Below are 72,089 nucleotides of genomic sequence, written 5' to 3'. Positions count from 1 at the left end.
TGATTTTAGACACATTGAAGTGTATCATGGTTTTGGTTTGGTGCATTTATCATATTCCTACACTGTTTTATGCTTGCTTGAAGTTGATACATGAAATTGTGCCTTGTTTGGACTTGTATAAGCATGACTTGACTTAGTGAATTTAATTTCCATACTTCCTCTTGTCCAAATAGCCTGAAATTTGATATGTTTCTCATTGAATGTGTTCTGTTTAAGCTTGAATTTTCTTGGAATTTATTGAGCTATTTTGGTATTGGTTTGATTGTGATCATTCTGTTTTCTCCAATGTGATTCCAAAGTGCATAGTTTGACATGTTTTGTGTATGAAATGGATTTGGTGCATAGTTTTGATGTGAGGCCAATTGGACCTTATTCTTGATTGATTAATCTTGGTTTTGGTTAATTTTCACTTGCTGTTTTGAATTTTTCACCTCCTTTTGACCCTAGGCTTGTCCTAGTGGTCTTGCTTCTCATGTTTGAGTTTGCTTTTCAGGTTAGGAAGCAAATGCTTTAAGGAGATTAATGCAAGTTGATTGAGTTTGGTTGATTGTTATGAACTAACTTGTTCTATTTTGTAGGATGCTTAGCTCACTTGCTTTGGGCTTGTGCTTTGCACATGTGATTGATTGTGTTGACTGTTGGTTTTTATCTGTTTGTTTTGACTTTGTGATTGGTATACTGATTATATTTGATTGATTTCAGGTACATTAGTTGCTAATAGTTCCTTGAGAACTTGCTTGTGCTGTTGCTTGGTTGTGTTAACCAATTGAGGTAGAATTTCTTTTCTCCATGTAGTCTGGAAGACCTGGCCTGTTACTTGGCCAGGCACCTGTCTGAAGTCCTCCTTAAGAGGCAATGTTTGTGCTTGTTTATCTTTGTCCCCAAGCTGGAAAAGACCTTTGTTAAGGCAATTGGCAGACACAAGAGGTGTGTAGTCCACCTCCTGCTATTCTGTTGAGTCGTCCCTTGGCTCACATCACATGTTGATGCCTTATGGACATTAACCCAAGATCAGTTGAGTCAGTGTCTTAAGTGTAGAAGGGTTCCCACTTTCTGGACCCACATTTCATTGTCTGAAGCTCTCCCTGACCAGGGATAAGAGCTGTGAAGTCTAATCTTCACTCACCTTTCATCAGCTTCACCCTGACTCTCAATGTCAGGGTTAAGAGCTAACACCACCCTGATACAGTTGACTTGCTTTGGCAGTCTAACCCTTGATTGAGCCACATCTGTCTGTATATAGTGTGTGCTAACTGTGAATGTTTGATTTGTTTTGTTTATGCTTGCGTGCTTTGCTTTTTCCTGGTTAGGATTAGCTTGCTGTTGTGCAAGTAGATAGCAAACCTTAACTTAGGGATGATTATGCATGATAACATCTAGGCTCGAGTTAGTCTCCCTAGTTGTGTCTCCCTCTGTTATCTGGTTAGGCTAGTCTTTCTCCCCTGTTAAGGGGAACTACGTTGCCCTGATCCTCATACCAGATGAGGTACGTAGGCAGGAGGTCGCACGAGATCTCTCCGGGCAAACCCTTTTTCTTTTTGTGTGTGTTTGCTTGACAGTTGCTAGGCTCGAGTTCCCGACTCCTTAGTAACTTGTTGCTTGTTTGTTCTTGTGTGTGTAGGAGACGGATGTAAGCCCAGCAATTGGCATTCCGTATCCTCTTGTTGTGTGCTTGGAGTCCGGTATAAGTCCATCAAGTGGCATCTGGTTTCCAGTGTGGGTTTGTTTGGTTCGGAAGCTGATGTAAGTCCAGCTATTGGCGTTCGGGTTCCATGTTTGCCTTTTTGTGCGTGTGTTTGTTTCGGCGTGCGTGAGCCGAACTACGGTAGCTCTGATTCTCGTTCCAGACGAGATACGTAGGCATAGGATGCGATATCCTAGCGAGCCCTCTCCCCTCTTCTCCCACCTGTGTTTCTTGTGCGTGTGATGTTTGTTTTAGCAACCTTTTCTTTCTTTTAGAGCGTGGATCCCGTCGAGTACGACGGATGCGTAGGGGTGCTAATACCTTCCCTTCGCATAACCGACTCCCGATCCCATTCTCTTTGGTCGCGAGACCATGCTTTTTCCAGGTTTACTTCGAGCGTTTCCTTTCCCTCTTTTGGGATAAATAACGCACGGTGGCGGCTCTGTGTTGTTTTGTTTTAGCCCGCCGGTTGTTTTTCGCGGATGCGACACCATCGTAGAAGAAACTCTATTGGGGAACTTATCAAGGAATGATATGAAACTCTGTGGGGAACAACCACCAAATAGACGTTCCAACAATTAAAATAAACTTCCTCTATCTGCTGGAGAGACATCTTCGCCAAGGGGAGAGAGAACCAACTACTCCGCTGGGGAAGGACATAACATATTCACCATAAGCTCAACTCAGAAGACTCTTTCCAATACGGAAAGGGAACAAATCTAGGCTCTGGTCAGGCAACCCCACTGGGGATAGACTGTAGGCGATTCAACTGAGGGCAGTTTGCTGTACACAACCCTGTTGAGGATGAGCTATAAGCCAACCTGCTGGGGATGAAAAGGGGAACAAACCCTTCACCCATTGCTCTAAGAAACTACCGCTGAGGATGATATCCGAGAAATAACTTTGTAGGGAACACATGCTTACTCCTGCTGAGGACTTCTACTCATGCTGGGAATTTCCGCTCACTAGGGAAAAACAAACTTCCTCATGAATGGATAGCATATCGATTTTTATCAATCTATAAGGGATTTTAGGTCAATCCACACAAATGCTAGACTCAGACTCTCCGGGGATCTGAGGATGTACCACCCTTCTCTGTGCTCGCTGGGGAGACAACCTGAAAGATGATGAAAATGATACAAACATGCCAGAATGTGAACACATGTCTTACCCTTTTGGAGATCGTACTATCCTTGGGAAAGCACTGAAGACATTCCAACTATCCTTTTTAGTCTTTGTGAATGTTCACTTTGTTTAAAAACAGTTTATAAAACTTTATTTGTTTAAAACAATGATATTTATAATTTAAAACATGCAAACATTTGTTAAGCAGAAACAAATAAGAGTACAAAGAATGGGATAAATGCTCAAATTTATTTGATAGAATGGTAGTCCGCAAATGGCGAGACTCCATGGATCTTTACAAATTTGAAATTGGTGATATATATTGGAAAAAGGGCTACATTGAACATAATGACCATTTCTCCACCAACTCTGAATCCAATGTATTTGAAGCTTCAGTTGACGATGACTGAGCGAGGCTCTTTTTACAGATGACAGCTTGTAGAACAGAGTCTTGTCAAGATGCAGTTACTTGCCAAATCCCTAATTTTTGCCTAGATTTCCCCATGGTGAGGTACTCAATCTAGTGGGATATATATATATATATATATATATATATATATATATATATATATATATATATATATATATATATATATATATATATATATATATATATATATATATATATATATATATATATATATATATATATATATTCATTTTTTATGTCTCTAACTTTTGCCTGGACCGCCCTTTCGGGTTTTCAATCCACCGAGACGCTCATTTTTGCCTAAGTCGCCCTTTTGGGTTTTCAACTTAGCGAGCTATTCTATTTTTATTTTTTAGGCGAAGTATTTCTTGACTGCATCTGAATTCACAGGACGAGTGAAATCCTCCCCATACATAGTTGTAAGTATCAAAGCACCGCATGAAAAGGCTTTCTTAACAACATATGAACCTTCATAGTTTGGAGTCCACTTGCCCCTGGAATCGGGCGCGAAAGACAAGACTTTCTTGAGCACGAGGTTGCATTCTCGGAACCCACGAGGCTTGACCTTCTTATCAAAGGCTTTCTTCATCCTTTGCTGATATAATTGACCGTGACACATGGCAGTCAATCTCTTCTCTTCAATCAATTTCAGTTGGTCATAACGACTCTGAACCCATTCAGCTTCAGTCAACTTGGCTTCCATCAAGACTCTCATTGATGGGATCTCAACCTCCACGGGGAGCACAACCTCCATGCCATATACAAGAGAGAAAGGGGTTGCCCCTGTTGAAGTGTGGACAGAGGTACGATAGCCATGCAAAGCAAATGGCAACATCTCATGCCAATCTTTGTACGTAACAACCATCTTTTGGATAATTTTCTTGATGTTCTTGTTAGCAGCTTCAACAGCCCCATTCATCTTGGGTCTATAGGGAGAAGAATTATGATGTGCAATCTTGAACTCACTACACAACTCTTTCATCATCTTGTTGTTCAAGTTAGATCCATTATCAGTAATGATCTTGTCTGGCACACCATAACGGCATATGAGTTGATTCTTGATAAACTTCACAACCACCTGCCTGGTCACGTTTGCATATGATGCCGCTTCAACCCATTTGGTGAAGTAATCAATTGCTACGAGAATAAAACAGTGACCGTTTGACGCCTTTGACTCTATCATGCCAATTATGTCAATTCCCCACATGGAGAAAGGCCATGGTGAGGAAATAATATTCAGAAGTGTCGGGGGAATATGAATCTTATCCGCATAAATCTGACACTTGTGGCATTTCTTCACATTTTTGCAGCAGTCAGACTCCATTGTCAGCCAATAATAGCCTGCTCTCAACATCTTCTTAGCCATGGCATGTCCATTGGAATGAGTACCAAATGAACCCTCATGGACTTCAGTCATTAACAGGTCTGCTTCGTGTCTATCCACGCATCTGAGTAAAACCATGTCAAAACTCCTCTTATAAAGAAAATCACCATTGAGGTAGAAACTGCCAGATAATCTCCTCGAAGTCTTCTTATCTTTAACAGATGCCCCAGGCGGGTAAATCTGACTTTGGAGAAAGCATTTGATATCATAATACCATGGCTTATCATCTTTCACTTCTTCAACTGCAAACAGATGAGTTGGTCTATCCAAGTGCATCACGGTGATGTTGGGGACTTCATTCCAATATTTCACCACAATCATGGAAGCAAGCGTAGCAAGAGCATCTGCCATCCGATTCTCATCTCGAGGAATATGATGGAAGTCAACCTCAGTAAAGAAAGTTGAAATCCTCCTCACATAATCTCTATATGGGATGAGGCCAGGCTGATTCGTCTCCCATTCACCCTTGATCTGATTAACAACAAGGACCGAATCACCATAAACATCAAGATGTTTGATCCTAAGATCAATAGACTCTTCCAAACCCATAATACAGGCCTCATACTCCGCCATATTATTCATGCATTTGAAAGTTAGCCTTGCTGTAAAAGGAAAATGTGTGTCCTGAGGAGTAATAATCACTGCCCCAATACCATTTCCATATTGATTAACAGCGCCATTAAACACCATGCCCCATCGGGAACCAGGCTCTGACCCTTCATTGAGCGTAGGCTCATCGCAATCTTTCATCTTCAAATACAAAATCTCCTCATCCAAGAAGTCATACTGAACAGACTGATAATCCTCAATTGGTTGATGTGCCAAGTGGTCAGCCAAGATACTACCTTTAATAGCTTTCTGAGCTCGATACTCAATATCATACTCAGACAACAGCATCTGCCAACGGGCAATCCTCCCAGTTAAAGCAGGCTTCTCAAAGATATACTTGATTGGATCCATTTTGGTTATCAACCAAGTCGTATGATTTAACATATACTGGCGTAAACACTTAACGACCCAAGCCAAAGCACAACATGTCTTCTCAAGCATTGAGTACCAAGACTCACAATCAGTGAACTTCTTACTCAAGTAGTATATAACATACTCTTTCTTCCCTGATTCATCTTGCTGACCTAAGACACAACCCATAGAATCTTCAAGCACAGTCAAGTAAATAATCAATGGTCTCCCTTCAACAGGCGGAGACAGAATCGGAGGCTCGGACAGATACTCTTTGATACCGTCGAAGGCTTTTTGGCAATCCTTGGTCCAATCATGACGTTGATCTTTCCGGAGGAGCTTGAATATGGGCGCACATGTGGCAGTCACGTGGGATATAAATTTGGAAATATAATTCAAGCGGCTAAGAAAACCTCGAACTTGCTTCTCAGTTTTGGGCGCATGCATCTCTTGTATTGCTTTAACCTTGGCAGGATCAACTTCAATACCTCTTTCAGTGACAATAAAACCCAATAACTTGCCAAAACAGACTCCAAATGTACACTTGTTCGGATTCAGGCGGAGTTTGTACTTCCTCAAACGCTGAAAAAGCTTCAACAAGTGCTCTACATGTTCAACTTCCGTTTTCGACTTTGCAATCATATCATCAACATATATCTCGATCTCCTTGTGCATCATATCATGAAACAAGGTAGTCATAGCTCGTTGATACGTGGCTCCGGCGTTCTTCAAACCGAAGGGCATCACTCGATAACAGAATGTTTCCCAAGGTGTGATGAATGTTATCTTCTCCATATCCTCGGGTGCCATTTTAATATGATTATAACCGAAAAATCCGTCCATAAATGAGAAGACATTGAATTTAGCTGTATTATCTACCAACATATCAATGTGTGGTAGAGGAAAATCATCTTTCGGACTAGCTTTATTCAAGTCTCGAAAGTCCACACACATTCGGACTTTTCCATCTTTCTTAGGCACAGGCACAATATTGGCCACCCATTGAGGATATGTAGAAGTCACCAGAAACCCCGCATCAATTTGCTTCTGAACTTCTTCTTTAATCTTCACTTCCATATCAGGATGAGTTCTTCTGAGCTTTTGCTTCACAGGCACACACTCAGGCTTCAAAGGCAGGAAATGTTGCACAATATCAGTATCCAGATCAGGCATGTCTTCATATGACCATGCAAAGACGTCGACATATTCTCGTAGCAACTCAATCAACCCCTTCTTCACAGACTCTTCCAGGAGTGCCCCGATCTTTACTTCACGAACACAATCTTCAGACCCCAAGTTGACCGTTTCCAGATTCTCAAGATGTGGCTGAATGATCTTCTCCTCGTGCTCAAGCAAATGGGTAATCTCATCAGGAATCTCTTCAACATCATCTTCTTCGGTCTCAAATACAGGGAACTCAAAGTTGGGAGATGTCGTTGGGTCATTATGTTCAATGGGTTTGATCAACCTGCATAATGATTTTGAGTATAAACGAGATTTCAGAATTCAAGCAAGGCAAATTATTATGCAGATGAAAAGATTGATTTTATTATCTTTCTTTTTAGGGTTTTATGGTGATCACCAATTTCATGCAAAAAGCAAAAAGGAAAAATAATTTGGAAAAACAAACATTTAACATGTAATTTTTGAATGAATATCATTGTATTAATCAAGAATGTTCCAACAATATCACCACTTCTCCCTTTTGCATGGGAGAAGGGTTTTTAAACAAAATGAACATATTATGTGGACTTGTGGATAACTGTTGGAACATCAACAGTGACCCAATTATTGCAAATTCCACCAGGTATGACGAAGTTGCTCAGATCTTCCTCTTCATCATCTTCCACTATGGCAGCAACCTCTTGTTCTTCAACAATGTGGATGAAATCTCCACTCTGGAACAACCCACGATTGTTGGAAATGCCTGAAGAATACCCTATGCCAGCCCGAGATTTATTATCTTCCAGCTTGATCATTTGTCCTAAACCAGTAGTTGCATCATGCTTAATGGCCAACTTAGCGTCATTGTAAGAAGCAAATGAAGAAGGTCCTTTCCTTGAAGGCTCAGCAATAGAAAAGGCTTGGAACAGAGTTCCAACCTCATCCTCAGGATCTATGTAGGAAAAGGAAGATAAATGGCTAACCAAGAGAGCCTTCTCTCCCCCTATCACCAACAACTTATTATTCTTAACGAATTTTAACTTCTAGTGTAGGGTGGATGTCACAGCGCCTGCCTTGTGAATCCATGGTCTTCCAAGCAAACAGCTATATGATGGGTGGATATCCATGACCTGGAAGGTGATCTGGAAATCACTAGGTCCAATCTTGATCGGGAGTTCAACTTCGCCGATCATAGTTTTCCTCGATCCATCAAAAGCTTTAACAACCACTCCACTCTTCCTCATGGGAGGCCCCTGATAAGAAAGTTTAGCCAGAGTGAATTTTGGCAACACATTTAGCGATAATCCTGTGTCTACTAACACATTAGACAAGGCGTCATCCTTGCAATTCATGGAAATGTGTATAGCCAAATTGTGGTCTTTTCCCTCCTCGGGAAGATCAGCATCACAAAAGCTCAAATTGTTACAAGCAGTTATGTTTGCAACAATGCTATCAAACTGTTCTATTGTGACATCGTGGTCCACGTATGTCACGTCCAACACCCTCTGCAAAGCTTCACGGTGTGGCTCAGAATTCATCAACAAAGATAGCACAAATATCTTTGATGGAGTTTGTAGCAGCTGATCAACAACATTGTATTCGCTCCTCTTGATGAGCCTCAGCATCTCATCACAGTCTTCTTTCAAAATGCCATACTGGCCAACCAGGACAGGAGCTTTATCAGGTTTGTCAACAACAGTAGGGTCAACGCCCTTCACAACAAGTGCCGGATTCAAAGAAGAAGTCCCCACAGGACCGGCAGGATTAACAACAGCAGTTCTTCTCATGTTATCTTGGGGTTTCGGCGGCGCCGAGAAAACACGACCACTGCGGGTCACACCACTGACATCAGAAATGCTCCCTACAGAAGTTGAGGGCAACGACACGTCCTTTCCATCTTCTAGCATAACTGCGTTGTACCTATAAGGCACTGCTTTATCTGAAGAATACGGGACAGGGCCTGCTGGCTTGATTATAAGAGATGGAGAAACCTTCTTCTTGCTGCCATCATATTTGACGACAACAGGCTCTGGTATTCTGAACACAGGAGAAATTACACCAACTTCGTCCTTATTGCGATTCTGAAGTATCTCAATCATTCCCTGATCCAGCATCTCTTGGATGTCATTCCTTACTTGTCGGCATCCTCTCTCGTTGACAGTGCACACATGGCACCTGTCATGGTCATGCTCATAATGACTAAATCCACATAATAGTCTGTGTATCTCGACCAAAGATTGCCTGATATCATTGACATACAGGACTTTATACTTGCCAGGGCAACCCTGGACCATGTTCACAACAGCTTTCCCATGCTCGGGCAATGGGTTCTTCTTTACATTAGGACCTACGTCCTCGAAAAACAAAATCCCACTTCTCACAAGGTCTTGCACCTTGGTCTTCAAGGGATAGAAATTCTCCACATCATGTCTGGGAGCACTGGAATAATATACACAATGTAATTCAGGCTTATACCACCATTGAGGGTTAACCGGTACAGCGGGTGGGTCACGTGGAGTGATTAATTTTCTATCAATCAAAGACGGATAGAGTTCAGCATAGGGCATCGGAATTGGATCAAAAGTGACCCTCTTCCTATCGTAGCTGGTGCTGGTATTGTTGTTGTTTCGAGGATGGTAGGCCTACTGTTGTGGACGATGTTGTTGTTGATATTGTTGATGTTGTTGTTGTTGATGATGTTGAGTTTCTCTGAAGGCAGGTGCTATATAAGCCACCTGGTGTTGGTTATTGGCAAGGCAAACAATCTTCCTCTTCACAGAGGGTCCTCTCTTGATATGGGAAGACACGACATGTACCTCTCCCTCCTTCTTCTTTGCAAAGCCCCCATATCACTTTGCTGAAGAGCCTTCATCTCTAGACAGACGTCCTTCACGGACTCCTTCCTCTAGCCTCATTCCCATATTCACCATTTAGGTGAAGTTCGAGGGAGCACTAGCAATCATCCTCTCATAACATAAAGAACTCAAAGTCTTCAAAAAGATTTTGGTAATTTCTTTCTCTTCAAGAGGTGGCACAATCTGAGCGGCCAACTCACGCCATCTCTGGGCGTACTCTTTGAAAATCTCCTTCTCTTTCTGGGACATCGCCCTCAGCTGGTCCATATAGGGAGCCATATCCATGTTGTACTTATATTGCTTAACGAAAGCTTCGCCAAGATCGTTGAAGGAACGGATGTTCGCACTATCCAGACCCATGTACCATCTGAGTGCAACACTGGACAGGCTGTCCTAGAAATAATGGATAAGGAGTTGATCGTTGTCTGTTTGCATCGACATCTTGCGAGCATACATGACAAGATGGCTGAGAGGGCAAGTGTTTCCCTTGTACTTCTCAAAGTCAGGTACTTTGAATTTTACAGGGATCTTGACGTTGGGCACAAGGCACAACTCAGCAGCAGTCTTACCGAAGAGGTCTTTACCCCTCAGAGTTTTCAGTTCCTTGCGCAGCTCAAGGAATTGGTCGTTCATCGCGTCCATCTTCTCATATACGTCTGGGCCCTCAGATGGCTCAGAATGGTAGAGGGTGTCTTTTACTCTTGGTAAGATGTGCACAACGGGAGGTGGCACAGCAAGGACCGTGCTAGATGCCAACAGAGAGGCGAGAGTTTGAGCAAAACCCTCGGGAAAAAAGTTGGCGGGCATTCTCCAAGGGAACCCGGCTGGCATAGTAGGCGCAAAATGAGCGGCTGCGGCAGACACGGTTGAGGAAGCTACCTCTGAGATGACAGTCCTCGTAGGAGGAGTTGCAGGAGTTGGAGATGATTGGCTCTGAGCAGCCAGCACTAACTCCATCATGGTAGTCAGCCTAGCTACCTCCTCTTTCAGTTCTCTATTCTCTTGCTCTAGATGATCCATCCGCTTTGGAAGATTGGCTCTAGTGTTAAACCGGTGCGTCAGCTTGTCTTCATAATAAATGAAGAGCAAAGAGTTAGACCACTGACCAGAGCTGAACAAAACCTGCTTATGCATATGATGCATGTAATGTTTGTGCATATAATTTATTTTTAATCAGAGGAACTTTATAGAGATGTATTTGTAAATACTTGAAAATATTGATCTTTTAAGACATATATGGAATGCTTATAGTAATAATATTTGGAAAAAAGTTTACACCAATAAAGAAGTACAATTTTGGTAACCAAATACAATACAAGAGGAAAGAGGAAATAACATCCTGTGGAGCCCTAGAAACAATCGTCCAAAGCTCTCGAGACTGGAAGATAAGCTGCACGAAGCCTCTTCACCTCTCTCTCATAAGCTGCTTCCATGTCTGCCTTCTCCTTGGCGAGTCGATCATACTTCCTCTTCCAAAACCTGGATGACTAAGGAAGAAGAGAAGTAACCACATCATCAAGCTCATCAATAACCTGATGCTCCAGAAATTCTATCACAACATCCTTATCTCTGAGTTGCTGAAGTAGTTTCTCTCGCTCACGAACCCAAGCACATGAACGGTCTTTATCTCTCAACTCCTCTACTCCTTGATTAGGGAGGGTTGAAGGCCCAACCATAACCATAGGGGTAGGTCTTGGATACTCGTACGACATGCGGTACTCAAGAGCTCTCTTCCTCACCCAAGCGGTGCAGGGCTCCAAAGCAATATAATTCTTCGGACCAAGCTCTTTCCTTCCCTTCCTATGGATCTTGCGCCAGGCGCGGACCATCTTGCTCTTCAAGTTCTGGGGATCTTTACCCTCTTGAAAGAACACACCTTCCAACAAAATGTTGTTAGGTTTATCCTTTAAGGGGAACCCAAGCTGACGGCGAGCTAAAACAGGGTTGTAGTTAATTCCACCACATGTACCAAGAAGAGGCACATTGGAGAATTCACCACAAGAATCAATAATCTGAACACCATTGTGCACACGGTTATACCAAAAGATATCATCATTAGTGAGATACATAAGTCTCGTAGACCACCGTAGACATCCCTTGTTCTCCTTGAAGGCGAGCGTCTAAGGTAAGTGCAAAATAAACCACTTATACAACAGAGGCAGACAACACACAATATCACCACCACCCTTTGCATTCCTCATATGCAAAGAGAAATAAGTGTCACCCAACAGAGTCGGAACGGGATTAAGAGTAGAGAAAATCCTAATAGCATTCACATCCACAAAGTTGTCGATGTTGGGAAATAACACTAGCCCATAGATGAGAAGTACAAATATGGCCTCAAAGGCGTCCTCACTCATGGCCTTCCCAAACAAAGTAGCTTGGGCGATGAGAAAATCAAATGGGAGACCTTGAATTCCACCTTTGGTAGTCATATGAGCAACAATATCAGATACATCTATGTGAAGCAGATCAGTAATCTCTTGGGAAGAAGGAACCCTCTCCAAGCCACTGAACGACAACTGATCCAGGATAGGTATACCCACAAGATAGGCATACTCCTCAAGTGTAGGCAAAAGCTGGAAATCTGGAAAAGTGAAGCAACGGTATAAAGGATCATAGAACTGCACCAAAACACTCATCAGACCTTCATCCACCTGAGTAGAAAGAATAGACAGAAGCTTCCCATGACGAGCTTTGAACTCCAAGGGATCTAATAAATATGGTGTCAAACTCCTTAACTCTTTCAAGTTGAGTTGTCTGAAACTGTACTTCTTCGTATTCCTTCTTTGCTTATCCATGTCTGAAAATTTGCAAATAGACCTCTTAAGTTCCTTGAAATTTTCTTTGTTGATGATATGGATGCAAATGAATGCATGGATGCAACAATCACACTCAAGGATCAAGCAAGTCACGCCATACAAAGGTCACGGGATGGCTCAAGTCATCCTCAATATCAATCATCCATTTTGGTGGATTATGGTTTACACTTATTAACACCCAAGTTCCATTGATATTGAGGATATACGAGAACGGATCAACCGCGAATCAAGAGTTTGTTGTGAGTCACGAGCATGGAGTCTTGGTTAAGAACCACCCAATGGGAGTGTACTATGGTTAAACCTGACAATCATGTTCTAAAAAATTTCCCATAGTCATCATCTTATCTTTCGGATATTATCGGATAAAACGACTACTCGTATTCCAAAAATATTCTCAAGAGAGACTCTTATGAGTGTAGTATCACGTAACAATCGTATCAAATCTTACACTTGAACGACCTTCGCACTACGTCCTAAAATATGCCAAGATGGGCTAGGTAATCTAAGGTCCTTAGCTTCTAAGGTATATATTGGAAAGAGTAATGCCTAACCACGACTACTCGTGTGACATTATTGATCCCAACAAGACCTCCACCAAGTGAATGGGCTTGCAAGTCAACTTGCTAAGGAATAACTCCACACAATTCAACAAGACTATGCCATTCTCCTATCATAAGTGCACTCGAGTTCGGGTATAGAACTCATCTCACAAGAGACCACCAAGCACACAAGCAATTGATATATGTCAAGCAATTCATACATTATAAACAATATAGTCATCCTAAATTTGCACAAAAATATGTCACAAAATAACTATAAACATACAATACAACAAGCAAAAAGTAGGTGAAATCCACTAGGAGTAGAATACGTCCCCAACATAGTCGCCACTTTTCTGTAGCGGGGTATTCGTTACCTTTTGATTTATTGACTAAATCAAAAGTAAGCATACAATTCGAGTCGCCACTGCACTTCTATTTATCCAAAGGAAAGGTTAGAAAGCGAACAAAAACCAAGTAAGAAGTTTTATCGAATCAAAAACTAATAAAAATGTCAAAGATCTGGGTAAGGGGGTTGGTTATAAAATGGGAAGGTTTTAAGCACCCAAAACATCCTTAGTACTCTAAGGGAGCCCCTTTTGCAAGTGTGTATTGTAGGTTGGTATTTGTGAAAATATTTGTGCAAACAAGATTGGGGAGATGAGAGAAGAATATACATATTTACAATTTTGTTGTTTGAATGGATAAACCCATTGCCTACGTATCATCACAAAGGTAGGATCAAACCTCGTAGTTCGGGGTAAAAATCACAAAATATTGGTGAATTGATTTGATCAAAAGCCTTAAGGTCTTTTGTTATCAAAGGGAGAAAACTCAATTTAAACTAACAATCCACCATGTGAGGAGAGCTTTAACATACTAGTGAGGGATCCACCCTATAATAAGTATGGAAGACTTATAGTCCAATCACTAAGGATAAGGTGAGGTTTACATCAACCACTATGATAACTCAAACCTATGGCTAATGTTTATGAAAAAAAAGTTTTAACAAAGGTGGCCATTGGAACCACAAAATTAACTTGAAGTGAGTTGTATTTACAAGTTAGAAGTATTCACAAAATAAGGTCAAAGTTGACTTAAGATTTATTCAAAATAAGTATTAGTGAAAAGAGTTTGAAAAATCAAAGGCATAAGGCCTAGGTTTCTAATTTGAAAACAATGTCAAAGTTTGCACAAAATGAGTTTGACTTGGGTTAGAGTGGAGAGAAGAAGAGAAGGGCTAGTCCTAAACCTGCAAAGATAAGAGAAGAGATAAAACCCTTGGAGTTCCCTTTCTTGAGGTAATAAAGATGATTCAAGATGCTCCTTTCCTTTGGACTTAGCAATTAACTCAAGCAAACAAATAAAATTCAATCAAGCTCCTAGGATCTCCATTTGGCTTGTCTCTCATAACTTGGCTATTCATGACAATAGTCCTTCTTACTATCTCAAGATGGAATCCCTATCACACAAGAACAAACATCAAAAAGTTCACAATGCAATAAGAGGAATGGACAAAGAATGAGTTTAGGTTAGGGGTCCTTTGAAGTCAACTTTTAGATTTAGCACTCTAAAGGCATGAGGCCTAGTTGATCTTCAACCAATTTAGCATTCTAAAGGCATGAGACCTAGTTGCTCTTGAACTCCTTTAAGCATAGGTAAGGTCCTAATTCTAAGTCCTTTCTCCTTTTTGCATTGGGTTCACACAAACAATCACAAAACAAACACAAAGCAACAATATATGTATATACAATAATGTGCTCAAATGAGCAAAAGGAAAATGACATAAACATAAAATATGAGCAAAGGGAAAAGCAATATGAATTAATGAGCAAGAAAGTAAATTGAATTAAAGTAAATTGCAAGAAATTAAATGCTTGAATTAAAGTTAGTAATTAGTAGTTAATGTTAGTGTGTCATAAGACAATTTAGCGCTATGTTAAGAAATCGTAAGTGGACTAATGTAGTAGTCACACCTATCTGAGGCCGGTCAATAAAACTATAGGCAAATAAACACAAGTTAGAGATCATGACTAGTAAGCCAAACTCCTATAACTTGCCATGCCAAAAGAAAAGAAGGAAAGCCTTGTATGGATTGTAGGCTTTTTGCTTGACCAAGAAGCAACATATCTTGGACACAAAGCAACTCACTTGATCTTTGATCAAGTTGAGTTTGATTTGGATCAAAGAAGGTTAAGCCTCTCATATGTCAAGACTAACCACAAATCATTAACTCATTGGCCAATATAAAAAGAAGAAGATGATGAAGATGAAATGAAATGGACAAAATGAGAATTCAAATGACATGATCAAAACACAATGATCAAATGTGAAACAAATCCTCATCAACCAATGTAAAACAACAGAGAAATGAAGATCAGAAGTCAACAAAGTCAAACATATTTTTTGGTATTTTTGAAATTAAAATAAATGCAAAATTAAAATGGTTAAAATATGGTCAAACCTCAAATTCAATTCAAATCAACTTCAACAAGTCCAATTGAATCATCATAGGTCTAACATGGTCAAACAAGGTTTGACAAATTTTCTCAACATTTTTTGAAAATAGAAACTATTTAAAGTCAATTAAAAACAATAAAATATAACACAAATGAATTAAAATCTCAAATAAATCTCAAATCAATTAAGAAATTGATGAGAATATTTTTCATAGACTTATCATGATCCATATGTGTTAAGAAAATATTTTTGGAATTTTTGGATATCAAAAAGTATTTAAAATGAATTAAAAACTATTAGAAACAAAATAATTCACAAAAAATATTAAATGGAATCACAAAAATAATTAAAAATCAGATTATGAAACTAGATTTTTCAAGATATTTTTTTGCCATTGGTCTCATATTTTTGTGATTCCAAATAAAATAGTTATGAATTTTTGAAATAAAAAGGAATTAAAAGAAAATAAAACAGAAAATAGAAAAAGAGAAAAATCAGGGAGCGCTTGATTGAGTTCATTAATTGACGTGGACACATCAAGCGGTCCAGAAGCGCGCTCCCACCATGGTATCGAGTCCAACGTGTCACAAAGTGTTTTAAAACAAGTCAAATAAAACAATGGCTGAGATTAGAATGTGTCAGTGAGATCCAAAGGCCATGGTGCATCCATGTGGGGGTGGTGGTGGAAACCACCATCTTCTCCGGTGGACCAACCAACTCCGGACACCAGTTGCAGGTTTTTGAACCTCAATGAAAATACACAAACGTGGTATCAAAATGAAGTTGGGGTGATGTACATCACCCCTGTAACCTTGGATTGTCCTCAAGATCTCTATCAAGTGAGAAATCTGTGCTGGAAATTCAAGGTGTGTAAATTAAAGTGCTTTAAAACATGAAATCAAAGCCACCACTGGCTTGCCTCTTGTACGAGGACTTCAGAAAACCATTTGAACATAAGCAATTCACATTGTATGATGAGATTTAGATCAAAACAGTTGGGTCATATACCTTTGAAGAGCAGCTTTGATCAGCACGATTCCTTCCAACTTTTGCTTCCAATTTGATCTTGAGATGTGATATGAATGCAAGGCTAAGGAATAAGTCTTGAAGATCAACTGATTTTGTTGAAATTCAAGCTTGAAATGGAGAAAATAAAATCAGAATTCCTTTGGTATGGTTGGGTATGGATTTCAGCAGAGCTTCAGATCACCAAAGGGTTAAAATTTGAATGAGGGAAGCATTGTATTTATAGCTGATCTGCAAGCAATGAGGTGAAGAACTCGTGTGCATAGAGCTTTGGGTCCTCCATGCATGGGCCTGTACAGGCGCATGTGAGGCCCAAAATCAAGTGAAAATGCAAGCTGATATCATTCCAAGTTGAAATGGACGTGCAATTTGAACTGCAATGGCTTGTGCATGAAGATTTAAAGTGACATGCATAATCGGTCACAAATGTTCACCTCTTCGAAAGTCACACATGGAAATTCCAAACATAGGCATGTGAGTAACAGTTGGAAAGGTCTAGACATAAGGAACAAAAGCTATGTTGGGAAAAATTCCATTTGGAGTCTGGAAATTTGAGAAAACTGGCCTTGAAGTTTGAGGTACAAAACATGTCTAGGTTTACTTTGAATTTTTTTCCCAAAAGTGACCAACTTCAAGCCCTTCTATTTCAATGATGCAAGCCTCAAATGGAAAAACCCTAAACCTAAAAGTTGTAGATATTTTCAAGATGATCAAGTTGGACTTAAGTTTTGCATCATTTGGATTTTTTATGAGAAAGTTATGGGCACTTGAAGTTGGACATTTTCAACATTCAATGGTTTTGGTCCAAAGTGACCTATAATGTTTTGTATTATCACATGTCTTTATTTTAGGATTATGAAATTTTGTTAAACATAACAATTGAAGTATACATATTAATATTTCCAATGCAATTGGTATCACCTCAAAATCATTAAAAATGAAGGAGTTAGGTCCTTGGGAAGTTGACCCAAAATTAGGGTTTTAGTCAAAATGACCTATAATCTTTTGAAATGAATGATGACCTTCCAATTTTAAAATTAATTTTTGATGAACATGAACATTGTTCATATGGTTATTAATAACATTGTTTCTCTATGGGTCATCTTCATTTGACAAACACATCAAAAGTTAGGTCTTAGTGGATTTCAGATTGGTTAAATGACTTGACTAGTCAACTTCTCAAGGCCAAACCTCAAATCTTGATGAATGAATGATTGAGGATACTCACATAGGCTCATATATGCATAAAATAATGAATGAAAGAACTTCCTTTGATTAAATTTGATCATAGGTTGAGGTTGCTTCATGAGCAAGGCACAGTCAATGCAGAGTTGAATTAGGGTTTCCTTGGGAAACAATCCTCAAGCCCTTTGGTTTATCTTGATCAAATTGGAAAATTGAGATGCTTGGGAGACATATATGATGATTGAGAGCTTTGTGTACCATTTTCATGCTTGCTTTCATATTCATTTAGCCACTTTATTGAGCATAGGAGCCTCCTAGGAGCAAGGGCATACATGATTGCTTGAGCTTCAAAACAAAAGAAGTTAGTGACATATTTTTGTGCTTTTGGTTAGTAAAAAAATAAGAAAATCAATAATATACAATTCAAGAATGCTTTGTGGTCTCAAACCAACTCGCACAAGTCCCAAACCAAGGGTTAAGGAGCCACACATGTTATGATCCTTTAGGCAAATGCATTAAGCAATGATATGATGCCATGAGGGATCTTAGGGTCAAAATTAGGGTCTTACAATCATCATATTTTGAGTCTTCATCAGATCCTTCTGATTCTTCCTCAGCTTGATATGTTATAGCCTTCTTAGGCTTGGATTTTAGAGCTACAAATTTACCTCTCTAATGAGGTTCATCTTTTTCTAGCTCAATCTCATGACTTCTTAAATAACTAATAAGTTCTTCAAGACTGATACTGTTGAGATCCTTAGCTAGCTTTAATGCAGTTACCATAGGTCTCCATTTTTTGGGAAGACTTCTGATTATTTTCTTGACATGATCAGTTGTAGAATACCCTTTGTCCAAAACCTTAAGTCCTGCAATAAGCATCTAAAACCTTGAGAACATGGTTTCAAAATTTTCATCATCTTCCATTTTGAAAGCCTAATATTTTTTGGATTAAGGCTAAAGCATTTGTCTCCTTTACTTGAGCTTTTCCCTCAAGAGTCATTCTGAGAGAGTCAAAAATGGATTTGGCAAAATCTTTGTTTGTTATCTTCTCGTACTCCGTATAAGAGATAACATTGAGTAGTATGGTTATGGCCTTATGATAATTTTTGAAGTTTTTCTTTTGTTGATCTGACATATCACTTCTTGCTAAAATATTTCCTTCAACATTTACGAGGTGAACATAGGCATCAACTACGAGATCCCAGATATCAACATCATAACCAAGAAAGAAACTTTATATTTTGCCTTTCCAATAGTCACATTTTTCACCATAAAAAATAAGTGGTTTGGCACTGTAATGATCTCTATGTTAACAACGTTAGCAGCATTAGCATCAGCCATTGTTTCTCACACAACTGGATCGATACTGAACATTGTGAGGTGTTAATAAAAAAAAACTTTTTAGCACAATCAGAACCGGAGCTCTGATGCCAATTGAAGGTGTGAAAAACATAAGAAATGAGGGGGGGGTGAATTGGGTTTTACAAGCAAAAACTTTTTCCAAAACAAAAACACCACTAACAAGTTTAACATGAAGAGATAAAAACACAATAATTATTATCCTGATTCGCTTGAAACTCAAAGTTAATCCAGTCCACCAGCCAAGGTGATTTGCCTTATGCCTAAGGACTTAATCCACTATAATCAACATATTACAATAAACACAAAGAATACCCTTCTTTATCTTCTCAAGGATCCAACTAAACCTTAGTCTCCACAAGGACTCACAAAGAACAACTTTCTTTGTCTTCTTAAGGATAACCTCCTTAAGGAATCAAACAAATAGTCTGAATAAAAGTTTATGTGTTACAAGATTCTTCTACAAAAGCAGATTTACACAAAATGAATAGTAAATACTTAAAGAACACTGTATACAAAAGATGATAGCTTTTCACAAAGAAAAATAACTTGTCAAAATACTTGTGTAGATCAACAATTTCTTCAAGTCTCCAATGCATGCTTATATAGTGAAAGCATGTGACCGTTGGAGGGAAAAATGGGGAAAGCTCCTTGAACGACTTTCCACTGTTGGATGAGAACGACATGATACCACGTATTGTCCTTTCGCTCACAAATTCAGTGACAGGTGTGATGAATAGTATAGTTCTTGCCCATGAAATCAGGTAATGGAAAGGTTGTTCAATTTGTACTATGTACTATTTGATCATGTTCCGATTTGATCTTATCTTTAGATTCATTGGCTTATGATAAAAGATGATTGAAGCATGAAGTGAAAAAGTAGAGAGCTGGATTCAAAAACTTCAGAACCTTGGGTCAGAACCTTAACAGTGTCAGTAGTCTGGCTTAAGTTCTTCAATGTCTTCAGAATCTTCAGAGTCTTCAGAATCCTCAATCAGAACCTTGATTACTTCAATCGTCTGTCTTGAGATCTTCAGAATCTTCAGCTACATAACACAACTTCAAAAGCTTGCCATTCTTCAGAAGTTTGTTGATCAGAGTTACGTCTATGAAATCAGGTGTCAGTAGTCCTTGATACCACATATTGTCCTTTCGCCCACAAATTCAGTGACAGGTGTGATGAATAGTATAGTTCTTGCCCATGAAATCAGGTAATGGAAAGGTTGTTCAATTTGTACTATGTACTATTTGATCATGTTCCGATTTGATCTTATCTTTAGATTCATTGGCTTCTAATAAAAGATGATTGAAGCATGAAGTGAAAAAGTAGAGAGCTGGATTCAAAAACTTCAGAACCTTGGGTCAGAACCTTGACAGTGTCAGTAGTCTGGCTTAAGTTCTTCAATGTCTTCAGAATCTTCAGAGTCTTGAGAATCCTCAATCAGAACCTTGATAACTTCAATCGTCTGTCTTGAGATCTTCAGAATCTTCAGCTACATAACACAACTTCAGAAGCTTGCCATTCTTCAGAAGTTTGTTGATCAGAGTTACATCTAGAAGCAAAAACTGAGAGAACATTGCAACAGCAATATAGAGTCTCCTGATGGGTGAAATAATACAGAAGTAGAAAGAACATTGCAACAACAATATTGACGTGTTTCAAAACTTCTAAATGCAAGGGACAAGCGGATTTGGAACGCAAAGTTCAGAAACTGATGATGTTGCACATCATATGATCAGAATCAGAACTGGTTGTTAAAGCTACACAATAATAAACCATTAGGGTACCAAAATTGTTCTCACACAAATACAAAATTGTTGTCATCAAAACTCATAGTATGGATGCATAACCAAATCTTGTTCTAACATTTGTTTCTTTTGGACTTCCTATATATTTTTGGAAGTAATGCCTTATACTTCCTTTTTTCCATCTTCCAAACCTTATGCGTCCTATTTTATTTTTGTCTACTATGGCAGGGAAAACAACTTTCATTCATGTGCGAGACATAGCCTCCATGTATTCTACTACGGATATGATCAACAAATTCTGCTAAGGAATTAGTTTCTCAAGTACAGGTCGTGAGAAAAATGTGCTTATGGAGCACTGTTCAAATGAGGAAAGAGAAAATATGGATACCTCTGAAGATCTCTCTGCTTTTTACCTCTACTTGCATCTCCCAATTGTTTATGATTTGAGAGTTCTGGTTACTTTCACTTCTTTGAAAATAGAGTTTCTAACTGCTGTCAATGTGTCCCCTTCCAAAATTGCTCTAAATGCATGGGGAATACTTAGGGATTTCTAGATAGTGTATCGTCATATAGGGGTGTCTCCCTTTATCAGGGTGCTTTTGTATTTCTTCCGGACATAGTCCATCCCTAGCACTGATTGGACGACGCTACACCCTTTTTCGGGGATGTGATTTTTGAAGCCTTTTTCTAGACCCTATGAGGATCGGAAAGACGAATTTTCTAGAATAAAGGGGTAGGTCATGGTTCCCACGATATGGTGGGAGCGGAAGGAGGGCCTCTATTCCCTTTTTCATGGACCCCCGATCCTAAGGCCACTAAGAGGGTGGACTCACGCGTCCTCCCTCCCCTAGATCGCGAGGTGATCCAGGCTCTGGAGTGCTTTTGCCCCTTGGAGTTCAACATCTTTATTTCTCAGGACCGTGAAGATGGAAACATAGTAGAGGAATACATAGGTAAGAGCAAAGACGTATACTTTTATTGGCGTTTCCTTTATATGGGCGCATTCTAACGATTTGTTATGTGTAAGTGAAATGATGGTGCTACCTCTCAATGAAAAATGAGAGCTCCTGGTAAAAATGCTGACAGTTGATCAACGGTGTTTGCAGATGTTTTTAGCGAACAATCACGAATTTGAAAGTCTTTGAGATTAACTCGAAAAATATTGGGATCAGTTTTGCGTGAAAATGTTACTGTGACATATGTGTAAGACATAACTAAAAGTGTCTGGTTGTAGACAATGCGTAAATAGACTTTAAAGACGATAAAGTTTAAATTAAAGCAGAAAGAACTTGAAATAAACAACATTAAATGAAATGCAATAAATGACAAGAAAATAAAGGCGTTTCAATTAAGGAAACATAAAAGTACCGAATAAAAAGGGGGTGCTTACTCACATAATTTCTAACAAACAATTTCTCTCTTTGTCTTGGGTACTCCAATTCTAAAGAGAATGTATGTGAAAACTTGCGGACCATTATTACAATACATGAGTCTGCTATAAATACTAACTAGAGATAATTGTCTTTAACAGTTTAACTCTACAGAAATTGACACATTAAATTGCATGCAACTCCAGTCTCCATGTCTTGAGACTTTGAAAATGTTGAAACCATTATCCCACGTTCTCTAATTGCTTAGAGGCTAGTAACTGCTTGCTCGTCGAAGATTTTTATTGAGCGCATAAATCCATTCATCTTTGGTTTCCTTAATCTTCTAAGTATCGTAGTGGAGAGTCCTCCCTCGATATGGTGTCGAGTCATCACTTAAGTCTACTCCTGAGACTCCTTCAACTAACTTCTCAAGATATCTCCTTGATATTTTCCTTAAACTAACATCTTAAGACTCCTGCCGAGAACATCTAACCGACGTGCCATCATTGTCGGCCCTTGTCTATCACTTGTTACACTTAGTATTTCACCAAATGTAGCATCGACTTAATTTTCCTATTAGACAGAAAATCCCAGGTCAACAGATACCCCCCAAAAATGCGACTTTCAATCATGTCGAATGGAAGAAAGATGGCATTTTTTAAACTCTTCGACATTGTTCACCTAGTACACGTCACATCAATGGTAATTAATTATTGTTATAGCCATTATGACCATTTTACACAAAAATGTCACGTCACAGACGTGCATGCAAATCCGTGATGATTACCATTTATTTCCTATGAGCTTTAAATAAAAATGGAATCATTAAAAAATGCTCTAAATTCCATTTCATCTTTCCCCATGGCTTTTACGGTGCCATTTGTCGACTTAGACACACCACGCGGCTGAAATCAATTGGGGGAAAATTGAACCGTTTTTGTTTTTGGCTATTTAATGTGTTTGATTAAACACTTTTCACTTCACTTCCATCCTTCTGCTACCTAAACACAAAAAGAGAGAGACCATAATCTTTACTTCTTCCAACATAGGCTTATACTTTTTCAATTATTTGTCATTCACTTGTAATATTCGACCATTAAGACTTAACTCCTCAATTTCATAGGCATTGTTTCAAAATACCTGATTGATTTTAAATGGCCCTTCCCAATTTGGAGACCATTTCCCTAAGGTTTTGTCTCTTTGATTGATAAGCAATATTACCTTCCATACATAATCTCCAATTGAAAAAACCTTCGACTTGACCTTCTTGTTATAGGATTTAACAACATGCTCTTTTTTCCTAATCAAAACATCTAAAGCGGTTAGCCTTTCTTCATCTAGGTCTACTAGTTCATCCATCATTATGCTCTAATAATGATCTGTAGGGATTTCTCCTTGCCTTTGAATTCTAACTGACTGCAAATTTATTTCTTTATACACATACTTCTAACATAAAAGGCCTAAGATGTGAATTCTAACAATCATTTCAGTTGATTTTATCCAAACTTCCACCGGCTCCTCCTTAGAACCCTTAGCATTTTAAAAATTCCTTTTTTGCTTTAAGCGATTTTTTGTTTAACTGTATCTTTTCTGCCTTTTGGCATTGATTGATGAAAATTTTGTTTGTTTCTTTCCATTCTTTACTTTATTTTATTTGTTTATGTCTTTTTGATTGATGGAAAAGGGCTATAAATACATCTAAGGGGAAGAATTTGTCGCTGTGAAGAATCAGAGACCAAGCTATTGATTAGACTTGACTCATGAATCAAGATATCACCACTGAACTTTAATTTATCCAAAGGAAGGGGAAAAGATTCAAAAATTACCCAATATGTATGTGCAAATCTAGAAGATTAAACTTAAGCTAAGCAAAAAGAGGGGGAGATTCTAAGATACAGGTGTGTGTCATGAAAAGAGGAGGTATTAACACCCTAATCATCTATAGTACTCTACAAAAACCTTTTAAATATATGTTTTGGTTTAAAATTATTTGCCATTTGATTGGGGAGATGAGAAAAAGAACGTCTTTTTATTGTTTGATGATTTGGAAAGACATTGAGTCTTATGCCTACGTACCCGTGAAGGATCAAAACCTCGTAGTTCGGGTTCAAAAGTAAGAAGGGATTTGTTAGGGTTGATTTTATGAGAAAGAGACAAATTATCATCTTAAGGAGAAAACTCACTTTTAAACCACCACAAACATGCGGAAGATAGATTTTTGCATCAAATTGAAAGAAGGGATCTCACTTGGATATAGAATTAACAAGTATGCCACATACCTCTTCCAAATGGAAAATAATCAATATCAATCTCAACATTATTATGGGGTAGGAGATTTAAATCTCAAATAGGGATGACTCATGTCTAATCCTTTTATGAAAAGGTTTTAAACATGGAAAAGCTAAAGTGGCAAAAGGGTTTGAATTAAGTTTGTGTTTTTTAGGTCTTATGAAAAGATCTTTGAATATGCTTAAGTGTTTTGAAGCATTTGATTAAGAAATAAAAGGGAAAGCAATGGCCTAAGTCAAAGTTTATTATGAATGTGGTTATAAGAAGGAGAGAGAGAGAGATATAATCCTAAGGTTTATGATTGGAAGAATAGCAAGTGTACTATTTTGCTTGTTATAGTAATAAAGGGAAAAATCCCTGAATGTCGATCTCAAGGACTGCAAGTTCATATTGAGTTCAATTCATCGTTCAATTAAACAAAAATTATAATTGGGGTTTTTTAATTCAAAATTATAAAAATAAAGGCAAATGAAAATAATAATAATAATTAAGGGTTTGCAAGGTATGAGGAACAATGCTAGGGAAGGTGTATGATTTATCCCTGTAACAACTCTGAGTCACTATTGCATCAACAAATATCAATTACTACCAGTTCTCAAGGGTATTTTTTCCCAAGTCCTTGGTGAGAAAACCTTTAATCATTCTACCCTAATTTTTATGTTCATAGGCAATTAAGGTGAAGTTAAGCTTTGTTGTATCAAGAATGCTCTGATTCATACAAGGTATCCATAGTCCTAGGTGATATCTACTATAGAGCAACCTTATGAAAACCTTACCAATGGCGGTCCAGCCTAATTGATAACCATAAAACAATCTGGATTGGTCTGAAAGAGAAAGCATTAACCACATCAAAAGATTACCGTAAAAATAATATTATAAATGCAATTGTAAACTCATAGTCATTACAATTCTAAATCAGGGACATCCCCATAGAATTGGGGAGTTTAGCTACTCATATTGTTCAAAACAAATTCAAGATAAAAAATACATGTTACAAGTAATTGGATGACTTGGATCTTCAATCGCTTCCGCTCATGAAAACCTTCCGCTCTCCGAATTCCTTGATCTCTGTAATCCTTGCTCGTCTGACAATATTGTGTTCACCTCGTTCCAAGATGATCTTTTCTTTGGTAGAAGGTCCCCTAATATAGTGAAAATTCCTAAGAAAAAGGTGGACAACTCTAAAACATCCTTGCAGCTCAAGCCCGATAACAAAAGTCCAAAAACAAGAAAATTTTGGGCCTGGGCTGACACGGGTGGCCGTGTCAGCTTACTACCCATCCTGACACACCCATGGAGATGTAACACGGCTTGGTGTTGGCCTGACACGGGTCGTGTCAGGTGACACGGGTGGCCGTGTCAGGTGACACGGGTGGCCATGTCAGGTCTCCTGTACTGAATGTTTTTCCTTCCTTCGCTTGCCGGAATTCCTCACTGTCTTGCTTTGAGTTCCTCGGTTCTTCTACCTGGACCTGTAGGACAAAAACACAGACATCCCACGCATAAAATCACAAAAATATAAAATAACAATGACAATGAATATAAATTCTAAAATATCTTACGGGACTTAAACTTAACTTTAAAGATACCAAAATGCTTGCACAGTGTCTCAAAATCCTCTGTTTCTTGTCGGATCAGTAATGAAAACTCAATAAAAATGGTGATTGATCACAACCCCAAACTTAGCTCATTGCTTTCCCTCAAGTAATGTTTTAGACGAAACCGCATGTCACTTTCCAAAATTTTCATTCTTATCCTGATACTGCTGAGATCTTTCGCTAACGCCTTCACTCTCCCTTTTATAGTTCCTGCTTTTCCTCGTGAGTTTTCCGTCGTACTTCCACATTGAGGCACCGTTTCACCTGTCAGCTTATATCACACTCTCACCAAGTCTCTCAGGGTTAACATGTTTTCACTCATAATTCAGAATATGCAATACCAACTCATAAGTTTGAATAGTTTCTCCTTTCATATCGCCTACACACAACACACACTTTTTAAGGTCTTTTGGGTTGTAACGGGGCTTGGGTTACAGAGTGGAAAATACAAACAAAACGGGAAACAAGTGGTTTTGGTTCAGAGTCAATGTCAATATTATTTTCACTGTGTTTGTTCATTTTCCTTCTTTTCCTCTTTCTTTTTTCAATCGCTCAGATTTTTCTTTGCTATTCTTGTTTTTTCAACCGAGTGTTCTTCCTTCAGCCAGTGCTTCTTTCGAACCATCGAGTATATTTTGTTTTCTCTTTTTTTTCTTCGATGATCCACTTTTTTTTTTACGCACTCACCTTGGTTTTTTGAAACTTATGGGGTTTACCCCAAATTTAGAATTCTAACATAGCTTAATAATATCATCTTGACTCCAAACAGAGTAAGGAAGTGTTTTGGCCACAGGTTACATTTACGGGGTTAAGCAAATAATGGATACAGGCTCAAATGGGGTTCACAAAGGATAAAATTACCGGGATGGCTAGAAAGGCTCAAGGGCTATATTCAAACAACATGCCTCAGTGTGTGTAGATATGTATTGACAATCCCTGAGAACCTACGCAAATTCAGAGTGATAAAGACATACCTGAATATCGCTCATGATGATCAATGTGTTTGGCTTTTTATGCATTCACCATGTTAGGTAAAGTTTGACAGCATACACAGTACCTCTAGTATGGTGCGACTTCTTCCTTACTTCGTAATGCACATGGAACTTATGTTGGTTAAGCTTTATACGTTGAATCCGATCTTTTCTTCAGCAGTATCGACTTCTTGGGAAGATCCTTCACAACAAGCACTGGTAAAGGGAGTGATCATTGCATCCACTCCCACTCGTGGTCATCACTAATTTTACAATAACACCACAAACCTGAAATACTTGCAACATATCGTATCCTAAAAAAAAAACCAAATGCAAAACAGTAATAATGGTAAAATAACAAAAAATTTAGAAAATTAATAACATACTGAAAAAATAACATAAAACCTCTCCCCATACTTGAACTAAACATTGGCCCCAATATTTGCAAACAAGGACGAAGGAGATAACTCACAACACACTACTAAGGAGGCGGGGGTGGAAAATGAAACATTAATTTCCGCATCATGATGCTCATTTCATCCAACATTTCCCCCTGCCAGGCCTGCTCGATGCCTTGCCATGTTTTCTCGGTCCTCAAGTCGCCGAGCTCCATTTGTACCCAGGTCCATTGGTCGGCAGGCCAGGAAGGGGATCCTGCTTCCTACTGGACAGGTTCCGGAGGTGAGGGTATAAGTTGTTCTTGAGGCTCCTCCCCTTCTGCTTCTGTTGCATCCGCATGGTCACCTACAAACTGCTCACCTGTAGCAAAGTGCTCAGCGTCATAGCCTTCCTCAGTGTTGCAGTCAACACTCACATATAGCCAGTTTGCACAGTTAGTAATACTAACTCGGTCTGGATCCGGAAGAGCCATAATAAATCGTTTATGAATGAGAACATAATAATAAGTGGGAGCAACGGAAATCATACATTGTTGTATCAGAGCTGCCATGTCAATTTTGGTCTTACCTGCCACCGGAGTGTCTTCAAGTAAAACCGCCTAATACCCGAAATGTTCTACAATTTGGGTGACCATACCTCTAACGGAGATGCCTCCGGAGTCCGCTCGGCCAACTCTGTCCAAATAATCAATTGTAAAGGCAACCACATTGATGGCCTTATTTTGCGCCATCGAGTACATAAAAAACAACTCCCACTGAGTTGCCACACCCGTGCTATCACCCTGTCCGAACAGGGTGTATGCCAAACCCTTCTGGGCATAGCGAAAACACGGGTTCTGGATGCCGGAGGCTTTAGCACCCTTGGAGGTGTAATCCGTCCTCCCCGTGATGGAAATCCAAAAGTCTTTTGGCGAAAACCCATTTGGGGCCGCCCCTGGTCCGTACAGCGGGATTCGGAGGATCCCTGCCAATTCTTCCATAGACAATTCATGATAATTATTGAATAGACAGAAATGTAAAGTCCCAAAATAGTACCTGGTTATGTCGATCTATCTCTTTTCGAGTTGGAATTCGAGCGTGCTTAAAAATTCGAGCGTGATGCGCTCATACGTCGGCGCTTCAAGGCTCATAAATTCCAGTATCCCAATACGTGGAACATCCTGTCCACTTCAATTTTTAGCCCTAAAGCATTCAAAGTTTGCTCGCACATATACCTGGTAAGTGTGAGCTTTCGTTTCCGGTGAACTTAATACCGCTTTTCATGTTCTGGATTGTCGAATAGAAAGTTGGGCGAATTCGGGTTCTGGATGGGTCTCTTTTGTGACCTCGACATTTCGGCCAGTTGCTGCTTTCCTGTAAAAATCTTCCTCGGGGGTATTTTGGACCTGCGAAAAAAAAACGAAATTTCGAATATGTGGAATTAGAAGATTCTAAAACCGTGGTTAGGACGAGGACGGAAAATGGAGTAAAATTTGTGAAGGGGATTTTTGCGACAGGGTAGTGGAAGTGGTAGTTATGGAAGCTTTTAGTGGGAAAGTTTAATTGAGGTTGAAAAGGATTTGAGAGAAAAAGTGTGAGGAAGATGAAATCGTGAGAGAGAAGGATAAATGAGTGGTTTAAAATTTGATTATAGGGAAGGGGGATAGGTGGGTAATGAGTGGTTAATAATTAATTAAGATGGTGGATCCCATAAATTTTAAAAAATTTCAAAAAAAACTGAATTTCGTCTACCTGACACGGCCGTGCGTGTCAGGCTACTGTCCAAAGAGATGGTTACAGGCCTCCTGCGGGCCGTGTCAGATGACACGGGCGACCATGTCAGACCACTATCACAACTCCAAAAAAAAAACTCATCCTTCAGTGCTCTTGACACGGGCCGTGTTAGGCGACTGTTTTACTCATTTTTTCAATTTTTTCAAGGTCCTGACACGGGCGCCCGTGTCAGACTGCAAAACTGCCAGTTTTTCGGATCTTTCATTCCTTTTATCCTCAAGTATCGTCCTTCCGTTCAACATAACTTCTGTATTTATTGAAGTATTTTTCCCCTCCTTTGTAGAGTGCTTGTGTAAACCTATAAAACATACACACACTAATTAAATTTAAAATTGCGTGGGTTGCCTCCCACGAAGCGCTTCGTTTAACGTCGCATGGCTCGAAGGTCCTTCCTCTTTTTAGGTAAGACGAACTTTCTCTATCAGACCACCCTTCTGCCCTTATAGGTACGGTTTAACTCTCTGCCCATTTACTTTAAACGTGTCCCCGTTTGTTGGGTTTCTGAGCTCAATGGCTCCATGCAGAAATACCTTATGTATTGTAAAAGGTCCCGCCCATCTCGACCTTAGTTATCCAGGGAAAAACTTCAATCTGGAATTAAATAATAACACCAGTTCTCCTTTCTGAAGTTCTTTCTTCTGAATACGTCGTTCATGCCATGTTTTCGTTTGTTCTTTGTATATCTCGGCATTCTCATATGTTAGATTTCTGAATTCTTCTAGCTCTTGTAATTGAAGAATCTGAGATTTCCCCGCATTGGAAAGATCATAGTTTAGAAATTTGGTAGCCCAGAATGCCATGTGCTCGAGTTCGAGCGGAAAATGACAAGCTTTACCGTACACCATGTGGTAGGGGGACATACCTATGGGGGTTTTGAACGCTGTTCTGTATGCCCATAGTGCGTCCTCTAACTTGATCGGCCAATCCTTTCGCGACGTGCTGACTGTCTTTTCCAGAATCTGCTTTATCTGCCGATTCAATACTTCAACTTGTCCACTTGGCTGAGGATGGTTCGATATGGCGATTTTATGCTTAACATTGTATTTCCTTAACAGGTTCTCCATCAGCTTGTTTAGAAAATGGGTACCTTCGTCACTAATTAGTGCCCTTGGTACCCCAAACCGAGCGAAGATGTGATTCTTTAGGAGATTGATCACCACTTTAGCATCATTCGTGGGTAATGCCACGACTTCCACCCATTTTGACACATGGTCAACCGCGACCAAAATGTATTGTTTTCCAAAGGATGGTGGAAAGGGTCTTATAAAGTCTATTCCCCACATATCAAACAGTTCTACCTCCAACATGGCATTCTGAGGCATCTGGTTTCTCTTTGATATGTTACCTGTCCTCTGACATCTGTCACATTCTTTCACCATCCCTTGTGCATCTTTGAATAATGTAGGCCAATACAGTCCAGACTGGAGGACTTTTGCTGATGTTCTATCTCCGCTAAAGTGTCCTCCATATTTTGAGTTATGACAAGCTCTGAGGATGTCCCTTTGTTCTTCCTCCAAAACACATCTCCGCACCAACCCATATATTCCCTTTTTGTACAAGAACGGATCGTCCCACATATAAAACCTGCAATCATGCAAAAACTTTTTCCTTTTGTTAGAATCAAAATCATCAGGTATTAGTCCACCTACCACAAAACTTGCGTACTCAGCGAACCAAAGGATATTCGTAACGGCTAGGATACGTTCGTCAGTGAACTCATCCCTGACGGGGTGTGTTTCTTTTGTTTCTTGTATCGGAGTCATCCGAGACAAGTGATCCGCAACAGTGTTTTCACTCCCCTTTTTGTCTCTGATTTCCAGGTCAAACTCTTGTAGAAGTAGAATCCATCGCAGCAACCTCGGTTTGGGTTCCTGTTTGGCAAAAAGATATTTTAAAGCTGCATGGTCAGTATACACAATTACCTTTGATCCCAACAAATAGAATCTGAACTTATCAAAAGCATAAACAACCGGAAGGAGCTCTTTCTCGGTGGTTGCATAATTCATTTGAGCGGGATTCAATATGTGGCTTGCATAGTAGATCACATGCAGGAGCTTCGCCTTTCGTTGTCCTAATACTTCCCCTACTGAATTATCACTTGCATCACACATGATCTCAAAAGGGAAAGACCAATCAGGGGCAATAACTATGGGGGCAGACACAAGTTCCTTCTTCAGGGTCTCGAAGGCTTCGCTGCACTTTTTTTCAAAAAGGAAAGGTGTGTCCTTCAGCAGTAGGCTAGTTAATGGTTTTGCGATCTTGGAGAAATCTCTTATGAACCTGCAGTAGAACCCCGCATGTCCCAAGAAGCTTCAGATACCTTTTTCATTCACCGGTGGTGGTAAATTAGCTATTACCTCCACTTTTGCTACGTCCACTTGATGCCTCTGTTGGAAATCTTGTGTCCCAATACTATCCCTTCACGTACCATAAAATGGCATTTTTCCTAGTTTAGGATCAAATTTGTTTGCTGGCATCTTTCTAACACAAGGGACAAGTTAGTTAAACATTTATCAAAAGAAGAACCAAATACCGAAAAAGTCATTAATAAATACTTCCATATGCTTTTCGAGCATGTAAACAAAGATTGATGTCATACACCTTTGAAAAGTGGCAGGTGCGTTGCACAACCCAAATGGCATTCTTCTGTAAGTGAAAACACCATAGGGGCATGTGAAGGCGGTCTTCTCTTGATCTTCAGGAGCCACATCAATCTGATTGTATCCCGAGTATCCATCGAGGAAACAATAGTAGTCATGACCGACTAACCTTTCCAGCATTTGATCAATGAGTGGTAACAGAAAATGGTATTTTCGTATTGCCATATTCAGTCTCCTGTAATCGATGCAAACTCTCCAACCTGTAACACTTCTGGTTGGAATTAACTCATTCTTCTTATTTTTAATCACCATAGTTCCCCCTTTTTTGGTACCACATGGACTGGACTCACCCATGAGCTGTCAGAAATAGGGTAAGTTAATCTCGCATCCAACAATTTTACAACCTCTTTGCGTACCACTTCTTTCATGGCTGGGTTGAGTGTTCGTTATGGTTGCACCACCGGCTTGTGATCATCTTCCATTAAGATCTTGTGCATGCAAACTGTCGGGCTTATACCTTTCAAATCCTCGATTGCCCATCCAATTTCACCCTTGTATTTTTTTAGCACTCGAATGAGTTCTACTTTTTAGACACTTTGTAAACTGGCATTGATAATAGCTGGGCATTTTTTTTCATTATCTAGAAATACATACTTCAGATTTGCTGGTAACTGTTTCAGATCTGCCCCTGTTTTGGGTTCTTGAGTGATTTCTGATGGTGGGGGTGGTCTTAAATCTTCCCACCGGTGTGGTTTAGATCTAATTCGTTTAGTTTGTTTCTCCATCATGGCGATTGCTCCAGAATCCCCCTTATCTTCATCACTTTCGAAAATCGATAAACTCAAAACACATTCTAACGATGATTGGGGCATTTCCTTTTTAATTTCTTGAGCAATTACCTAATTTATTATCTCTACAGTATGGCTTATGCCAATATCATCTTTGTATTGCATCGTGTTCCGCACATCAATTTTTAGCTCTTCATCATAGACTTTGAGGGTCATCGTTCCTTCCTCTATGTCTATCATGCACTGTCCTGTCTCTAAAAATGGTCTACCCAATATGAGAGGAATCTCCTCATCTTCGGGCACTTCTAGAATGACAAAGTCAACTGGAAAAACAAACTTATCGATCTTTACCAGAACGTCTTCCACTATTCCATAAGGTCGCCTAACAAAGCGATCGACAAACTGAACGTCATCCGAGCATCTTGAACGGTACCAAGGCTTAATTTCTTGTAGATGGATAGTGGCATCAAATTCACACTTGCTCCCAAGTCAATCAGAACCTTCTTGAATTTTCTATCACCAATAGTGCAAGGAATAGTAACTGATCCCCTATCTTTATTTTTCATTGGGATTCTCATACCTTGAAGAATGACACTACATGTTTCAGTCAGGATGATCGGGTCTATATCAGTGGAGCGCCTTTTGGAGATGATGTCTTTCATGAACTTGGCATATATTGGCATTTGTTCTAGCGCCTTAGAAAATGGGATATTTATTTCAAGCTTTTTGAACATTTCCAAGAACTTCTCAATTTTTTTTCTTCATGTTGATCTTTCTACTTCTGTCTCAGAGGGTAAGGGAGTTTGATGACTGGTTTAGGAACTTTTTCTTTCTCCTTGAAAGGCATCAATACTACTTCTTCATCTTGGTTCTTGGTTCTTGGTTCTTGGTTCTTGGTTCTTGGTTTCCTTGATTTCTAAATCCACTTCTAACAATCCATCTTCCTCCATACTGTTTTCTTCCATTGACTTTCCACTTCTGGTTACTAAAGTGTTAACATTGTTATGCTCATGCGGATTTGTCATCGTACCACTGGGTAAGGTGCCCAGAGCTTGAGAATTTGAAGCTAACTGTTGTGCTATCTGACCCATTTGGACTTCGAGATTTTTTATGGAGGCAGTTGTGTTTTTCTGATTAGTTCTAATTTCTTCTTGGAACTACATATTGTGTGTGGCTAATTTTTCAATGGCAATCTCCCATTCTGCCTTTTTAGGTGCTTGTTGTTGCTAATGTTGTTGATACTGAGTTTGATATTGTCTTGTACCCTGCTGCGGAACATTCCCTCTCTGATCATTCTAGGAGAAATTATGATGATTCTTCCAACCTGGGTTGTAAGTGTTGGAGTAGGCATTATTCTGCTTTAAGAATTTGATCTCTTCAATTTGTTGGAGGGTAGAAAAGAAATAAACCGTGTGATGAGGTCCATTACAGATTTCACAAGTGATGTCTTGAGCCGGCTGGACTTGAGCTATCTGTTGAGTACCTATATTCATAACTTTTAATTTCTTTTCTACTTCGGCAGCAATTGTGTCTTCCAAACGAATTTTATTAGCTTTCAATTTTAGATCAATTACCCATTCTGGCTGGCTGATACACCTATCGTATAATTCTATATGCTCATTGGCAGTTATTGCTTCAATAATCCTTTTAATACCGGTGGCTGTTGAGAAATTTGTTGAGCCACCAGATGTTGTATCAATCAACCGTTTTGTCTTTATTTTCAGCCCGTTAACAAACATCTGCATTTGTTCAGTCTGATCCATATTATGAGTTGGACACGCTACTAAGACCTTTTTGAATCTTTTGTAGCATCTCCCAATGATTCACCATCCTTCTGTTTGAAGTTCAGGATTTCATACCTTTTTCTCAGGAATACTGATGCTGGAAAGTACTCATTTAAGAATGCAATTTCCATCTCCTCCCATGATGTGATACTGCCGGCTGGGAGAGAATATAACCATTCTTCCGCATCTTCAGCTAAAGTGAACGGGAACATTTTCAATTTTTTTGCTTCATCAGTATGACCATCAATTTTCAAAGTGGTGCTCATGGTCAGAAATCTTTGTAGGTGCTGGTTGGCATCTTTATTAACCTTTCCCATGAAATGTTTTCTCTCCATTTGATTGATTGTGCTAGGATAAAGTTGAAAATTCGTCACATTTACTTCTTTTTTTTCAATATCAATCTAACATTTCAATTCATATACATTTTTGTTACACTTTTGCATTCAAATTATAATTCACTTCCAACCATATCTCCAACATCAATTTGCAAATTCATTCCAAATATCTTCAAATTATATTACAATTTACAATGTTTAATTCATGAATTTACAAAAAAGGCCAAGCCAATTCAAGTTTCCATAGTATTCCATACACAAGAAATTCCATCCACTCTTCATAAGCATTCCCAACCAAGCAATAAACCATACCAACACGCGAGCCCATAAGTACCAAAGTTCATTCACAAGTCCAAAATGTCAACCTACAACACCATGAAGAAAACCATTCATTCAAGATCAATTTACAACTTCAAAACTAACCACATAAGCATACATCACAATCCTTAACAAAGATCAAAATTCAAGCTAACACATTCATTGCATTAGCATACCACATAATCAGATTTCTTTCCAAATCATATAACATGGTTCGAGAGCAAAGTAAATTAATCTTTCATTCAAGTATACCAATTTACATAAAACCATTTAGCATTGTTCTTCTCCATTTAACAACACTTATAGAACTAACTCATCAACTACTTAACGGTCATGTCGGTTCAAGCTAACTCTACGTTTACCACTTAGTTTCTAACATAGCCAATTAACAAGAATTGCATCATACACCAGTTTAGATACTAATCCAAACTATTCAAAAAAAAGAAGACATCCTTCAATCAACATTCTATATAGTCCAAATTCAAAAGACTAACAAGCATTCAACGCACAATCCCAATCTCAGTTCCATACAATAACAATTCCATAACTCAAGTCCACACCAGCATCAATCCCAATCTCTAATTTTGAGATGCTGGTGTGGTTGGAGAACGAGTAAATTAGGGATTTTTGAATATGACATTGCATTTCACCATTGGAGGTTCCGGATCGGGCTTTTGTTGCTCCAAGCCCAGTACGTTCCTTTCCACACCTCACTTTCAAGGTCCGCACCCTTTTAGGCCCATGGTTTCTTTTTTGTTTGTTAGCTTCTAATTTTTTATTAGAGAGATAATAATTAGGGAGTGAGATTGATTAAGTTTAGGTTAATTAGAGTTTCTATTAATTTAATTAGGTTTTGCTCTTTGAAACAAATATTAATTAGATTTTAAATTTTAGTTAATTAGGATATTTTAGAATAAGTAGAAAACTTAGGTTTTTCTCATAATTAGATAATTAGGACTATTAGTTTCGATTAATATTGTTTTAGAGAATTATTTTTCTAATTAATCCATTTGGGTATATTGACCATTTTTTCCTTAGGGCTTAAAATCTTGATATTTTATACATGTTCCCTTAGTTTATTGTTTTAATTAGAATTGTCTATTTTTATTTAGTTGATTAATTCAATAGGTTTATTATTGTACATAGTTTCAACTATCATTTCAATCCCATTGATTAGTGTTGACCAAAGGTTACTTTGGTTAACCAAATCCTTTGTATTGTGCTGCAATTCTCCAAGTCTATTTAAGTGATCAAAAGACCCCTGATCACTTGATATGGTAAGTTCATTGTGCTCAAGCTATAATGGATATGCTGAATCTCAGGAGCTCAAGACCTCAAGGTTCAAACGCAAGATTAAGACTTCAAGTCAACATCAGTCAATCATAGCTAGCAAAGTGGACTACTTCTCAAGCACATCAAAGGTATTAACACTTGACAAGTGTGATTCAAATGGTAAGACATAAGCCTTAAGTAATGAGGAATGATGAGATCGAGTTTCTCATACCCTTGTCTAGAATGACTTTGCATACGGGGCGTAGGCCCTAGCTATTCAAAGCATTCGCACTCATTCATAGACTTTAGCACAATTCGAATCAAACAATTGTTAAGTCTTCTCAACACAACAAACAACATGGTATCATCAAGATCAATAATCAAAAGCCTTTAATAGCACCTACCAATCATGATAAGGGTTACACGCTATGAGCCTTAAGTAATAAGGAATGATGAGACATAGTTTCTCCTACCCTTGTCTAGAGTGACTTTGCATACGGGGCGTAGGCCCTAGCTATTCAAAGCACTTGTCGTCGTTCATATACTTTAGTGCGATTTGAATTATGCAATTGGCAAGTCTTCTTCAAACAAGCATTAATCTTTCAAACACTTCAATAATGGAGCACTTGTGCTATTAGCACCTTGTGGTTCTACACCCTCTCTTTCATTCATTCTTTCCTATGAGGTGATAGACCTTGGCATTCCATTTGCCTTGTAGGGTTTTGGGCCCAGGCAATTCAATTCATTCTTTCCTTTGAGGTGATAGACCGTGGAATTCCTTTTTCCTTGTGAGGTGGTGGACCTTGGAAACTTTTTCTTGCCTTTAAGGTAATATACCTTGGCAATCTTTCCTTGCCCCATGAGGTGGTGGACCTTTGAAAGCTCTTTCTGTGTCTATGGAGTTATAGACTATGGCACTTGGTAATAGACCTTGACGATCCCTTGAGTAGCCTTGTAGAATTATGGAATTTTGGGAATCCCCTTGCCTATCAGGTTATGGACTTTTACAACGCTTTCCTTTTCCTTGAGAGTGATGGACTCTGGCATCCTTATTCTCTTTTCCTTTTGAGGTGATAAACCTTGGCAACTCAGCTTTTTGCCTTCAGAATCATAAACTCTGGTAGTGATACCTTATCTAGAAGGTTGTGAACCTTGGAACTCCTTTTTTATACCTTGAAGGGTTGTGTACCCTGGCAATCAATCTATCTTCCTATTATTTCAGCCGTAGTAGGATAAACTACGAATGCTCTGATTTTCTCATTGCACGATGAGAATACATAGGCATGGGGGTTTGAATCCTCCGCGATCATACTTATTTATTTCCTCCATCCATCTCCATGATGCATTCATATTCTATCTTTATTCACTTCATGTTATATACCAATTACTTTTTAGCCAAATACACTATCCCTTTGAGCTCCATCTTATATCTCCTTGTGAACCAAGAGTTGTTTGTGCTGTGAAACTAAACACCTAATTCCTTTCTTTTCAGCTATTCTAATACAGTGATACCATGCCATAGGCCCCTCACTTGTTGGTTTATACCAGTTTTATTTCTGGGTTCATATTTCACCCCTTGTTGGAGTTCAAATCATATTATCATTTGGTTTAGACCATACCTTTATCACAACTCTTTTCACCCCCCATCACTAGTTCTATGAACTACGGAGTTCTGAATTCCTTATTGAACTATAAGGATATGTAGGCCTGAGGGCCTCAATCCTCACCGAGCACTTTATCTATTTCTCTTCCTTTTCCCTTATTCTTTCGCAAGTATTTTTAGATATAACACTCATTCAAGCAGGAACGATCAAAACGGCTCCCATGGAGTACCATGGATGTTAGGGGTGTTAATACCTTCCCCTTGCATAACCGTCTTCCTTACGCAGTTTTCTCTTTTCCCCGGGTTTTATCAATATGTTCCCTTGCCTTCAGGAATAAATAAAGTTCGATGGCGGCTTTGTTGTATGTTCGAACATGCGATGTGTTCGGGTATATTTCCGTTAGCTTCAAGAACGCATCAGAAAAAGCCTAGAAAAAGCTTCATCGCGCACATATTATAAGCATCACACACGTGATGCATCCTAAACATCCCTATTGTGCACGCGATGACGCGCGTGATTATTCCAGTAGCTGCATCAAAAATCACCTTTTTCACCGGAATTTTCACTAAGTCCCGTTCTTCCAAACTTCATTTTTCACTCGTTCTTGGGTCTTCCTTCTTTATTTTGGCTCATATTTCGCTCGTTTTTCACCGACTCTTCGCCTAATTATATGTAATAATGGACTGCCATCACAACCCCAAACTTGAATCTTTGCTTGTCCTGAAGCAACTCACCCGCAACTGCACATTTCAACAGACAGCAAGTCGTACAATAATAATTAAACATCACCATATTTTGTCGTTACCCCATTGTTCCAGCTTCTAACTTCTATCCGGCAAATTCAAAAAATATCCTCAACATTAACAAGTACTCAACCTGTCTCTCAACTCACTTTACTCGCTAAATGGATAAGATTATCACTCAATCAACATGCAAAATTAATTATACTTAGCTTGATCATGTTCTAATATAGTTCATCATAAAAATCATAACACACACAAAATAGGTCTTTTCGGGTTGTAACTCTACTTATGTTCGGGTAAGATATTTTTAGGAAAGTAGGTTTAAGCTTTTGGAGTTAGGTGCCTAGTTCTTCTTCGGTCATCTTACCGCTTTGTTCCTTCTTGCTGGTACTAGAGTTTCAGTCATTCTGCTTTTTTTTTTAAGAAGTGATTTTTTCCACTTCTTATTTTCTCAATATTTTTGAAATTTTGACCGCTTAACTCTAGTACTCCAACCCCAAACTTAGAACTTTGCTCACTTCCAAGAGCAACCCCAAACTAAATCTTTTTCGTTCAACTTTAAGAACTAAAATTATACCTAACTCCAAAGAGAGGGTGGAAAGAAAAATTCTTTCAAGTCAAACGGTTAAGAGTTGTAGGATACGTCACCGAAAGAAAGGCTTAGGCTCAAATTGGATAGCAAAGGATGGTCCTAATACTACAAGATGGATACAAAGACTCAAAGTTATAAACAAAGAACATGCCTTAATGTGCATCAATCAATCTAGACAAACTAATTAGAAATAAATCATACCAGATAAAATAAAATTGCATAGATACACTCTAAGAAAGAAAAAGTGAACAATGGAAATATTTTGACTAGAACCTTACCAGATGAGGTATTTGAAGGTTGAATACAAGTCAGTTGAATCGTTTCTCTTTCTTTTCCTTCAAGTTGCTGGTTGCTTTCATCATGATCAAGTCCCTTTTTCTTTTTCTTTTTCTTGGATCATTTGTTCAATGCTAAAGTTAGAACTTACAATCTGGAAAAAAAACATAAGCAACTACAAACTTGTTAATTAAGAACATAAATATTTTCATGGAAAAATTGATGCTTGAGTATCTACTTCTTCTTAGGTTGGCCTTGAATAAAATAAATTCTGTAAAATAAAAACTAATTAAAAAAATTGATGGGTTGCCTCCCATCCAACGTTTCTTTTACGTCAATAGCTTGACGATCCATACTAAGTTACGTCAGGCGCAAGGGATACCCTCACGCCGGTCACTTCGCTTCTTCTTTGTCATGTGTCTCTCTTACTACCTCTTCACTCCAGATGATAGCAAGTCTCCAATTTTTCTTCACTCGGTTCCCAGTTATGCACCTTGAAAACTACTTTCTTTTTTATTTACCTTTAATATAAGTTCACCTGTTTCTACATCAATCTTGGCTTTCCCGATTTCCAGGAATGGTCGTCCGAGAATAGCAAATCCTCCTAAAGTTCCTTTTGTATATAGCACTACAAAATCCACAAGAAATACCAATTTGTCAACATGTACTAATATGTCACGCAACATACCAACCAGTTAAGTAACAAATGAGTCAGCTAGAGTGAGAGTCATGTTACTTGGTGTGATCTCACCCATATTAAATTCTTTTACCATTTTCAATGGCATGAAATTTATGCTAGATCCCATATCACACAGAGCATACGAAATATTTACCTCACTGATATTGCAAGAAATAGTAAACTTCCCTGGATGTTCTAATTTTGGTGGCAACACTTGAGATTTTACCACTTCCTCAATCATGTTTACATAATCCTTACCTACCTTCTCTTTTGTCCCCTTTAATAATTCCTTCATAAATTTAACAAATGTAGGCATCAGTTCTAAAATTTCATGAACGAAAGACTTACCTGAAGATTTGCTAGCATTTCCTTAAACTTTGCAAACATCGCTGCTTTATCCTCTTAGACCGGTTTCTTTTTTATTATAGGGAATGGTGGTTTAATGTAATATGGTAAAGGAGGATTTGGTTCGGTCAAGATTTTCTTCTTCGTTCTTCTCCAAGGATATTTTTTATCAATGAAGTAATCAAGGATGGCTCCTTTTTCCTCTTTCTCACCTAGATTCCCTTTCTTTTTTCTTTCAGTCACACCTCCTTGAACTGTATTTTTGTTACCTTTCTCAATAAGTACCTTCGATTCTGCATCAAACACTTTGCATGTTTCGTTTTGAGGATTGTCTATAGTGTTACCAGTGAATCCTCCACTTGTGCTATGCAAATCTGCTATTTGGATAGTTGACCAATCTTCATCTCCATATTTTTTATAGACTCATCTTGGTTCCTACCCATTTCCTCATGGTTTTTATTTACCTACTCTAAACCAATTTGAGTGGCCTTGATGAAATTTTATAAAGTCTCTTCCAACTGTGAAGTCTTCTTTTGGAAGTTGGAAGCTTGTTAGGTTTGTTGCATAGCTTGGTTACCACTTTGGTTTTGACTGTTGCTCTAACGAAAATTCGAATGATCCCGGATTATAGGTATTGGAATATGGGTTGTTTTTATAAAAATTTGCAAATTGGGCCTCGTTACTTACCCCTTCCAACGAACACCTTATGTTTTCATGTCCACCTCCACAAAAGTCACACTTAAGTGCTTGTACTTGGCTCACTTTAGCTTTATTTAAGCAGCCTTTAGCTAGTTGCTTATTCAACAATTCAATTTGAGCTAATAAAGTAGTATGAGTATCAACAGTTAACATGCCTTTGGGTGTGCCACTAGTTTCAAGATTAACTAACCTTACACTTTTAGAACGGTACTCATTCATGCACATATTTCAGTGAGGTCCTTTACCTGTGGTTCGACCATTTGTTTAATCGTGCCTCCCGCAGAAGCATCAAGCAACATACGTGTTTGACTCTTGTGACCTTTTATAAAATTTTGCATATGCTCCATATTGTTCATATTATGATTGGAGTATCTGCATAGCAGTAACTTGAATCTCTCCCAAGAGTCATACAGTGACTCAGTGTCTTGTTGCTCAAAGTTGACAATCTCAGTTATCCTCTCAGTAAACTGACTAGTGGTAAAAAATCTTGCCAAGAACTTGTCCTCTAGCTCCTCCCATGTTCGAATGATTCCATTTTGAAGGCATAATAACCAATCTTTTGCCCTTCCAATGAGTGAGAAACCAAACAATTTTAATTTTATCTGGTCGTCCGAGACACCATCAGGTTTGCACATCGAAGCGGTTTCATAGAAGCGTGCAAGATGAGCCCATGGATCTCTGATAGCGTTCTCGTTGAATGGATTGTCTTTTAGATCTGAAAGCACAAAATTCTTAATATCAAAGTTAGCAGAGTCTGTCCGTACAAACCCTCTAAAAACATATCCTTCATCAGTTTGTTTTCAATAATGCCCCGCAATGAGGGGTTGTGGTGATGTCATGTTAGCCTCCTCTTCAGAATCCGAAGAAAGCATTGGTGGATCGCCTTCAGCCAGACTCGCTTCTCTAGTTGCTTTTGATGTTATTTGTATATGAGGTTACAGCATATGAAATGATATGATGTTGTGGTTGAAGTGGTTTTGATGTTATTTGTATATGAGGTTAAAGACCATACCACAAGTGTGGTGCCACACTATTTAGAAGTTTGTTATAGTTATTTTTCTTGGTAAATTGATCCTTTTCAACAACAACAATGATATTCATACACCATAATCATACATTAATATTTACATTATACATATAGATCATCGTATTTATATGGAAAACAATATTTTTTTAAAATAAAAAAATATATTTATAAACATTGTCGTGAACAATGTCATGAACAGTGTGTGAGCAGTGTCCCGTGAACAGTGTCTGTGAATAATGTCTTTAAATAATAAAATAAAGTTGGTTAATGAAGCGATTAAGTTGGTTAATAAACGCTTAAATATTAAAAATATTTTTTAGAAGTAAATAAAGTTGGTTAATAAAATATAAAATGTTGATTAATGAAGTTATGGAGTTGCTTAATCACACAATTTTATATAAGTATTATTTAATCTAAAATTTAACAAAATAAAAATAGAAGTAATTTTTTATATTTTTTTATAAAAAAACAATATTATAATATTTCATTATTTACTGCATTGATAAACAATAAAATACAGTGTAAATGTGTTGGAAAATATATTATTTCCGGTTTTATTATTGTCTTTAATACTACCTTTATTTTTCTTTATTCTCCATTAAGGAGAAAATGAATTATAATAACTGTATCCTCACTATATAAATCAACCCTTTTTTTCCAATATGGTATCAGAGTACTGGATTAGGGGTTACCGTAAAGCTTTCCTCAACCTATTGTTATTGAGTTAAGAGCATTGGGTTAGGGGTTACCGTAAAACTTTCTTCAACCTATTTTTGTTGGGTTAGGGATTACCATAAAATTTTCCTCAACATATTTTTGTTCGACCCTCTTTCTTACCCGACCCGATTCACATACCCGTTTAGCCTTTTATGGCGAATAACAACACCATGTGGCCTTCCCCATCACATGCCTACACTGGATCCAACCATGGCGAACAAACGAAACCTGAGTCGGGCGTCGGTCGCGGAAACAGCTTACGAACTAGGTGAAGGAGAAGAGCGATCCAAAATGCAGCGGAATTTAAAATTTTCTTCTTTAGTGATCGTTACGAATGTGCATGATCAGTGATAGAATCGTTACCTCTTGTGACGATTGAAACCTTTGATGCAGATCTATGGAGTGATCACGAACGTTGAATGGTGACAACGCCTCTACTCAGTCCACACGAACGAATTCCTTCAATCTCAGTACTAGCTGCTACAAATGAAGGCTTTGAGTGAGAGTGAGAGTGAGAGAGAGAGAGAGAGAGAGAGAAAGAAACGAAATTACAACTGCACAAATGCTTCTGCACAATGGTTCTATTTATAGAGCCACTTGTGTGGGATGCAAGCTAAAAGGCCCACTTAAGTGTATGTGGCCCATATCTTATGATATGCCAAAATCACTTAAGTGTGTGGTACCTTACCATATTTCTTATTCTACTTAAGTACACCGTACCTTACGATGTTCTACAATTCACTTAAGTTGACCATACCTTACGGTGTGCCTTAGTTACTCTATCTCTCATCAATCCGTCCTTTTGTGTGTGACCCTGTAGGTTTTCGCGACATTAGCAATTATATTAAATCACGCATTTAACATTATAAATAGTGAGTGGTATCTAGCAACACATAACTACTACCCAAGACACGAAAATGTCATGTGATCTGACAAATCCTTTTGTGATAATACTTATGTGTATAATTACCTTTTTGCCCTTATGTATATATTGAACACAAGGCATAGACCGTGTCATCCTTGTCCAGTTTAATATTGGGCCCATAGACATTTATCCTGTTACACCGGATGGGAAAATTCCATCTAGGTCACTCATTTCCCTTAGCATGCTTCGTGGAGTACCCATCAACTGTCTTTATGGTCACCTAGTTACGAGCAATGCTTGATCAACAATAAGGCACTCGACTCTACATCTAGGGTACATAGTGGTTTCAGGTCAAAGGGTGGTATACACCATTATCACCATGAGAATAACTTATGACACTTAGCATAACATTCTATATAGTATTCTCATAGCGGGTCAATCCAGTATAAATATTACTCTCAATATTCATACTTATGTTTAAGACTTGATAACTCCTTATCCATGATCCATGAGATGTGATCATCAGTCTATATACATAATAGTCTTAATGCTCTAATGTTATCCCACTTCACAACAAAGCTCGACTACAAATACTTTAAGAATAGTGTCCTTATGTTTAATGGGATCTCATGATTAAGTCACACTTGATACATTAAACGGACTAGCTATTCTAGGGACTTTATTAAATAAACATAATAAAGAAAAAGCCTTTTATTATTAATAAATAATTCGATACAAGTACCAAAAGTATTAGCCTCTAGATCTTACACCAACACTAGGAACCTTGACGAGGGAAGAAGATTAGACAAAGTTCCTTGGTGTGATCACTACAAACGCGAATGGCATACACGTGAAACCTCCTAAATGGAAGAAGAAAAGTGGTTGTGCATTTCAGGCTAGTAATTCTGATCAAGGGAAACAACCTCCTCCATCTCAGTTTCCACTCACTACGGAGAAACTAGACATACTATACAAACTCCTCGAGTCTCCAGCCCCTTCTTGCTCTATAGCAACAAAAGGTAATTCTGCATTTCTTAGTGTCAGTCTCAGTCATATTTGGATAGTAGATTCAGGTGCCTCTGATCACATGACATGCGAATCTACTTTGTTCTCTTCATATAGTCTATGTGCAGGTAATCAAGAAATAAAAATTGCAGATGACTCTTTTTCAGTCATTGCAGGTAAATGGTCGGTTGAGTTATCTCCAATGTTAACTCTTAAAAATGTCCTTCGTGTTCCAAATATATCTTGTGATTTAATGATCGTCAGTAAATTAGCCCAAGATATAAATTGTCAAACTATTTTTTTCTGATCTCACTGTGTCTTTCATGATTTGAACTCGGGGAAGATGATTGGCAGTACTAAGGAGAGTGGAGGACTCTACTACCTTGACATTGGATCTGCATCACAACTACCTTCAAAAACAATAAGTTCCTGCTTTGAGTCTTTTTCTGTTTTGAATAATAAAGATGACAACATTATGGTATGTCATTTAAGATTAGGTCATCCTAGTTGTCGTTACTTAAAACACTTGTTTCCTAAATTATTTCACAATAAAAAAATTTCTTCGTTTAAATGTGAAGCATGTGAGTCTGCAAAGCATCATCGTTCCCAGTTTTCAATACAGCCTTATAAACCATCAAAACCTTTTTCCATTATTCACAGTGATGTTTGGGGCCCTAATTGTACAAGTACACACTCTCTCAAAAAATGGTTTATCACATTTATATATGACCATACAAGAGTATGTTGGGTGTACTTGTTAAAGGGGAAATCAGATGTTTGTCAGGCTGTAAAGAATTTTTTTCAATGGTGCATAACCTATTTCAAACAAATATCCAAGTCTTTAGAAGTGATAATGGCAAAGAATATTTTAACACTATCCTGGGTGATTTTTTTCTAAAAAATGGGATTGTACATCAAAGTTCATGTCCTAATACTCCTCAACAAAATGGAGTGGATGAAAGGAAAAATAGACATTTACTAGAGGTTGATAGAGCTCTCCTTTTTTCAAATAAAGTACCAAATTATTTGTGGGGAGAAACTGTTTTAACAACTGCATATTTAATTAACAAAATACCCTCCAAATTCTCAATTTTCAAACTCCTATTAATATCTTCAAAGAATGTTTTGCTAGTGAAATTCTGGTATCAGATATGAGATGTCGAAGGTAATGTCACGCACTAATATCTGAGTAATGCAAACAGGATAAAGATAGAGAATAGTAATGCAAGAGACACAAGCAATTGTTAACCCAATTCGGTCCAACTCACCTACATTTGGGGGCTACCAAGCCAGGAAGGAAATTCACTAAAATAGAATCAGTTCAAAGACTCTCCGTACACTTCAACAAGTTACAGTCTTTCTCACCTAATCTCTACCCGTGCAATTTCTACCTAAGCACCCTTAGATATGAGAACCCACTCACTTCCCTACAATCACACCTGTGATTTTAAACAACAATTCCTTGAGAAAAGAAAACACTTTTCAATAACACACACTTGATTTTACTTCACAGTTTCAATCAAGTAGACACACACTTGATCTTGCTTAACAACTTTGATCAAGTAGACACACACTTGATCTTGCTTAACAACTTTGATCAAGTAGACACACACTTGATCTTGCTTAACAACTTTGATCAAGTAGACACACACTCTTGCTTACAAGCTTTGAGTGACAAATTACAACCATAAATCAGACCAATTCAATCATCTATGGATGACTTGAATGGCTTACAAGTCTCACGACTAAACAAGACACAAACCCTAGCTCTCTCTCAGTATTTCGCTCAGTACTGGTTGTGTGTCAAAACAGGTTTTCCAAGTTCCTTTTTATAGAAGCTTTCAGCTGGGCTTGGACATCTTGAAAACCCAAAAACTATTTTCCAATTAAATCTTTTCATAACAGCTGGTTAGATCTCTTTGGAAAATAAGTAAATCAGGTTGTAATCAATGATTGAATGCGCCTGCAAATCAGATCTTCAATCATACATAGATTGCCATTAAATGCGCAATCACAAAATACCAGACATTCACACTGAATGTTCTGTGTACAGGATGTCATGACATCGGGTCTGACATCCTGGAACAATCCTGCATAATTCCATAATTCCTTTTATAATTTCCAGCAGGTACATAATATCAGATGTCATGACATCGTGTATGACATCCTGAAACAATCATGCATAATTATGTTTTCCATTTAAACTCCAGCAGGTACATAGGATATCTTATGTTAAGACATCACGCACATCATCTTGTGAACACTCTTTGTTTTACCAAAATTGTTTCCAACACTTAGAACCAACAGTTAGTACTCGTGTTTTAACTGATTTGACTTTAAAAATCTTTGGTTGCACAACCTTTGTTCATGAACATAAAAATGTTGGAAAACTTGAGCCACGTGCTATAAAATGTGTCTTTGTTGGATACTCCCCAACCCAAAAAGGATATAAATTTTTTGAAACAAAAAATAAGAAAATGTTTGTCACTATGGATGTTACATTCTTTGAAAATAAACCTTTCTTTTATGACACTCATCTTCAAAGGGGAGGGGGGGGAGATAAATGAAGACTCGTTTAAAATTGAGGACATGAGTTTTTTAAATAACTTATCTTTGTCAGTATCACAAAAGTCTAAGATTTTTACACCTGCACCAACAGAAAATGGCCATGATTCTTTATCTGATCATACTCCTGTTATGAGTAAGGAACCTTGTGAATCCGAGCCTACATTTTCTCTTGTAGAAAACGATGATAATGATGATCTAATTGAAATGCCACAAAATAATGAGTCATTTCAACAAAACAAATTTGAATTTGGAAACAAGACTTGGAAAGGAAAGGTTTTTGTGAAAAAAACACCATAAAGGAAAGGACCAGTCCACATCTCAACTCTGCCAGGAATCTGAACCGGGGAATGATCAATTTCCTAACATAAGAAAAGGTAAGTCTATCTCTATTTCTAAGAGTCGTATTTTATATCTTGATATAGATGATCTTGTTGCCATTAGAAAACCTGTCAGATCTTGCACTAAACATCCCGTGTCAAATTTTATATCATATTCAAATTTGTCTTCATCTATTTTTGCCTTCACTTCAAAATTGTCTAGTGTAGAAACTCCAAAAAGTGTACAGGTTGCTCTAGAAATTCCAAAGTGGAGGGAAGTTGTACTTGAGGAGATGAAAGCTCTTGAAAAGAACAAAACTTGGAGTGTTACGTCACTACAAGATGGCAAGAAGATAGTTGGATGCAAATGGGTGTTTACTATGAAGTATAATTCAGATGGATCAATTGAAAGGTACAAGGCTCGCTTGGTGGCTAAAGGCTTTACTCAGACCTATGGTATAGATTACTCAGAGACATTTGCTCTTGTTGCAAAATTGAACACTGTCAGAATTCTTTTGTCTCTTGCTGCTAACATGGATTGGCTTTGGCATCAGTTAGATGTTAAGAATGCATTTTTAATGGCGATCTAGAAGAAGAAGTGTATATGGATATTCCTCCTGGATTTGAAAACAAATTTGGATCAAACGTGTGCAAACTAAATAAGTCTTTGTATGGATTAAAGTAGTCCCTTAAAGCTTGGTTTGAAAAATTCACTCAGTCCATGAAGAAACAATGGTACATCCAAGGACAGGCTGATCACACCTTGTTCACAAAATTCTCCCAGGATGGAAAAGTTGTTGTCCTGATTGTTTATGTTGATGATATTGTCCTTACTGGAGACGATACAATGGAAATGACAAGAGTAAAAGAGAAATTGGCAGTAGACTTTGAAATCAAGGACCTGGGATTCATGAGATATTTTCTAGCTATGGAGGTTGCTCGGTCAAAAAATGGTATTGTGGTTTCACAACAGAAATACATTATAGACTTGTTGAAAGAAACATGAATGAGTGGATGTCGTCCTACAGATACCCCTATGGATCCTAATGCTAAACTTTGGGGAGAAGGTAATGTTTTTGTTGATACTGGGAGATATCAGAGATTGGTTGGGAAATTGATTTATTTGTCACACACCCGACCTGATATTGCTTTCTCAGTTAGTGTACTGAGTTAGTTTATGCATTCTCCTTTCGAGGAACATCTTGAGGCGGTCTATAGGATACTGAGATTTTGAAGGGAAATCCTGGAAAAGGATTATTTTTTTAAGAAGACTAGTGAAAGAAATGTGTCTATCCTCATCGATGTCGATTGGGCAGGTTCAGTCACAGATAGAAGATCAACCTCTGGATATTGTACCTATGTTTGGGATAATCTTGTAACATGGAGAAGCAAGAAACAAGGAGTTGTAGCAAGGAGTAGTGCAGAGGCCGGGTTTAGAGTTATGTCTCAAGGTATTTGTGAAGGATTATGGATCCTTAGAGTCCTAGAAGAACTTAAGATGAAAATTGAGCTTCCATTGAAATTGTACTCAGAGAGTAAAGCTGCTATTAGCATAACTCATAATCCAATTCAACATGATAGAACCAAGCATATCGAGATTGATCGACACCTCATAAAGGAGAAGTTAGATGCGAGAATCATATGTTTACCCTTCGTGACTTCAAGTCAACAAATTGCGGATATCCTGACCAAAAGTTTGACAAAACTTACTTTTGAATAGATATCTATGCACCAACTTGAGGGGGTGTTGGAAAATATATTATTTTCGATTTTATTATTGTCTTTAATACTATCTTTATTTTTCTTTATTCTCCATTAAGGAGAAAATCAATTGTAATAATTATATTCTCGTTATATAAATCAGCCTAAGGCTGACGAATAAAATATAACAATTTTTACCTATTTTTTTCAATAAGATGTATGATTGCATCGGTGAATAGTGAAATACAATTTAGATGTAGAATGTAGTATAAAAATATCATTTTTTTAATAAACACTTTGAATCTCCAATTGAGAGATGCTTGCATAATGAGACTTTTTTTTACAAAGGTGTTCAATAGAAATTGAAATTTAATGTTCAACATTATCTCTCCTATTATCTCTCCTGTTTTAAGTTAAACCCGCCTAAGTATTATTTAAAAGAGAGATAAAATTTAGATACTCCTTATTAGTTCTCGTTGGTATTTTACACATTTTTTTAATATGATATTTTCTGGGTTTTTTTTAAGTATTATTTTTAAAATATATATATTCTTTTAAATGTTATTTCAAAGTTTAAAATAGAATTGATTGCTTTTTTGTCAAAATTATTTTTAGTTATTAAAAAAATTAAATAAATTTATGAAAAATTAAGGATAAAATAGAAGAAAAAAGTTCTTTAAAAATTAATTATTATTAATTAAAAATAAATAACAATTAAAAAGAAACAAACACTCATGTCACCCTATTTTCCGCTTCTCTAAATTTTAAATTAATTGCGTGTTGTATACTAAATCAATATCAGTAGCAACAACAAAATATACTCATGATTGATAATTTAATTTTTAACTTAATTTAAATTTGAAGTTTTTATTTATTTAAAAATTTAAGTGTTACAAATATTAGTTAAAAAAGGATTAAAAATACAATTAATATGTTAATAAGTTTAAATTAAATGGTAAATTATAAATGTTAGATATATCTTCCAAAGTGGATTCTTTTTTATTTTCATGAATTAAATATGATTCATTGAGCCTTACACTACAACTCTAATTTATTTTATAAATAATAAATATTTTTAGCTAATTCTCATCTATTAAATATGACTCTTTGGGTCACACATTTCATACAAAAATGGTATTATATATTAGAAATACATATTACATTCTCATTCAATTATAAATTCTAACCCATATTATTACATTTTCATTTATGTATTCCTTATTAATCAAATAACTTTTTAAATGATTAGTGGGTTGACTTGGTCCAAATATTATTAGTATTATTCTTTTTATATTTGGATTAGAGTACCTCTACATTTGAATTCAAAATTGCTTATAAAAACAGGGATATTATAGTGTGATAAAAAAATTCAAGTTACATATATATTCATAAATAAATCAAACAAAATATATATGCTCATAAATATGACATAAAACCCACACAACTTATTTAATTATTACAAAAATTAATTAGTAAAATAGTATTCCAATGTATGTTGCAAGTTTTTTTTATAGAGATGTATTAGTCAATTCTGGTAAACAAATGTTAATTGAAGCTATAAAAAAAGAAAAATAATATGTTTATTTTATTGTAAAAAAAATTCTTATAAACTATTATACTCAAATATTTAGATATTATAAAATTAATTTATTAAAATATTTTGAAAAAATAGGTTATTCATTGATACACTATTTATATTTTATCAACATATGTTTATATTTCTAATAACTCATTAAATTAATAATGCATTTGACATTGTACCAAGCAAATGCATTTCACTACTTGAGCAATATATACTTATATTCTAATAATACATTAAATTAGAAATGCACTTCTCATAGTAATACTTTTCTCCTCCCACCAATAAATGACTTTAATATATATTTTTCAGTAAATGATTCTAATATATATTTTTATAAAAAATATGCAAAATCATATCTACCAAATTGTTGAGATATATGGTTACATCGTTTACTAATAAATCTGAGGAACATAAATGTCAGGATATTTCATACAAGAATATTGATATCTTTGTTTACTTCGAATGTTAGTATATTTCATACTACAAAAATATTGATCTCTTTGTTTCGAGATGAATGTCTCTATTTTGTCTCGTTCCTTTCAAATTTCTTTATCTTTTAGTTATAGAACAATTTGTATTACAAATTAAAGAAAGTTTTTATAGGAAGGGATTTTTACATTTATAATTAACATTGTATTAAAAATATAAATTGCATTCTATAAAAAATAAATAATTAAAGTTTAAAACAATGTGAAATAATGAAATAAAAAACTACTACTTTTATTTATGTTACAAGAATTTAAATTTAAAAAAGACAAAAACATAAAAGAAAAAAAAGTAATTTTCGAAGAATGCATGAGTGAGGCTATGGCTTGGGAGATAAGTGTGAATGACGAGGTTGAGAAATTGAATTTAACCATGAAATCCACAGATTAATTTAAAAAATTTATCTCATATCCTAACAATTATCCCCTACCTTTCTTTACATTATAATTTTTTGAATCAAAATGATCTCATATAAATAAACTATATTTTTGAAATTTTCATTTTTTACTTCATTCTCGCTTCAAGACTTCCAGGACAACACATTCATCGTTGCAAATCGGAATTCATTGAATAAGTGTTTCGGTTCACATTTAACACACCATAACACATTTAATAAGTGTTCTGATTCTCTCTAGTTTATCGGAACTCTTCGTAAAAGACATCCGGTTTTCAAACTTTGAACCAGAACACTTCTTAAAAGACCTCTAGTTTTTCATTATTTTCATCGGAAGTCTTTAAAAGTGTTTCGGATTTGTGGTTTATTTTTCACACCAGAACTCTTAAAAGAAGTGTTTCAAACTTTGTAAAAGACATCCGGTTTTCAAACTTTGAACCAGAACACTTCTTAAAAGACCTCTAGTTTTTCATTATTTTCATCGGAAGTCTTTAAAAGTGTTTCGGATTTGTGGTTTATTTTTCACACCAGAACTCTTAAAAGAAGTGTTTCGATTCATTTTTTTAATAGTGGCTCGAACACGAGGCAACGACGGTAGGATTCCATATCGTGGTTTAGGACGGGGCGCATCAACATCCGTAGCAAAGTCGGTTGGCTTTTCAGGAGGGTCGTGCGATACGTCTCTTTTGGTAAAGTACAAGCAATGTTGCTTGACATTTATGGTCCAGTGAGGTAAGTAAATGGCGTATATTTGATATTGAATAATATTTGAATATTTTATATCATGTTTTATAATATATGTTTTAATTGTTTTCAGGAGAGAGGTCCGAAGAAAGAGTTGAAGGTTGTTGGACACGGGCTTAAGCTGACATTGATGGTTCCACAAGCTCTTCCATAATAGATGGAGAGTTGGGTTTCTAGGTATGCATTATTTTCACTTCAGAAAACCAGTTTGACGAAGATAGACACAAACCTGGTATCCGCATTTGTGGAGTGATGACATCTAGAGACATCTTCATTTCACATGTTGTTTAGTGAGATGAGCCTTACCCTAGATGACGTCTCTTGTCTGCTTCACTTGCCCATCAGTGGAGTGTTTTGGAGCCCTTAAGATGTCACTGAAGAGGTTGTTGTTGAACTTGTTGTTGATTTCTTATGAGTGTCACAGAGTGAGGCATAAGTACATACTCGTAGGTGCAAGGGTTCTTACTATAAGTTGGAGTGGTTATACGATTTATTCATAGCGCATAGAGTTGTTTCTAGTTGGGCATATGCGACTATAGCGTATTTGCTAATGTTGGTGGATTCTATAATTTTTGCCGACAAGACCTTTACACTTGTCAAGGCACGGTACCTCTCACTGTTTATAGACTTAGAGAGATGTTCAGGATACAGTTAGGGAAGAGTTGTATTGGTTACCCTTTACAGATACCTCGGAGATGCTTCTATGTTTAGTTGCAAGCAACTCGGTGGATAATCTACTCTCCTACAGGTATTTAAGTCATACATTTAATAAAGTAAACTAATTAGATAATTAAAACATGTAAGTCATATAAAATAAAGTACGTATCTGAACCCAATGATTTTTGTTTACAAAACCAATGCAATAAATGGAGACATTTGGTGAATGTGAACTTGTCATAGGAAAGAAAGTCATGCACGGATTTCCTAAACAGACAAGTACAACATTATAGAGATTCGCTATCAAGTAACCCATATCTGGTATAGTCAACCATTTTTGTGGTGGTTGTGGACCAAAGAATTCTATCATCAAAGATTCTCTCACTTCTGCTAACCGATTACAAAATAACATGTCATGCAAACTTGATCTTTCCTTATCTATTATTTCCAACTCCAAGTCTCGACGAACCGTTGACCAACCATCCTCACCATATCCATGCAATGATGCAATGACTCTAAATCCATAATTATCATTTGATACAACATTAACTACATCTTCGATTTATGACCTAATATAATTAGGAAATTGAAGAGTGAAATGTTTCTTTGGTTGTGGCTGCTTCTTTGATAATTTCAACTTCTTTGAAGTCTGTGATGGTTGAGATTGCCTATATGAAGATTGAGATGCTTGATCAACATACTCATGATACGAAGGGTCCCTATAAACATCATATGCTACTAATTTTTTTCCTTTCTTCTTCACTCCTCCTTTGGTTTTTAATTTATCAGGTGGTGGACACGATGAAGTCGTTGTGGGGTAGGAGAGTTCACAAACCCTACTTTTTAATGCCCTTTCACAACAACATCTAATGACCTAAACCGTTTCCATAATTCATCTATTGTACAACTCATATCCACCACTGATCCATCATCTACATCTACCTTTAACTCAACTTCCATACTTAGTTTCCTCCAATGAACATGAACAACATCTATTTGTATCGATATACCACCAAATGTGTATCTTCCTAACTCATAAGCACAAGGTAACTCATAAGATGTTCTAAGAGTACAACCACATATTTTCTTGTTAGTTCCAACATAATCAACTCTCAACAACTCTTCAGCAATACGTCTCAAAGCAACACGAGACACTGAACCACGCAGATTACCGTAAAATGGACTTATGTTCGCATACTCAACTTCATAATTTTTTTTGAAAAGAAGCTCTAATGTTGCCTAGTTATAATCTCAAGTTGTTATTCATAGTTTTCCAACATTTGACCATGTCACCTATATTGTTCCCCAACATTTGCTTTAACTTCCAATGAGCAGATTCAACCCTAAAAATAATACATATTGAAAATATTAAAAATAACACATATTAAAAAAATACATAATAAAAAATATAACACATATCGATTGTTCGTCGCGTTACCCAAATATAGCACTCGATTAATCCATGCTCCAACAAATCTTTGTCTATGTGGAGTCAACCATGTGTCTTTCACATAGTTAATAAATCCACTAAAATCAACACATGCCTGCTCAAGTTGATGCAACAGTTGATCATACTCAACCTCATCACTAGACCAAACAACTTCTATCCATAATGTGTCGACTTTCTTTTGCATGTCATTCACCACATATTGCTTGCATTTTGCACCAATATTTTTGTTAATGTGAAATCTACATAACAAATTAATCAACCTAGGAAACACAATTTCAATTGCTTTCATTAAAGCAAGAACTCTATCTGTCAATATCACTTTTGGACACAAATCTCTCGTCACAAACAATTGTTTAAGCTTCTCCAACACCCAACAAAAATTCTTTGTTTGCCCAGACTCCATGTATGCAAATGTGACAGCAAAAGTCAACTTGGTTGATGTCATGCCAACAATTTCAAACAAAGGTTGTCTATATTTTTTTGTCTTGTAGGTGATTTCCATAACTAATACAATAGGAAAATATTCAACAACTTAACTGAATCGGGATGAGCCCAAAATATCTCTCTCACAACTTCCGAGTCATCTCTTTTACTACTCCAATACACATAGTTTGCATCCTCAATAAGCTTAAACAAATGTTGTATCACTTCTACGACCTCTTATCTCTTTTTCCATCATACTCTTATGCTTGTATATTTGCGTGGTCCGAGTGACATTCTTTGGATATCGGTCTTGCAAGGAAAATAATATGTGTATAGGTGAAACATGTCTCTTTGTCAAATCAACGACATGTTGCTTCTCATTCATGGTTAACCTGCCAATAAAGGAATGACCTTATACTCTATCAGGTAAAACCATGGTTATGGATTCCATATTTTACATCAACCTTCCAGCCAGACCCATCTTTCGTTGGAGTCTACCTGATTTTAAATGGGCATCCATATTTTTTGGTCGCACTTTGGGTTCCACTATCAGTATCCTTGTATTTCCCACCTTTATCACAACCAAATATTAATTTGTTATTTCTCCCTCTCTTTCCTATTTCCGTATCTGAACGAGTGATAATAACATTTACTTTAGTATGGATTCCAACCTCTTTAATACACCTTATCATCTCTTCTCGTGTACCAAATCTTTGAGTAGTTGAAAAAGCACCAGAAGTATCTACACATATTTGGGGAGTAATTTCCATACCTACACAATAAAAAATTGCCTAAAAAATCATTAACAATGCAAACCAGAAGTCTTCATAAGAGAGTTATGGTACATAAAATAACAAACCAGAAATCTTTAGGACAACGTTTTGATATATATTAGAGTGTTAACCGGAACACATATGTTAAATGTTCCGGAAAGATATTTTTTTACACTAAACTGGAAGTCTTCAAGAAAGTGTTTCGGAACACGTCTCGCAATAAACCGGATGTCTTCAACAAAGTGTTCTGGTTAAGAAAAAATATGTACCAGAAGTCTTTTTCAACATGTTCTGATACGAGGCTAAAGAGTGCAATTTTCGGAAGTCTCAATTGAATGGTTAAAAGTGAAATAGTAAATTGGTTAAAAACAAATAAGGATAAAATTGGCATTTTTAATAAAATATAGGGGTATAGGTATAACTGTAGGGGTATGAGGTAAAAAAGTTCATTAATTTCCTTCCACATAAAATAATACTAGTAATATATAACATTTAAAATTTTAAGTCAAAAAAGAAATCATATAAACCCAATAAAGAAACAAAACAGTTAAAAAACACAATTGAAACTCTTGTTATGCATTTTTTTCTTATTCTTTTTTTAAGGAGTACAAAGGTAATATCTAAAGCATCCTAACTAGATTGTGACTTCAAAGAGACCACCTAAAAAATACCTTATATATTAATCAAAATAAAATAAGAACAAAAGAATCTTGGAAGATTATACCAAAACACAAGGTATAAGAAACCCATATTTCTCATTAAAAACCTACAAAGAAAAATCCAATAGTTCAAATATAAATAACTAAATAACAAAAACTTATATAAATTTATACCTAACTTATTATGATTGAAGTTATTCAAAATAGAGCTAGGCAAGTTATTCCACCCTGTGAAACTAGTAATAGATGAATCTGATGGATTATAAGGGGGCATCCATATTGAGTCAAGAGAAATCATATAAGTGAGAGAGATATCACATATTCACCCAAAATTTTAAATCATTAGATATATGAGTCCTCTTAATTATAAAGTGTTCAACCTTCATTTTTCCAAGCAATGTGATACTTTTAACTCAAACTTGTATCACAATAATCTCTCGTTAGCCTGTCCACTTATATGCTCTACCTCAAGAGGAAACTCTTTCCCACCTACATTTGTATCTCTGTTGACACCCTTTCCATGTCACATGCATTTCAACAGGATATACCTCTTGGCCACCACATTGTTAGGAAGATTGTCAACACAAGAAGTCATTCCCTTTAGTTAAGCTATCAAATCTTATATAATTGATGTATCATGAGGATATAATCCAAATTGGGTCAAGAGAAACTACATAAGTGAGAGAGGCACCAACTATTCAACCAAAACCTTAAAGCACTAAGTTTATAGGTTTTCTCACTTATAAGGTACTTTACCTCAATACTTCAAGGAAATGTGGGACTTATAACTCACAATTGCATCATAATAATGTGCCTCTCAAGTATGAGTTCATCCAGTTATATGTCCTCCCTCAAGCGGAAGCTCTTTCATCCATACACATGTGCACGCATACACACACACACATGCACCCTTGTTGACACCCTTACCACATCAAAAGAAATTCGAACAGACACGTCGCCTAACCATCACTTTGTCATGAATAATTTTGATACAACAATCTGATCCCTTGTTGAACCATCGACTCAAATACCACTTGTGGATCGTGATGGGCATCCATATTGGGTCAAGATGAACCACAAAGGTGAGAGATACACTACATATTCCCCAAAAAACTTAAAGAATTAGGTATATGAGTTATCTCACTTATAAAATGTGCAACCTCCCATTTTTAAAGCAATATGGTGTTGAACAAGTGACTTCAAATACAAGATATGGGTGAACTCTTATAAAAAGGTTTTTCAAAACTTTCAAGAAAGTGATTAATTTTACTTGGTCAAATTTAATAAAATAAATGAAGCATATATTTAAGCGCAAAATTGTAAATAACATGAAATTAAATAGATAAGAGAAAGGAAAGTGCATACCATGATTTATATTGGTTTAGTCTAAACCATGTGGCCAACTCCAGTCCTCATAGGTTTTCCCTTGAGAGTTCCACTAAAAACTTGAGTTTTTGTCACATGATCATATCACAACCTTCTTGCACCAAGCTTTTACCCAGGTTCATCTTGCAACATATATAATTATATCAGAGTTACAAGAGAATGGCACTCTTTATTGCAACAATAGAGACAAGACATGTTATGATGAGATGTGATTTTCCTATTAGACCCCTTTTTGACAAATTTATGCTTCTTATATGAATGGTTTAAATACCTTCCATACTTTGATGGATCAATAGAAAATGCAATCTTTGGTTATAAGACTTTGTCTAATTTGACTTGAAGAGCAATTATCTCTTTTTATCAATCATGACAAGATTCACAACCAAACTTTGAAGGTTTTTCATCCTTATTCTTGTCACTTTGAATATCTATCATAGATTATTTAATAGCTTCTAATAGTAAGTTATGAGTAAGTCTAAGAGGGGGGTGAATTAGGAATTTAAAATTTTTATTCGGTTTCTTGTGAATATTGGTTCTATCTTTTTCGGTTTGATTAGGCGATGAAAGTGGTAAAGTGCAGAAAATAAAGAATACTGGGAATTATCCTGTTTCCCCTTACAATCCGAGAGTACTCCAGTCCCCTTACGCAGTAAGAGATTTCAATAATGTCAGAACTTTTGCACAAGCCTAAGCTAGACTTCTATACACTGTGTTCTAAACTAATCACCAAGAACAATCCTCTTGTGATTTACAACTTAAGAAAAGAAAACAATCTTCCATTTTCTTATACCCTTGTTTCCAACAATCCTGGATAACAAGTATAGCAACCACACAACCTTATATCCAATAATCCTGGAAAAATAAGATGCTGATACAGTAATGATGTTGAGTAAAACATGTTTGATATATTAAATCATGTAAGTAGGACTTCTTCTCTTTCAATTATGAAAGTTAAATATCATAAGTTCTTTAAGTGCTCAATTATGCTTTAATAATGATATGAAAGTTTTCAAAAAGCATCTAAGTCTGAAACACGTAATTTGAAAATTAGGCAGAGAGTTTTTGTAAAATATGATTGAAAGAGGTAACAATGAAAATGACATTTAACTTATATTTATAGAGTGAAAACAAATCTTGATAAAACAAGGCAATGGTTGGAAAATATTTATGAAATATATTGATATTATAGTTAGGAGATGCCATGAAAAAGAGTGGCTGAAGTAGTGAACACGATTCAGTATTTTTTCAAACTTGTTCAGGTGCAATCGATTGCACAAACTTGTCAATCGATTGCAAGGGCTAAATTTTTTGAAAAAATTAACTGATGCAATCGATTACGGGGAATATAATTTTGAATTTCATAGTTCCATTCAATCGATTGCACAAGGGTGTTAATCGATTATTTGCTGAATTAAATTGGAAAAAAAATGAAGTCCACAACTTCTTGCATGCATCAAATATTTATTTTCAACCAATGTTATTAAAACATTTAAAAAATATTTTAACAAAGTATGGAATGAATATTTTCAAATGCATGATCAATTAAATTGAGAACTTTAAGATTGTATGTGATATGAATTTCCATATACCTTGATTGATCATAAGCAATTTTTCCTCTTCTTCTTTGATAATAAAACTTGAGCTTTAAACCATTGTCTTCATCAAAACTTATTTAAAGTTTATCTTCACAATCTCCCCTTTTTGATGATGACAACCATATGTGCAAAGAAGATTTATTTTGATCACAATACTCCCCATTTATCTTATAATTATATGCTTGGATAACTCTCTCTAAATTTGATAAATCATACTAATTTGGATTCTTCCTGAAAAAATTAGATTACAAGCATACACATATATATAATATCTTATCCCCCTTTGTCATAATCATAAATACGGGGGGAAATATAATTGAAAGTAAAAAATAGAGAAAGTATATAATGATCAAGAAATAAATTTAGTAACTTAACATAACCAGTGTCTTAAACAAAACAAAACACTCAATCATCAACTTAAAAAAACAAGAACATAGTCTTATAACATAATAAGAATATAAACAGAACTTTAACAAAACATAACCTTAACAAATAATAAACTTAACAAAACATAAACTTAAACATAATAATAAAAAAACATAGAAAAAATAAGGGGAACCAATTCTGAAAAATCACATAGGGTTTGAATAAGAATGTAAGGGTTTGTAACTTTGACCAAGAAAAAGGAAATAGGATCTCATGTGGTAGAAAAAACCAAAAAAAAAAAAGAATTCATACAGTTGTAATTGATTGAAGGCATAGTATAATCGATTGCAACTTAATTAAATTGCATATTACGGCATAGTATAATCGATTGCAACTTAGTTAAGTTGCATATTACGCTTCAGGTGCAATCGATTAAAGAAGAGGTGCAATCAATTGCATCTCAATAAAAAAGGAAATATTATATCAGGTGTAATCGATTGAAATAATGTTGTAATCGATTGATATTAAAGTGTAATCGATTAAATCTGAAGAAAATATTGAAAATTATTTTAAATAAATATGCAATTAAGGAAAGGAAATCATATTACATAATCAAATCTTATATAACAAAATCATATAATCAAATCTTATATAATAAAGTCAAAGTAAAAAAATGAATAAAATATAATCAAGTATATAATCAAATCAGATGAATGAAAATCAATAAAATCAATTTAAACAAGTATATTTATACAGATAAATATAGTTTAATAAAGAAGAATACATGTACCTTATTAATTATATGAGATTTTGTGACTTTATTCAGATGAAATTTTCAAGGGTCTTGACTTGATTAAATATTACTTTTACTTAGAATAAAAAGTTGGCTTATACTAAGAAGATTGTGCTTTAGTCCTTCAACATAAAGAACATCTTCAATGGAAGTGAAAGGTGGTGCTTCAACTAGCCAAGAATTTTTCATGTGTTGTTGTCTCCATAAGTGACATATCCCTTGGCCTTAAGCACTAGATTTAAAAATTTGTTGATATCTCCCGTCAGACGCTCAGAACAACCACTATCGAGATACCATAGATTTGAAGTGGTTTTCAAGCATACCTACAAAAAAAATAAGTTTTGCTTGGTACCCAATGTGTTTTGGATCCTTCATTGTTAGTACTTTTCTTAACCACACATAATACCCATTTTCAACACTAAAGTTCCTTACATAGCAAGCATTAACTGTGTGACCAACTATACCACAATAAAATCATGTAGGAACAAAGTTACTCATATATCTAGGAACATAAGTTTTCTTTCGAATATTCCTCTTCTTAGGATGATGATGCACATGATGCACTTTGTTCATATTCTCTTGTATTAGTTGATCACTAGACTTAACAAAGATAGTTTTGCTAGAACTTGGTTTATGAAATTTAGAATAACCAAGTCCACTTTTGTCATCGGAGTATCTTTGATGGCTAAGAACATCATCCAATCCAATTTGTCCTTTTTCATATATTTATAAAACTCTTTTCAATTGGATAATTTGGAAGGAAAGTGATGCACATTCTTTACATGTAATGCTCTGTTTTTCTTTTTCAAAATAATTTTGTTTTTAAATGCCAAATTCTTTTTGCAAGGTGTCAACTTTTTCTTCAAGGGATAAAATTTGTTTCTTTTGAGTTGATACGGTTTTGTACAGAGTTTTACATTCATCGAGTAGAATATTTATAGCACTTTGAGCATTATCATCACAAGAAGGTGTTTCAAGACATACCTTTTCTTCTTCATCGTCAGATTCGTGTGTTGTTATTGGTCCAAGGTTAGAGCATTCATCGCTTTCCGATTCTGATGAAGAACTTATCTCATTATCGTCCCATGCCATATATGCTCTTCTAGACTTTGATTCCTTTCTACCGTTATGTTTGCTTTTCTTTGATAGTTTAGGGCAATCCATCTTGATGTGTCCTTGTTTCCCACATTCATAGCATGTACAATTTATGTTGGCGAGGAAGTCTCCCTTTTGTTGAAAATCTTCTTTTTCTTTGGAAATTTTGACATGTTGTTGTTTCCAAAGTAATTTCCTAATTTCTTAACAAGATGCATGGAATTTTTGTCTTCTTCTAGAACATCATCTTTTGCTTCATCCATGGAATCAACTTTTACTGCAATACCCTTTTGCTTATTTTCTTGATTCTTATGTGTTTCAAGTCTTATAAGTTCAAGTTCATGCTCTTGAAGTTTTCCGAACAAGGACGCGGAAGTCATGGTAGAAATACTTTTCATTTCCGATATTACCGTCACTTTTGGTTATCATTCCATAGTTAAAGACCTGAGAACTTTAAGATTAAGATCATCGTTAGTAAAAGTATTACCGAGAGCAATCAAGTGATTTGTCAAGTGGGCAGATCTCTTTTGCAATGCGGCGATAGATTCTCCGAACTGCATTCTAAACATCTCGTACTCTTGACTTAAAGTATAAAATATGGATCTCTTTACTTTAGTAGTTCCTTCATGAGTTTCTACCAATGTACCTCATATTTTCTTTGTCGTTGTACATTAAGAGACACGAAAGAATTCATCCATGCTAAGTTCACTTTGAAGTATGTTGATTGCTTTCTTGTTGTAAAGGAATTTTTTCTTATCATCATCATCCCTTGAACTCTTAATCTTTGGTGTCCCAACCCCGTTGACAACACTTGTAGGAAAAAATGGACCATTCTCCACATCATCCCAAACTTCATCTCTTTGGGCTTCCAAATGAGCCTTCATGCGAATTTTCCAAAAGTCAAAATATTCACCAGAAAATAATGGAGGTTTATTGCTACTTACACCATCTTTGAAAACAGGATTTGCACATGTGAAAGCCATTTTGGATCTTTCGAAACAGGTTACCTATAACCTGCTCTGATGCCAATTGTAAGTTATGAATAAGCCTAAGAGGGGGGTGAATTAGGACTTTAAAAAATTTATCCGGTTTCTTGTGAATATTGGCTCTATCTTTTCTAGTTTGATTAGGTGATGAAAGCGGTAAAGTGCAGAAAATAAAGAACACCGAGAATTATCCTGGTTCCCCTCACAATCTGATAGTACTTCAGTCCTCTTACGCAGTAATAGATTTCAATAATGTCAGAACTTTTATACAAGCCTAATATAGACTTCTATACATTATGTTCTAAACTAATCACCAAGAACAATCCTCTTGTGATTTACAACTTAAGAAAAGAAAATAATCCCCCCTTTCTTACACTCTTGTTTCCAACAATCCTAGATAACAAGTATAACAATCACATAACCTTATATCTAACAATCTTGGAAAAATAAGATACTGATACAATAATGATTTTGAGTAAAATATGTTTGATATAGTAAACCCTATAAGTAGGACTTCTTCTCTTTGAATTATGAAAGTTCAATATCATAAACTCTCTAAGTGTTCAATGATGCTTTAATAATGCTATGAAAGTTTTTAAAAAGCATATAAATCTGAAACACGTAAATTGAAAATTTTGCAAAATTTTTTTGTAAAATATGATTGAAAGAGGTAACAGTAAAAATGAAATTTAATTTATATTTATAGTGTGTAAATAACTCATGATAAAACAAGGAAATGGTTGGAAAATATTTATGAAATATAATGAGATTATAATTAGGATATGCCATGAAAAAGAGTGACTGAAGTAGTGAACATGATTCAATATTTTTCCAAACTTGTTCAGGTGCAATCGATTGTACAAACATGTCAATCGATTGCAAGGGCTAACATTTTTTTAAAAATGAATTGATGCAATCGATTGCAGGAACATGTTAATCGATTGCAGGGGTTAAAATTTTGAATTTGAAAGCTCAATTCAATCGATTACACAAGGGTGTTAATCGATTGCTTGCTGAATTAAATTGAAATTTTCTAAGTCCACAACTTCATGCATGCATCATAAATTTATTTTCAACCAATGCTATTAAAACATTTAAAAAATATTTTAACAAAGTATGGAATGAATATTTTCAAATGCATGATCAATTAAATTGAGCACTTTAAGATTGCATATGATATGAATTTATATATATCTTGATTGATCATAAGCAATTTTTCCTCTTCTTCTTTGATAAAAAACCTTGAGCTTTAAACAATTGTCTTCATCAAAACTTGTTGGAAGCTTGTCTTCACACTAACTTCCTTTCGGATTCTAACATTTTAGCTTCTAAGTGTAAAAAGACTTTTTCATTTAAAGCTAATTTGTTAAAGGCTTTTAAGGCCTCTCTATGAAGATCTTCAAAGGCTTTTTGTAATTGAAGATAAGATATGTCATTAATAGTTTCAAGCTTATAAAGACTTACATTTTTCTTCTTATTTCTATTTTCCATGAGGCAAATCCGGGTCTATTCTACACTTGAAATGGAGATTTCATCACTTGAGGAATCACTTGCGCTATCCCAATTACCATATACTCTACTTGACTTGCTAGACTTCTTGTGATGCCCTTTCTCTTTGTCTTTCTTAATCTTAGGAAATTTCGGTCTGTAGTGAAAAAGTTCTCCATAGTTATAGCATGAACTTATAAGTTGACTTTCTTTTTCTCATCTTCTCTTGAGGCTTTTACTACCCTTCGAACTTAGTTAAGTTCTTATCAGAGTGCTTGACTTCATTATTCCTTATATACCTTTGGTATCTTTTGACAAACAACCCAGTCTCTTTATCATCGGGGTCGGAGTGCTTGACTCAATTTTTCCATATGTATCTATTTTACCTTTTGACGAACAACCCCATATCTTCATCATCTGAAACATTGTCGCTTCTTGTTTCACAATCACTTTGCTCATTGTTTGAGGACTTCGAGCTTGAAGTCTTTAGAGCAATGGACTTCCTCATTTCCTCCTTTCCTTTACCTTTCTCCTTCCTCATCTTCTTTTCATAATTTTTTTAATGTTTTTCCAAGCAAGTAAGTTCTTGCTCATGTTCTTCCGATTTTCCAAACAAGGTAGTGAGATCAAGTACTTTACGATCATTCGCCTCTTTGATTGCAGTGACCTTGGGTTGCCATTCCCTATTAAGACATCTCAAAACCTTATTAGTGGCAATATTATTGGAAATAGGCTTACCTAGAGCATTCAACCGGTTAATAAGACGTGTGGATCTCTTTTGCATGTCAGCAATGGTTTCATCATGCTTTATATGAAAAAGTTCAAACTCTTGATTGAATGTATTAACTCTAGCTTGTTTGACCTCATTAGTTCCCTTATAGGAAACTTGTAATGTGTCCCACATAGATTTGGCGATTTTACAATGGGAAACATGATAATACTCATCAACACCTAAAGCAAATATGATAATACTTTGTGCCTTTCAATCATGTGACCACAACTTCCTATCATTATAATTCCATTGACCTTTTGATTTTGATACAATGACGCCTTCACCATTGGTCATTGTAATTTCATTAGGACCATTGATGATAGTGTCCTATACACCCTTATCAATGGAGTTGATATGGATACCCATACGAGCTTTCCAATAGCCATAATTATCACTGATAAAAATAGGTGATCTATTATACGCCCCTTTAAGTTCGGTAGCCATTATCTAATAATCAAATCTTAAGCAAGGGATTAACTAGAGCTCGTGATACCACTTGTTAGGCAAGAGGCCTAGATCTAGAGGGGGTGAATAGATCATAAGTTTAAAACTTAAATTAAATTTGGTTTTAAAAATGTTTATAGTGCAGAAGCAAGTTTCAAAAATTTCCCAAATCAAAAATCATCTAACTGAACCTACTATCAAAAAGCTCGGATATGCGTAGAGGTGTCAATGCAATGACAATAATCCATAAGTCAATCAATAATAACTAATCACAACTAGTTGAATACAATATAATACGAAACGTCTATCTCCAATGAAGAAAACACAAAAAAGATGAGTCAAGCAATTTGTCGAACACGTAGTGTACGATCAACAATGCTTGGAACTTTATGTAGTGTTTGTTATTCTTAGAAATCCAATCACAACCAAATGGTTTGTGATCTGCACAACAACACAAATTTCAAAACGCATTCAAAATTATGATCCAAACAATGTTGATCAAATGACCAATGCAATCAACAATTTGTAAACCATAAAATAAAAGAGATAGAGAGAGAGAGATAGTACACGAGGATTTATTTAGGCAGTTTCCTAATCGACCTTGCTATGGGTATGTCTACCCTCAATTTGAATTCGAATTGAAATATTATAATAAATCTTACTTTGCAAAATGTGTGTATACAAGAGACAAAGAAATCAAACTCTAGAAACCCTAAGTTTGATGTTGACTCAATCACCTCCAAAACCCTTGATCAAAGATTGATCAAGTAATCAATAATGTCACTTTCATTCACCTGTTCTTGCTACTTCCTTGCAAGGTACCCCTTATCCCAAGGTTTTCACCCGGTTGAATTAAACCCAAGCGCACACTTATTGAAGCCAGAGATTTACCGACATGATCTACTGCCTCACGCTACTCCCTTGCAAGGCACCCCTTGTCCGAAGGATTTCACTCGATCGGGTATGAATTGCACAATATTGTCTAAAACCTTCAACCCCTAAGAGATATTGAAGGAAAACCCCAACTCAGATTTCTGATTTGAATCCATCAAAGTTCTCAACCCAATATTCTCAGTAGAATAAACCTAATTGGACATTATCAACCCTAATCTAGATGGCACTCAATCAAAAAAATGATTATGTGTAGTTTGATTGTATGTATACATAGATAGAGTTGAATGTGATGAGAATGCTTTGAAATCCTGGATTCATGTAGGTTTTACTCACTCTAGAAACCTCTATAGAGAATGATGCATGTATGAAGTATTTATATGAATGAGTGATTTAGGGTAAAAAGGAATGCAAAGGACTTGAGAAAAATATGATATTTTGAAAAAATACATTGCATAGGTCGACCTATTAAATTCATGTGTCGACCTGTTCGATGCATAGGTCGACCTGTCTAAGGTCATGTGTCGACCTATAAATTTTATGTGTTCCCTATGTGTCGACCTAAAGAGTCGGCACATGAAACAAAAGCTACAGGCTTTATACTACAACATATGTATCGACCTATAGAATTCATGTATCGATCTACAACCAAGAAATGTTTTCATAGGTCGACATGTATACGTATGTGTCGACCACGAGCTGTAATTGCATGTGTCAACCTGTAATGTCATTTTTCACAAAAAAATGATTTTTCATTAATGTTTTATGCATGATACCTTTTCCAAGTTGTTTCCAAATGTTTTTATGCTTCCTAATGATAAGATGCGCATAGAGAACCAGAGGATACCGTCTAATATACATTACCGCTGAAGTATCCTAGTTTTGACATCATACAAAACACATCTAATGAAAGTTGCACTCATATATAGAAAGCTCTGTCTTACCATCAATGAAATAAAAGATGATAAATGGAAGGATCACTGAAAATGCACCATCAAATTAGAAGAAAAGGAAAGCCAAAAATCAAGAAATACCTATTGAAAAATAGAAAGCTCGGAAAATTCCATCAAATACTCACAAGCAAAGAATTCCTGAAAATCATAACTGGAAAATAGATGTAATCAATGACAAGATCGACTTCATAGTACACCACTTCATTCCTGACCAAACTAAACTACCATGTAACCTATTCTTATATGATGATCTTGATGTAGAATAATCTCACATAGGTTTTGTTTCTGCGTTTGCTTTACAAAACTTTAAATTCAATATTTTCCCTTCATGTACTTTCAATTTTTTACAATTCCCTTTTTGTAATTTGAATTTCTTAGTGATAATAAATGAGTGTTTTTTCTTTTCTAAATGTCTAACTTGACCTTGTATGCATATTTATTTTTCGCAATGCATCTTTACCCATATTTTTTATTTTGACAAAGGGGAGAAGTATACTCTCAGTGAGAGTAAGGTATACTCTCTATTTAACTCAGGTGGAGTATAATCACTAAAAATATATATGCATTGTTTTCTTTTACCACCTCCCCTGAGAGATGGCTTGTCATCATCAAAAAGGGGGAGAATATGGAACCTTATTTTGCATGAGATATGCTTTTAACAAGGACATCAACTTTTGATGATGACAACTAATGTCTTACGATAAGTCAAAGCATTAACGATTAAGAGGATAAATATGCAAGCCTAATCATTAGGGTTTTATGGACTTGACTATTCGATCTTTGTTGTTGTATATGCTTCTTAGCTGTTTGGCTCATATGTTCATTGAAATTATTTATTGGTGGTTATTTATTTGGTTTTTAGACGCATTTTGAACTATCTCTTTTTGATGTTATCAAAGAGGAGAAGTTGTAATTAGTCTAGAATTGTTTTATGTAGTTTATGTTGTGGTTTGTATGCAATGTTTTAGTGGGAGTATAAGCGTTTTTCACATTATATTCAAACTTGACTCAATTCTAAGAGAAGGTTTGCCAAGCATCAAAAATGGGGAGAATTTGGTTGCATGTCTCTAATGAATTCATGGGGAGCACCCCCAATACGGTTATTTTTGTTGCTTGTTTTATCGCTTTCATCTTTGATTTACTTTAGATTATTGAGTCTCCTTCATGATTACACGTCTATGAATCAAGTATTGAAATGATTTGTTTTTAGCATGCATAAACCATTTGTTAGGTTTGTACTTGATCATGATGATTTTAATCAATTGCATGAGTCGATGGAATAAGATCCATATATGATATTGATTCAAGTTAGGTGGAAAGAAAAACCTCAAAGTCTCCTTAAAATTTTGAAATTTTGGGATTTTGGGTGTTTAATTCGAATCAAGCATAAATCCTGATTCGAATCATTTTGAACAGTTAAAAACCAAAATAAATTGGTTAGAATCACATTTTACATATGATTTGAATCATCAAACTCTGGGTCACCTTTGTCTTAATTGATTCGTATCACACTTTACACATGATTCGAATCATGCAATTTTTCCACATTTTTTCAGTTAGCTCATCATGTTTGATTTGAATCAAATTTAACACATGGTTCAAATCACGGGGTGTTTGTGTCAAATTGTGTTCTCCTATTGTTTTGAATCAACTAAAAAATGTGTAAAAACCTTGTTTTTCTTTTATTCCACTTCACTTGTTCATTTGCTTCAAATCATGAAATTCTCTTGATTCGAATCTAACTGAATTTTTTCAACCATTTTAAGTGTTTAATCTCAAGCACATATAAAACATTTTTGTCATCATTTCTCAAGTAACGAATCATAGTGAGGATCACAATCAACATTGTGATTCTATGAAAAATCAATTTCCTCTATTTTGAGAATTCATGGTTCTTGCAACGAAATTCTTACATCTTCAACTTTAAATCGATTCAGATCTTGATAACAAGAGATTTTTACCTGAAAGATACAAAAATATCATCATATTCAATCTCTCTTTGCATGTGCATAACAATTACACATAATAATTCTTGTTGTGTTGCATCAAGGTTTAGAGTTGATAACGTCCAATTTAGGTTGTTGAATTGTAAATTGGGTTGAGAATCTTTGGGGGTTTCAAATAAGAAAACCAAGTTGGGATTTTCCTTCAAGATAAATTGGTTATTTTATGGTTTTGGACAAGATTACACAAGTTGGATTCAGACGAGTGAAAGCTTCGAAGAACGGTGGGTTCGGTCGAAGGAGTAACAGTAACCAGAGGATCATCTTGGTAAATCTTGGGTGACAATAATTCACAATTTGGAATTGATCGAGTGAAAGCTTTGAAGAATGGGTTTCTTACAAGGAGTAGCGTGAGACGGTGTATCAAATTGGTATTGTTGTGTGACTTAATCAAGCTCAGATCAAGTAAAGAGAATAAGTTATGATCAACATCAAACATAGGTTTTGTAGGGTTGGATTGCTACTTTTCTCTTGTAAAATTACTTTTTTAAAGTAAGATTGATATCTCAATTTCATTTGGAATTGGGAGAAGACATAACCATAGGAAGGATGATTGGTGAACTTCTTAAACAAATCCTTGTGTACTCTCTCTCTCTCTCTCTCTCTCTCTCTCTCTCTCTCTCTCTCTCTCTCTCTCTCTCTCTCTCTATCTATCTATCTATCTATATATATATATATATATATATATATATATATATATATATATATATATATATATATATATATATTATATTTTTCATTTGTAAATTGTTGAATTCGTAGATTGTGCGATCAATACATTTGGTTAAACTTTTGTTGATAACATTTTGAAAACTGTTTTGTTGTGTTGATTACAATCCATTAAATTGCAGTTGTTTTTTCGAATCAAAAAAACCATAGGAAATATTTTGCATTCCTTTTGCCTCCAACTTGCATACATATAAATACTTCATACATGCATCATTTCAAGTAGTTGAAAACCTGAAAGATACAAAGTAAAATCTTATCATATTCAATCTCTCTTTGCATGTGCATAACAATTACACATAATCATTCTTGTTGTGTTGCATCAAGGTTTAGAGTTGATTAAGTCCAATTTAGGTTGTTGAATTGTAAATTGGGTTTAGAATATTAAGGGTTTCAAATAAGAAAACCAAGTTGGGGTTTTCCTTCAAGATCAATTGGCGATTTGAAGGTTTTTGACAAAATTACGCAAGTTGGATTCATCTGAGTGAAAGCTTTGAAGAACGGTGGATTCGGTCGAATGAGTAACGGTAACTAAAGGATCATCTTGGTAAATCTTGGGTGACAACACTTTGCAATTTGGATTCGATTGAGTGAAACCTTTGAAGAATAGGGTTTCTTGCAAAGGAGTAGCATGAGACGGTGCATCAAATTGGTATTGTTGGGTGACTTGATCAAGCTCAGAACAAGGGAAGAGAACAAGTTAGGATCGACATCAAAAATAAGGTTTGTAGGATTGGATTTCTACTTTTCTCTTGTAAAACTACTTTTGCAAAGTAAGATTGATATCTCAATTACATTTGGAATTAGGTGCAGACGTAACCATAACAATGACGATTGGTGAACTGCCTAAACAAATCCTTGTGTATTCTCTCTCTCTCTCTCTCTCTCTCTCTCTCTATATATATATATATATATATATATATATATATATATATATATATATATATATATATATATATATATATATATATATATATTACTTTTCATTTGAAATTGTTGAATTCGTAGATTGTGCGATCAATACGTTTGGTTAAACTTTTGTTGATAACAATTTGAAAACAGTTTTGTTGTGTTGATTACAATCCATTAGATTGTAGTTGTTTTTTCAAATCAATAAAACCATTGAAATTTATAAACGAAATTGATTGCATACAAGGTGTTCGATAATTTGCCTCGATTAAGATTTTGTGTATTTTGTCATTGGAAATAGCCTCCTCCTTTAGCTATATTGTTTACACGATTTTTTTTAAACATATTGATTGATTTACCTATCATTATCATCAATTGATTTTCATATACGCATATTCGAGTTTCTTCATAGCGGTTTGGTTATGACGATTCAATCTGGGTCACTTCCATTAACCGCAAAAAGTTTCAAAACATTTTTGTAAGGTCTTTTAACTTGGGATCTATTCAACACCCCCCCCCCCCCCCCCCCCTCTAGACAAGTCACCTTCATTTAACAAGTGGTATCAAGAGCTCTTGTTAATTTCATGCTTCAATATTTGCTTATTAGAAAATGGTTACCGAACCTAAAGGGGTACACAATAGAGTGCTCATCTTTACTGCTAAAAAATATGGCTATTGGAAATCTTGTATGTGTATCCATATCAACTTGGTTGATAAGGGTGTATGGGACGTCAATGGTCCTAGTCAAATTACAATTACCAATGGTGGAGGTGTCATCATACTAAAACTGGAAGCAGAATGGAATGATAATGATAGGAAATTATGGTCACATGATCGGAAGGCACAAAATATTCTCATATATGCACTTGGTGTTGATGAATATTATCGTGTTTCCCATTGTGAAACCGCCAAATCTATGTGGGGCGCATCAAAAGTTACCCATGAGGGAACTAATGAAGTCAAACAAACTAGGATTAATATCTTAACTCAAGAGTTTGAATTATGAAGTTACCCTCAAAGGAAGATGATGATAAGAAGGGTAAACATAGAGGTTCATGTTACAATTGTGGAAAAGTCGGTCATTATAAGCCGGATTGTCCATTGATCAAGAAAGACAAAGAGAAAGCTCATCACAAGA

General features: G+C 36.1%; 1 protein-coding gene across 1 annotated transcript; it reads right to left on the bottom strand.

Annotated features, from left to right (window-relative positions):
* Positions 1–32,640: 32,640 nt before the first annotated feature.
* Positions 32,641–40,519, bottom strand: LOC127082454 (uncharacterized). The gene is made up of 4 exons (XM_051022695.1): positions 40,481–40,519; positions 40,190–40,421; positions 39,975–40,081; positions 32,641–32,931 (listed from the first exon to the last, which is right to left on the bottom strand). Exons 1-4 carry the CDS (start codon positions 40,517–40,519, stop codon positions 32,641–32,643), a joined length of 669 nt encoding a protein of 222 aa, XP_050878652.1.
* Positions 40,520–72,089: the final 31,570 nt, after the last annotated feature.

The sequence above is a fragment of the Lathyrus oleraceus genome, chromosome 5 (assembly GCF_024323335.1).
Source record: "Lathyrus oleraceus cultivar Zhongwan6 chromosome 5, CAAS_Psat_ZW6_1.0, whole genome shotgun sequence".
NCBI lineage: Eukaryota > Viridiplantae > Streptophyta > Magnoliopsida > Fabales > Fabaceae > Lathyrus > Lathyrus oleraceus.
The sequence above is the reverse complement of the archived record's forward strand: the minus strand, read 5'-3'. Positions and strand labels throughout refer to the sequence as shown.

Coding starts and splice junctions, on each gene's coding strand:
- LOC127082454 (XM_051022695.1), bottom strand. CDS start 40,519: ATGTTTGCAAAGTTTAAGGAAATGCTAGCAAATCTTCAG. Junction 40,082..40,189: donor TATGGGTGAGATCACACCAA/GTAACATGACTC, acceptor TGGATTTTGTAG/TGCTATATACAAAAGGAACT. Junction 32,932..39,974: donor CAGGTGAACTTATATTAAAG/GTAAATAAAAAA, acceptor GATGACGTTCAG/TTTGTCGATCGCTTTGTTAG.